We start from the raw sequence: 60948 nt of genomic DNA on the forward strand, positions 1-60948 counted from the left end.
GGGGCTCAGACCGAAGGCAGGGGGCCAGGGTTCAGCCCAGCCCAGCTCTGACTCCACACGTGACCTGGAGCAGAGCCCTCTGCCCCCTTGGAGCCTCCGCTTCCCCACCTGCAGAACGGGGCCTTGGCATCAACGAGCTGTCGGAGGAGTGCAATGTGACATTCCTTGAATCTCACATTTCAGACCTGTGGAATTCCAAGAAGTCAATACCGCATAATTCCAGGCTTCTAAAATTCTATAACATAATTTCTGTGTTGCCACCAGGGATGGGTCCAGCAGACATCTCTCCCCTCAAAATTGTTCTGTCTGCCCATCCCAGCTGCCAGCTCTCCTTCCCTCCCTTTTCCCCATCCACTCTGGGCACGGCCAGCCTCGAACACGTCCCATGTGAGCACTTGGCAGGCGGGGGCTGTGATTCATGCCCCTCCAGCAGGCTTCGTGGCTAGAGCCCGCCCGCCAGAGTATGCAAGACATTCTTGGCTCGGCCGTTTGCTGGGGATTAGCAGGGCAGGGGCAGCTGGGGGAGGCAGACTGTGTTCTCTGTCCTCGGCGAGGCGGGGTAGGGGGGGCATCCAGGCACAAGCGTGTCTGAAGTGGCCGCCAAGCTGGCCGGGGAGGGAACACGGCCCCATCAGCCGAGGCCACGTCTGGGACCCAGACGGCGGGGCTGGGGTGGGGACGTTCAAGGAAGGCTGCCTGCCACCTGCTCCGTGTCCAGGAGTCGGGGGCAGGCGAGGCTGCTCACCCCACCCCCCAGCCCCTGTATCCGTCCGTGAGCCCCTTCCAACCCCCAGAGCCCGCCCTCCCTGCAGCGGCCTGGCCCACACCCCCTGCTGCCCGGACCCCACGGTTGGCTGAGCCCAAAGCTCGCTCCTGGATGATCAAGGAGCAGACGCTCAGCTGCCTCCTGTCTTTCTCCCCGCGTCAACTGCAGGTCTCCCTCCCCACTGCCTCCTTCTAGGACCATGCCTCCGTCCTCAGACCATCATTTCAGACCAAGACTATGTCTCCTGAAAAGTAAGCCTCCCGAGTCAGGGCTATGTACACACACACACACACACACACACACACACACACACGTTGAGACGATGTCCTAGGACAGGGCCTTGCCCCCATCAGACCATCATCCTAGACCAGGGTTGTACCTCCCCCAACAGACTAGCATTCCCAAGTCTCATCCCTCCCTCAGTGGTGACAGTAGAGGGTGGGGTCGGGGACCACGAGCTGCCCAGAGACGAGAGATGAAGGAGGTTGCTAGGTCCCCGACCACCCTCGGGCTCACCTGGTCCCCTGAGGAATCTCTGTGCCAAGGACAGGTATAAACAGTTCCCGACTCGGGGCAGGAGGCCTGGGCTGGACCGGTTAGGGAGGGGAGGCGTCCTGGGGAGGTGACTCTGGAGAAGGGTCTGTGGGCAGGGAAGGCTGAGCGGGGGCAGCTAGCAGCTGTTTTGCATCCAATGAGGGGAAGCCCCCCACCCCTTGCAGGCTGGGGTGAAAGCGCCTCCTCGTCCTTCTCCAGGGCTCAGCGGGGCTGTCCCCGAGCAGTCTTCATCCCTGACCTGGGGCTCTGAGACGCCCTGGAGGCAGAGGAGAGGGCTCAAGCTTTGGGTCAGACCCACCTGAATCTAACTCCTGGACCCACTCTTACACGATTTGACCTTTCTGAGGTCAGCTTCGCTCATCTGGAAAACAGAGAGAGTAACCCCTACCCTGGGAGTCCTTGAGGTCAACAGGCAACATTTGTGAAACTCCTGGCAAACACACAGCTGGCCCGAAATCCACCGTGGTTTTTTCCCTCGGTTGGCCACAGGTAACTCCAGGTGACAACGGGGCCAAGACACAGCAAACAATGGATGCGAGTCCGGCCTGTCCCTCATCCCACGTCCAGCTGCAGGTTCTCCAGGAAATGGCTGAGACAAAGCAGAGTGGCAGGGTGGGGAGAGAGCTGGCTGGCCTTGGGAGGGACAGCCTCGGTGGCCGAGGGAGAGGACGGGCACCCTCCAGCAGGAATTGCAATCCCTGGCACCTCGGGGCTTTCTCATGAGTCCGTTCTCTCCCCAGACTCTGGCCAAGCGCCTGGTCAAGGCCTCCCTACACAGGGCAACGCCAGCGTTGATCCAGACTTGGTCGTCCCTCCTGGAGCCCTGGGACCCAAGAAGAAGTCAAAGCCCACAGTGCAACGGGGCAGAACTGGGCAGTGGAGTGTCTGAAAGTCATGCCTGGGAACGAGGGACCCAATACCAGCCTAGGACGGATGAGGGCAGGGCAGGCCATTCCCAGCCTCTGGGGAGAGGCTGGGCCTGTTGGGGATGGGAGACCCAAAGTTTGGGCGCAAGGCCCCAAGTAGCATATCATGTTGGCCAGAGCCTCTGGGCCTAGGGGACACAGCACGGGGCTCAGGAGTCGTGTGCACAGACGGGCAAGGAGCTACCTAACAATCGGAGGGTGGCTAGAATTACCCAAAACTGCAGTGAAAAAGGAAAGATCACAGGGGACACAGAAAGGGAGGTGTTACTCTTCCTCTGCCTCATCTTCTGTCCCCCGAGACTGGGAGACAAAGGACTGGGTCTAAATCCTGACTGTTCCATAGACCAGCTGTAAGGCGTTGGACAAGATAATGTGTCAGAGCCTCAGTTTTCTCATCTATAAAATGGGAGTGATGATAAAACTAAGGGCCGTTGGCTGAGTCAAGAAAGGACCCGGCACTGGGAAATGGTAGCTGTGGTCCCCGGCACTGTAACATTCATCATTTCCAGGCCCCTCTGAGAAGAACCCAGAGGCCCCAGCTCAGGGTGGCCGGTCCAAACCAGAGGCCATAAGTTCCAGGTCTGGAGCCCCTGCTAGACAGGGGCAGGGGTCCTCAGCCCTCAGCACCACCCGAGTGGGGACAAAGAAGGGACAGAGGCCCAGCTAGAGCCGGCACGATTCCAGCCCTGGTCTATTCCTGATCTAAGCGCTGAGACCTCTCCCCACCAGGACACCCGGCCAAGCCCTTCCAAGACGGGATCAGACACGAGGACAGCTCAGCCAGGCCAGGGACAGAGCTCGCTCCCTGTTTAGTCCTTAAAAGTCCACCGGACTGAGCTCCTCTCCCGCAGCGGAGGGGGCCGGCATGGGCAGGGGCTGCATTCCCCGCATGCCATGGAGGGGGAGGCAGCCGGAGGTCTCCCCAGAAAGCGCCTAGCTCCAGGCCAGATCCTGGGAAGAGGCCACAGCACCAGGACCTGGAGCAGCCCAGCTGCTTGCTGCCCGGCAGCTTGGGGCTCCACTGAACATGCCTGGCAAAGCCAGCCCCAGCGTGGGCGAAGGGGGGGAAATGGGGGGAGAGGGTGCCGTTAGGATAGGACTTAATCAGAGGGAAGGGGACAGGGAGGGGAAGGGGGTCAGACAGAGGAGAAGGGACTTAGTGATGGGGGAAGAGGTTCACGTGGGGCGTGCTCAGCAAGAGACCCAGACCCTCCCTCCCTCCCTCCCTCCCTCCACATCACCCTAGTCTTGCCTGGCTCTGCCACGCAGCTGTTACTGGGCCACCCACTCTAGGCCGTACCTCTGTCCTCCTGCCTGCCTGGCCCTGACCACCCTGCCATGTCCCTCTCCATCTGCGGCCTCAATGAAGTCCAGGACAGAACAGCCCAAGGTCTGGGCCCTGTCCGGACATCTCTGCAAAGGCCTGGGCAGTCCAGGCAGGGAAGAATTCAGGCTCCAGGCCCTGCTCAAGCTCTGAGGCCATAGTGCAGAGGCACAGGGACCCCTCCCTGGCATTGCTCTGTGGTTGGAGGGGACATGGGCTGAGAACCAGGTCACCACACACACGGAGACCCGAGCTACTGTGGGTCAGCTCCAGGTGTGAGCTAGCCCACGGAGCAGTGGTCGGCTCTCTCTGGCAGCCCAAGGAAGCCTGCCTGGAGGAGGAGGCATGACCCTCAAGCTGGGCTTGAAGGAGGAGGAAGCCAGGTAAAGAGGACTGGCCGTGGGGAGTGGAGGGCCGTGCAGGGGCAGGTATGTGGCAGGCGTGGCAGGGAGAAGGGCAAGTTGGGGCCGCAGAAGTGGACAGGCGCTGCCACGCACAGCCTGGCAAGTGTTGCCATGTGGGTAGGATTTCATCTTAGAAGTTGGGGGGCCATACAGAGGTGTGTAGTCAGGGACTTCCTGGGAGAGGGTCCTCTGAGGAGCAGAAGAAGGAAGAGGGGTCCCCTGGGAGCTATTCACCGTAGGGTTACCCCTCTGCCTCCTTAGGCCGAGGGAACTGGACTCTGCGCCCCTTCCCACAGTTCATCCACGGAGGATGTCCTATAAAAGGGAGGATGGGTGGTTCATGCAGACATCCTCAGGCTCTGTCCAAGATCAAGGCTCCCAGGGCCCAAGTCCTATAAACCCAGAGGGGCTGTGGGTCATGGGGGGTGAGGGTGTCATAGCTGAACCCGCTCCTCCCCTCCCCTTCTCACCACACACACACACACACACACACACACACACACACACACACACACACACACACACACACACACACACATGCCAGGAAGGCAAGTTGCCCTGGAAATACTCTTTAGCTACAAACACTTCTTCAGGAGCTACCCTGGGGAGGGAAGGGGGAAGGAGCAGGCCAGCTGGGAAGAGGCCAGGGGTTGAGGGGCATGGAGAGACCCCCTCCTGGTCACCAAGTAGCCCTGGTCCCTGGGGCAGGTGGGGCCAGGGCTGAAGCTGCCTTTCCCGCAGCCCAGAGGGAAAGCTAGAGGTAGCAGGAAGAGTGACAGCAGAGGTAGGAGAGCCCTGGACCAGGGTCCCAAGGCCTGCATTCTACACCCAGCTCTGCTGCTGGCTCTGGACCTCGGTTTCCCTGATCTGTAAAATGGAAGGGTTGTCCTGATGGCTCCTTCGACCCTGGTTTTCCAGCTCCCATATTCTCTGCTGCTGTCAGGGCCTTCCCCAGGGGGAGAGGGGTCCAGAGGCCCTTCCTGTCCAGCCCCTTGCAGAAGCCCCCCTCTGCCACCCGCTGCCCTACTGGGTGTGGCGTGGGGAAGAGCAGCTTGTTGGGTACATGGGGGTGCCAGCAGGGGGCCAGCACTGGAGAAACAGCCTGGAAGGACAGGGTAGGGAGGAATTTGGAAATTTTTAGAACCTTGACAGCTGGAGCTCCGTTAGTCAGTGGGGCAGATGGAAGTGATTAGGCGCTGGCGGGAGGTGTAGTGGGGCGGAGACGGGAACCGAGCGTGAGGGCTCAGAGCTCAGACCCCAGCGGGCAGCTTCCTCCCAGCTACACAGTCACCACGGGCCTGGGGCTGCTGTGAGTGTCTGGAGGCAAGGCTGTGTAGCAGGTTCATGTGCTGGGGACCAGGAGGCCAGAGGCAGGACCCCCAGGGAAGAGAGAGGACCACAGGACAGGGGAGAGGCATGGGACACAGGGTTGGGGGGCCTTCTGCTATTAGCTCCATAATACTTGCTGTCCAGAGAAGGGAAGTTTCTTGGTACCTGCCCCTTATAGCCTCTCCCCGCTCCCAGAAGGTCCTAGGACCTCCCCCAGTGGCAACGTAAACCACCCCCCCAAATCCAATCATATACTCCCCCCTCGGAAGGCTACTCTTGTGTCCCTCAAATCATATCTCATCTCTGGGCAAGGGGAAAGCAGAGAATAAAGACATTTTCCAAAGAATTCCAGAATTCCATTTTAAACCATTGATCGAGCCCCTCCTGGGCCAGACCTGTGCTGGGTTCTGGGGATTCTGAGAAAACTCACAGAGTCCCTGCCCTTAAGAAATGTTCGGGGTTTCCCTGGTGGCGCAGTGGTTGAGAGTCCGCCTGCCGATGCAGGGGACACGGGTTCGTGCCCCGGTCCGGGAAGATCCCACATGCCGCGGAGCGGCTGGGCCCGTGAGCCATGGCCGCTGAGCCTGCGCGTCCGGAGCCTGTGCTCCGCAACGGGAGAGGCTGCAGCAGTGAGAGGCCTGCGTACCGCAAAATAAATAAATAAATAAATAAATGTCCGGTCAAGCAGGGGAGACCCATGGACATGGAGAAGCAGCAGAGCGCCTGAGAACAGTCCAGCAGAGCTTGCGTGGCAGCACGCAGGACAGGGAGGCTGTGAGGTGGGGGCTGCAGAGAGCCAGGCCTGGTCCTGGAGAGATGGTGAGGATGAGGGAAGCCAGAAGGAGCCAGGGGCCGGGGGGGCTCCATCCCACTGGTTCAGGCCCTGAGATTAATGAGCAAAGAGGCCCCTGGTCGCCAGGGAGCAGCAGGGTGGGGGCCAAAGTGGAGCAGGCAGAGGGGTGAGGACAAGGACAGGAAGTGGAGGTGACCAGAGCCCAGCTGCCGGGGGGACAGGGACATGACTGGCCGGGGAGTCCTGATCGGGAGGTGCTGGGAAGGTGGGGAACACCCAGGCAGAGGCCCTCTCAGGACACAGGGCTCAGAGCCCTGCGTGGCAGCTAGAGCCACGTTGGGACTGTCCCTTCCCCCTCTCCAGGCCTCAGTGGTCTCACGAATCCAAAGGGGGCAGAGAATGCTGGCTCCTGCAGGCCGCTGCCTCCTGGAGACCCACCAGCCACTCCTCAACTCATCACAGCACTCAAACCTGAGCACGAGGGCTTCCCTGGTGGCGCAGTGGTTAGGAATCTGCCTGCCAGTGCAGGGGACACGGGTTCGAGCCCTGGTCCGGGAAGATCCCACATACCATGGAGCAACTAAGCCCGTGCGCCACAGCTACTGAGCCTGCGCTCTAGAGCCCGCGAGCCACAACTACTGAGCCTGCGTGCCACAACTACTAAAGCCTGCGCACCTAGAGCCCGTGCTCCGCAACAAGAGAAGCCACCACAGTGAGAAGCCCGCGCACCACAACGAAGAGTAGCCCCCGTTCGTTGCAACTAGAGGAAGTCGGCACTCAGCAACAAAGACCCAACACAGCCAAAAATAAATAAATAAATAATTTTGTTTATTTAAAAAAAAGAAAGAAAGAACTGAGCATGACCGTGGCTCAGTGAACTCAGCCTTTTCCAAAGCGTCTCGTGGCGTCATTGTTCAGCAAATATTGGCCGATGGCCGCTCTCTTCCAGGCCCATGCCAGGCTCTGTGGTATGGAAGAAAACCAAGCGTGGTCCTGGCTGAGGGAGAGGGACAGACGGAGTGTCCCGGTTGCCATGGCTGCCATCTGGGAGGAGGGATTCCCTCCACCTGGGAGGTGGGGATGCCGTGAGGCAAGTCTGGCATAAGGGGCAGGAGTTTGCCAGGCAGGCCTGGGTGAAGAGCTGTCAAGGGCATGGAGCTGGGGAGGGGGGACGGTCGGGGGGTCCACAGGGGGCCCCACAGAGGGCATGAGGCAGGCCTGAGGAGAGGGCAGATGTGGGCAAGGTCAGAACGTCAGCACCCAGGCTTTGTCCCTGGAGGTCATGGGGGGTTATCAAAGGTTTGAAGGAGGGACGATCAATGCCGTAGAAAGATCATTCTGATAGTCTATGAGCAGGCCAGGATAAAGGCCAAATTTGGTGGCCATGAATAAGAGGGACACAAGGGGAACTTAGTAGGTGATATCTATAGGATTTGGTAACAGCATGTAGGGAATCAAGGTCGGGGAGGAAGATGTGTCTAGGAAGTCAGGAGGTTGGACCTGCCTCAGGTAGAGATGGGGACAGCAGAGGAACAGCTGATCTGGTTGCATCGCTGAGCCTCCCTTGAATCTGACAGCTTTGCAGCATCTGGGACAACTCCGTAGAGAAGACCCACAAGGGCTATCAGCACAGAGCTGGCAATGAAGGATGAAGGGTCTTAAACAGAAGGCCAAAGAGCTCAAAATTCTCCCATGGACCAGATGGGGAGCCACCAGAGGTTTTAAGCAGGGAAGTGACAGCATCAGATTTAGAAGAATCATTTGGGCAGTGGGGAGGAGGCTGGTGTGGGCAAAGAGAGATCAGAGGCAGGGAGACCTAGGATGAGGGTGAAATGTCCCCCTAGAGGCCAGGGCCCCAGCAGTGGGTCCTAGAGCAGGCACTGGGAAGCCACTGACCTAGGCTTAAGGGTCACATGTTGATCTCACTTTTTACATAAGTTCTTTTTTTAAAAAAATTTTTTTTATTTATTTGGCTGTGCCGGGTCTTAGTTGCAGCATGTGGGATCTTCATGGCCACGTGCACGATCTTCGTTGTGGCATGAGGGATCTTTAGTTGCGCCATGCGAACTCTTAGTTGTGGCATGTGGGATCTAGTTCCCTGATCAGAGATCAAACCCGGGCCCCCTGCGTTGGGAACGGAGAGTCTTAGCCGCTGGACCACCAGGGACGTCCCCATAAGTTCTTGACAAGCTGGGTGGTAAATGATGCTTAGGCTGGTGCTTTATGTCAAATCCTAGTTTAAATGACTCGATTCAAAAATGAAATTAGAAAAACAATTTCATTTACAATAGCACGAAAGAGAATAAAATGCTTAAATATATTTAACAAAAGAAGCACAAGCCTTGTACACCCAAAACTACACAACATCATGGAAAGAAATTAAATATCTAAATAAATGAGCAGATATCCCATGTCTATGGATTGGAAGACTTAATATTGTTAAGATGACAATGTTTCCAAAAATAGATTCAGTGCAATCCCTATCAAAATCCCAATGGTGTTTTCTGCAGAAATGGAAAAACTCGTCTTAAATTCAAATGTAAACGCAATGAATCTCAAATAGTCAAAACAATCTTGAAAAAGAAGAACAAAGTCAGAGGACTCGCAATTCCTGATTTCAAAACTGACTACAAAGCTATAGTAATCGAGACCTTGCCGTACTGCCATAAAGATAGACATAGAGACCAGTAGAATAGAATTGAGAAATAAACCATTATGTTTACAGTTAATTGACTTTTTCAAATTTTTATTTATTTACTTATTTGGCTGTGCCGGGTCTTAGTTGCAGCACACGGGATCTTCGTTGCCTCGTGCAAGATCATTGTTGCGGCAAGCGGGATCTTTAGTTGTGGCGTGCGTGTGGGATCTAGTTGCCTGCCCAGGGATGAAACCCGACCCCCTGCACTGGGAGTGTGGAGTCTTAGCCACTGGACCACCAGGGAAGTCCCTACAGTTAATTGATTTTTGACATGGGTGCCAAGACCATTCAATGAGGAAAGAATAGTCTTTTCAACAAATGGTGCTGGGACAACTGGATAGCCACAGCAAAAGAATAAAGCTGGACCCCCTACCTCACACCATAAACAAAAATTAACTTCAAATAGATTGAAGACCTGAATGTAAAAGCTAAAACTATCAAACTCTTAGAAGAAAACATAGAGATAAATCTTCATGACCTTGAATTTGGCAATGGTTTCTTGGATATGAAACGAAAAGCACGAGGAAAAAAATAGATAAATTGGACTTCATCATAACTAATAACTTTTGTGCTTCAAATAATACTATCAAGAAAGTGAAAAGACAACTCATAGAATGGGAGAAAATATTTGCAAACCATTTTTCAAATGACAAGAGAATATGTTGAATAAAAGGCTCCTCCCTGGCGGGGGTGTGGAGGGGGAAAACCCTTCTCCAAAGGTAAGAAGCGCAGGCAACCTGCCCAGCCCTTCAGGGAGTGAGTGTGCCCAGTGGGGATCTGCCCACATAGACAATTAGAGAAATGAGAATTAGGGGAGGGTGGGAAGAAGCAGGGACCCTTGCCCTCAGGGCAGCCACAGTTCTCTGGGGACTTGCTCACAAATTCCCCGAATTCCCCCATATTAAATTTAGAACAGTCCTCGAAACCCGAGGAGGCCGGGGGACGGCCGGGCGCCAGTGCGGGCAGCTTTCAGAAAAGGGACAGCGTGAGGGAGAGGCTGTCTGGCGTGGCCTCCTCCCCCAGCCAGGCCTTGTCCATGGGAAGGTCACGAGAGGCACTAACCGAGGCCAAGCCCTGTGCAGGGCGGGGGCCCAGGCAACAGGCCAGAAGGTCCCGGGCCCGAGGCCTCGGTTCCCACTGACATCAGTGCAAGGTGTCAGGGGGCCTGAATCATTGGCGCCGGGGCCAGCACCGCCCCCCCGCCCCCCGGGGAGGTAGAGCATAGCAGAGGTATGAGGCAGCCCGGCTAGGCAAGCGGCCCCTGGCTGGGCTGGACACGGTGACTGTTTTATAGAATTAGTGAGTGAGACCCGCCGCAGGAGGAGGTGGAGATGTCATCGTCCTGGATTCCAACAGGCTGCCTCTCCACCCCCGCCCCTTCTGATTCACAAAATTCATTCCAATAGCGAAGAGAGAGAGGAGCCTTTCGGCGGGGCCAGGGGCGTCATAAACGCAGCAATATTAATAGCTCCAGCCAGGCTGCCGGGGGGCTGGGGGGCCTGCCAGAGGCGCTGACTTACTTAGTCTCCTCATTAATGATGTGGAAAGAAGAGCGTTTACCCGAGCCTGGGGCGGGTGTTGACCTACATCAGAGCAGGGATTGCCCAAGCTGAGGACAGACCACAGGGTCCCTCCAGGGATCTGCACCCCCAGAGAGGATTCCCTCTTCTACTGCCAGGACGCCCAGGCCCCACGCCCCAGCCAGGTGTGAGCTACGTACACCAGGAGTGTCCCGTAGCTAGGGGAGGATGAATCAATCTCCTTCCTGACCTGGGGGCTCAGGAATGACTCGTGTGTGTGTGTGTGTGTGTGTGTGTGTGTGTGTGTGTGTGTGTGCGTGTGCGTGCACACGCACACGCGCGCACACACACATTTGCACATTTCTGACAACAGGATTAGCCACACCATACCTCTCTCAAGCCAGGTGGGCCCAAGTCGGGGTACGGAGCGTCCAGCCACCCAGAGGCAAGTGCTGTCCAGGAGAGGATGGACTCTTTCCTGAACTAAACCCCTGACCTCCCTAGCCCTTCCCCCCAACCACGTCCTGCAATGAATCAAGTCTAGGGATACTAAAAACTAGGAACTCAAAAAAAGACTCTATGCACGTGCAAACACACGCACGCACACACACACACACACACACACACACACACATACACGTGTCTTTTCACTCTGTGCACACACTGTCCCTCTAAGGAGACCAGAAATCCGAGCAGTTAGCCCACTCTGCCCCTCCCAAGTCCCTTAGGTCCTGAGAACATCGTTTCAAACAGACCCCCAGTATCAGGGGGTCACGGGCAAAGGACTTTGTGAATAAGAACAGATGGAAAGGGTTTGTAGGGAGCCTGTTCAAGGCGTGCCCGGGGCCCACGGCAGACGGCCTGGGAGAACTGCCCCCCCACACCTTCCAGGAAGCCCCCCAGCTCCCAGCTGCATGGCTGCTGGCTGCCAGTGCTGGGACAGACACAGACGGAGTGGAACTGGCAGCAGCTGGGGCTGGGAGCCTGCCGCGTCCCAAGCTGCAATGAGGGAGAAACCTGTCCAGCAATGAGATCAAGGAGATGGCACCAGTGTCCCCCCAGAGAGCCTGGCTCCGCGTCCCAGGACATTCCAAACTCTGCGAACAAAACATGGGGTGGGAGGCCAGCCAGGCTGGGGCAGTGCCAGGTGGCTCCCCCATTCCCTCCCATAGGGGGGCGGGGGGGAGGGTTGCGCTGCCCAGCAGTGGGACCAGCTGGGAACAGAGCATGCACTGCCGGGAATGCTGCCCGTACAAGTCGCCTGGGGACGCAGCGCCCAGTCACCTGCCACGTTCCCTCGGCAGGGTGCCACGTGGGGATCATCCGCCCAGGCTCTCTGAGCCGGGCCCTGGGAGGAGCGCTGTGGGCCGCGGAGCCGGCACATCCACCTGCACGGTGCTGTTCAACTCAGCAAACACCTTCAAAGCCACGGTCGCGCTTAATTACCCTTGAAGGAAGCCAAGCCTGGCAGGTTTCCCCGTTTCTTCGGAAATGAAGGCCCGGAGTGGAATTTGCTCGAGACCACACAGTTATTGAGAGGTCGATGCAGACTCTCACCCAGGACTGCTGCCTCCCGCTCCGAGTTCTTCCCATTATACTTTGTCCTGACGGCGGGAAGCCACCAAGACCCTGGGCTCTGCGCGCCTGACCAACCCCTAGTTCCAAAGCAGAGCCTCAGAATTCAGCAAGTTCAAGGCCTTCGTTCTATAAAAAAGGTAAATTGGGGTTTAAAAAAAAAAGACGAGGGCTTGCCCATGGTCAGAGGGCAACAGAGGTGAAGGTGAGACTCTGATGAGGATGCTCACGGGTACCACGCCAGGCAGCTGTTGCCAAGGTATCTGGTCAGCAGCCTGTGTCCATGCCTTGGAAGGTTGGGGAGTTGGGGGAAAGCCTCCTGGAAGAGGTGTTTTCCCCAACAGTCCAGTCTTCTGTGACGCCCATTCAGGGGAGCCCAGGTAGAGACAACAATAGATCGACAAAAGGAAAATTGCAAAGATGAATCAGAGGGTGAGCTGTAATGCCCGTGTGACCTTGGGATGGTCACTTCCCCTCTCTAGGCCTCAGTGGTCTTACGAATACAAGGGGGCAAAGGATACTGGCTCCTGCCGGATCATACAGTGACTCAGCAGCACAGACACTCATGGCACAGTGCTCTGAGGACAAGCCCAGGGCTCCCAGACACCGACCACACTTAGGGGCCCTCAAGTTCTAGTGGGGCACCTGGGCAGGCAGGGGTGCAGGTTACCCCTGCCTTAGCTGAGACGTGAGGCCTGAGGAGGGACCAGGTAAAGCCTCAGAGATAGGAATAGTCCTGGCAGGAGCCAGAGAAGTGATGAATGGACAGGGAATAGAAAGTATGGGTGTGGGTAGCTGACGTCAGCAGGTTGGACCATATTCCATAAATGACAGGAAAGCAAGGGGATTAAGTAAGGCAAGGTCATGGTCAGGTTGACCATGGTGTGGGGGACCCTGGCCCACAGGAATCATCGTACAGCCTGGCAGTGGCCATGAGGCTGCAGCAGAAATCGAGACGGCTTGGAGCAAGAATCAGAGACTGAGGATTTTTCCTCTCCACACACATCCTGGACTGTGGGCCCCTTGATGTCAAGGGAGGGGCTCTAGTGCCCAGGGCAGGCATCAGGAAGCAGGACTGGCCTGATGACCGTGTGCTCACCCTGAAAGAGCCTGGCCATCACAGCCCGCTGCCTGGAGGGGCCACCCCTGGGCTGGACCAGGTCATGCTGACCGAGGGCACAATGGCCATCTGGCTCCCTGGGCTCCTCCCAGCAGCCCCTGCTCGTGGCACAGAATGGTTCCCAGAAATCCGTGGTTCAAACGTCCACACGGAAGCAGGGCAAAGCATGAGCAAAGGCAGATTCGAGGAGGAATTTATCCATCCTGAGCCAGCAAAGGCTTGCTGAGCACCTTCTGCGTCCAGGCTCAGGGCTGGTGTGGCGGGGGTCTCAGCGGGGAGGGGCACCCAGAGGTCCATGAACCAGGTAGCCCCCAGGGGGACTGGGCAATGGGCCTCAGCATGGGAAGGGCCGAGAAGGTCAGGGCCTTAGCCGTGGAGAGGAGCTGGGAGGAAGAAGGGGCAGGAGGGTCGGGGACAGGAGCTGCTAGGGACAGCGGAGAGCGTGGGATGCTGGGGTCTGCCAGGGAGCTGGAACAGGGGAGAGGGGTCGGGGGGACCTCAGAGAGGGGAAGGGGCTCACCAGTCCAGCCCAGCTCTGGTCTAGGACCAGAACCCTGGAGCCCATCTTCCCCCAAGCTACGCATCTTGCCAGGTTTCGGTGGAGACACAGAGCAGGGTTATGGGCCATTTTCACCTTTTAAAAACCACAGACATCCACGCTGGGCACCGGAGTCAAATTTCTGGGAGAGACAGAGGCCCTGTGGACGCTTCGCCTGACGTCAGTTTGGGCTTCTCTTTGTGTCTGCGGCTTTGACAGGAGGAGGCCAGATTAGGGGGCCGAGCTAAGAGAACAAGAGAAGGATCAGAGGCCAAGGGCCGCCTCGGGCTTCTGACCTGCCCTCCTGCGTGCAGGGGGCTTGCTGGGGTGTTCTAGGGCCCTGCTGATGAGCAGGGCACGTGTCACTTTCTGGGCAGGTGTCAGGGCCTCTGGAGTCCGGTGCCAGGATTGGGACCTCTTACTGACCTAACATTTAAGCCACGTTTGTCATGTGGGAGGCTCCACGCCACAGAAGGAGGCCCTTTGCTTACGGAGGTGGCACCGTCAGCCACTAAGGGACAATAGATGCCTCCTTGGCTACAGACCTTCCCCCAGCGGGCTCCCAGGAAGGTCTGTCCTGCCTGCCCCTCCTCCCTCCCCTGCCCAGGGCAGCCCCTCCCTCCAGGCCAGAGCTCTAGAAGTGGCCCCCACCCGCCGTTCCCCCTCCAATCCTCTTGCAGACCCATGTTTCTGCGGGCCAGCCCAGCTCGCCAGCACTGAGCTTCTGAGACAGGGAAACAGGCCCAGAGAGGGCTGAGGGACTCTGTGGTACCTGCTGTGTCCCTGGGCCCAGCCTAGGTATCAGGACACATTTTACTGAAGAAAGAGCTGAAGTGGACACCCTCTCCGGCCGCCAAGCCCAGCCCCAGGCCTCGTTCTGCCTCTGGCCCTGTTATGAGGCTTCAGGAGTCAGGGAGCAGCTTGAGGGGCTGGGGGGGCGGGGGGTGGTCACTGGGGGCAGGAAGACAGTGGGGAGAGCACAGCGATCACCTTAACACATACGTGCCTCAGTCAGCTCCACACAGGGTCCAGTCCACACACTGAGGACCTAGTCTGTGTTGGGGTCCAAGCCTTGACCCCAAACCCAGAGTGCCCAACACCCCCCCTAGGCGAAGCCCCAGCATGACCCCAGACTGAGCCTGACACCAAATTGAACCCCAACTCCACTCTCAGACTGAACTCTAACCTGAAATGTAGGCTGACACCTGAGCCCAGCCCAGGCTGAACTCTGACGTTAATCCCAATCCCAAATGAAACCTTGATCCTGACCCCAACCCCAAATTGAACCTTGAACCTGACCCCAAGGCAGAGACCTGGCCCAGCATAAACGGCTCAGGAAAGACTCCAGGGGGACCAGGACATGAGCCCCTAACCTCTCTGCTGCCAGCCTGGACAGCAGGTCCCTCTGAATGTCGGGGCCGTGCAGGTATGGGGAAGAGAGAGGCAGTACAGGACTCCCAGGAATGGTGGCCTGACCCAGGGGGAGGTCCTGTTCCAGAAGGGACCATTCCTCTATGGCGTTGAGCCTTCCTCCAAGGCGGACAGATCATGCCCGGCGCCAACTGGACCAGGGCCACCCTCTACAGAGGGCGCTGTGCGTGGGGCCCGCAATGTCTGCTGCTCACCTAACAGCAGGAAACACAAGGTTGCGGAGGAAGCGGTCCAAGTTCCCAGGGCTGGCTGGGTACTAGGGAACCCCTTTCTCCTCCCGCGTGCCCTCTGGTCTCTGAATGAGGGTCCAGGGCCCCAGGGGGGCCGGCCTGAGCCCCTGTCCGCATCGCCGCAGCCCCTGGCCTCTCTTCTAGCCTCACTGTGAGAACGTGTGCTTGCAGCCGCTGGGAAGAGATCAGCACGAAGGAATGTGCTGTCCAGGGTCCAGCGGACAGCATGGGCCTGCCAGAGAGAGAGTGAGCGAGGAGAGGTCGGGGAGATGGGAGCCGGGAAGGAAAACAGAGATGTGCCTGGCAGCAGGCCAGGCAGCACTGGCCTAGCCATTGTTCCCAGACCTACGGGTCAGGTGCATTGGGCCTGAGGCCAAATCCCAGCCTCCGTTCTGCGTGGCCCCAGACTTCCTAGGCCTGCCTGCCTCCCTCCTGCCCCAGACCTTGACCTCCAGGGCTGGTCCAGCCAAGGAAACAGACAGACTTGTCCTCTGCGTCCCCAACCAGCCTTCTGGGTCTCTGTCTGTCTTTCGGTTCGTCTCCCCTCTCCCTGCTCAGGTCCAGGTCCTTCCACAGCCTCACTCCATCCAGACCTGTCTTGTGGAAGCTTCTGGTTTCAATGGCCTGGTAAGATAGTCCATAGGTGGGCTTTTATTATTTGATAATAGCTTTGACCTCTCCCCCCTTTGCGATCCCCAGACGCTAGCATCAACATCACCTGGAAGCTTGTTAGAAATGCAAATGATCGGCCCCACCACAGACCTACTAAATCAATGGTCTGTGTTTTAATAAGCTCTGCAGGGCCCTATGCTCCCCATTCAAGTTTGAGCACCACTGACTTAGAGTGTGATCTTGCTTGAGTCTACAAACGCCGATAGAAATAATAAGTAACTGAATGAATGAACAAGCGAGTGAATGAGTTTCAAGAGGCCTGGTCTTATCCCCAGGCTTGAGTTGAATGGTTCCTTCTTGCCTGGCTGGCGTCCAAGAAAGCTGCAGACCGGAAGAGTTCTGGGCTTTGCAGCTGGACTCCCTCTGAGGTGGCGTGGACTCTCACACAACATCACCTGCAAAAAGCCCATCCAGCAGGCCTGGGGCCCAGGCAGATGCAAAGAGGAGCCAGAGTTGATGGGAGGAAGGGGGTCCAGCAGGTCAGTGGGATTTAGTGTCAGGAATCTGGGACCTGGGAACCAAGCAGGAGGGCAAAGTGGGGGACATCCGGTAGCAGGCAAGAAGGTCCCCAGCACACAGCTGGGGTTCAGGACTCTTATGCTGGGGAAGAATTGGTGAGAGAGGCCCTGGAAGCAAAGTTGAGCCTCCGTTATTAGAACCAGGACAGAAGATTGGGCATTGAACTTGGCTCCTTCAGAAATGTCCTAGCTGAGGTCAGGCCCGGCCCCAGAGTTTAGGGCAGAACTGAGCCTGTCAGTGGGGTCCGGGGGCTCCAGCTGTCAGGAGGGGACAGGGAGCTACATGGTAAGAACCCAGCATGTCCTGAGTCCTGGTAACTCACCCCCAAATCTGGTCTTGGAATCAGATCTCTCCCGAAGCTGGGATCGCCCTTTCCAGAACTTCACACCAACTTGATGAGTGAAATCCAACTTCCCAACTGCCTGGGTCTTGCCCAGTCTTGGTCACAGATGACGGAATCATGACTCATGCTTTCAAAATAAATTAGAGAGACGAACAAGGTCTGTCCTTACCTCCTTGTTCTGTCCACCTGCCAGCTCTTCTCCATTCAGTGCCAAGGAAAAGAAGGCAAATCCTGTGGCCAGATCTCCACACTTGCTTGACACCAGGGAACCTCCATTGGCCAACTTCCTCCGATGTCGAAAGGATAATTTCCCACTCGACATGATAAAAGACGCATCTTTACCCACAGCCACCATCTCTGCTGGGTGACTTGACATTTCAAGTCCAAGAACTCCTGAGGTGTCCTCAAAACCTGCATGGCCCAAAGTATGTCCCACTTTTCCCAGGAAAGATTTCAGGAGGAAAAATGGCACCAGTATCAAATAAGTATGGGAAACACTGCACACCGGGGCTCCTTCTTAGTAGAGCAAAGTAGACACTTAAAGGCTCTGAGAAGTCCCGCAAGAGAGAAGCCTGTCTGACTTTGTCAGATCCAGTGTTTCCCCAGCTTATTGGGTCCAGAATCTTTTTTTCTCTCCCAAAACAACATTCCATGAAGCGTCACTTGGGAAACACACTCAAAATGCAAAGTGGCATTGCCCACTGCCATCTTGACACAGAGGAGCGTCTTTCCGGAATTCCAGGGAGGAAAAGCAGAAGTCAGGGGAGCATCTTGTTAAAAGGCCCCAAGACAGAGAGAGCAGGGACCTTGGAGATCCACAGGGGCGGGTGGTCTGGGCATCGGGACCTCACAGCTGCGGAGGGCTCTGGGCTCTCCCGTCCCAGCTACTTGCTGAGCCACAGCTTCCCCATCTGTAACTCAGGCATTTTTTGAGACCTAAATAACATACTGCTTGGACGTCCCTCTCTCAACCTCCTGGAGGCCCCGTCTTCACAGCTACCTACCCTGGAAAAGGTGTCAAAGAGCAGAAGCCTCAGAGGAGGGGCAAGTTTAGCCGAGAGGGGAGGTCGGCTCTCTGCTGCATCAGAAGAGAAAACCATGGCTGGTCTGGAAAACCCAGGCTGCAAGGAAATGACAGCATCTCCAGGCATCCCCTGGGGCAGGTACAGCCTCATCCTTTGGCTGGACTTGAATCAAAGATCAATCCACCTGCCTCCCCAGCCCTGCCCAGCTGAGCCCCCTATTCTGTCTGCTCCTCGTTCCTCTGTATCCCCCTGGGCCTGACATGACCTCCCAAGCCCCACATGTGTGCTTTGAGGCTCCTGTCTTCTTAGGGATGGAGGGGAGAAAAATCCTGTTGCCGCTCCCTCCCTCCTGCCTAGACTTTTGGCTGCCTTCTGAAGCCAGACAATGCAGGGAAATGTTTGCACCCAAACAACTCCGCTGCTTCGGGAACTGCCTGGCCCTGCCCAGGAAAGCAAAATCCTGCAGCTCCACCCTGCTGCCCCCCCCACCGCCCCCCACTCCGGGGACCAGAAACCAAAGCTAACGGGGCGGCCCAGCAGAGAGGTCACGAGAGCAAAGGGGGTCACAGGCATCCCCGATGTGGTGAGAGGAGGGTTCAGGGGTCATCTGTCTCTAGGGACTGGAGCTTTCCTTCCTGCCCAGATCAGAAAGGGAGCTTTGTCCCTGACTGCAGAACATACAAAAGCCAGATTGTCAATATTTATCTGGGGAGCCGCCGCTCTGGATAAATCTGGCGTGTAGATAATGCAAATAGCACTCTGAGGTCACTTGAGAAATGTATTAATTCATTCAACAAGCATTTGCCGCACTTGGGTTCTAGGCCGGATCCCGTGCCAGGCATTGAGGATCCAGGGTGGGTCACCCCCCACCCTGCCTCCCACGGTCTAGGGGGAGAGAGAGGCACCCAACATGGGATAAGATGGCAGTCGGGGGCCTGCTCTGTCCCAGTTGAAGCCCTCCTGAGAAAAGCCATTCTGGTGTCGGCTAAAATAAGGGCTTGAGGGATCGGTGCCCACGCAGGTGGGGCGGGCTGGGGGAGCCCAGCACCGAACGCGCCCTCGGCCGTGGCCACCCGGCTCGGTAAGCCACAGGGGGGTAAGTGCAGTTTGTAAAAGCAGAGGTCTCCGTCCCCGCATCTGATAAAGACTAAACGCCCTGGCAGAAGCACTTCCCATCCAGTCTGCTTCTCCCCTCACCAACCCCAGCACAGCCCTGAGGTGCAGAATACCAGGTACAAACCAACAAACGTGAAAAGCAACAAAGACATAAAGCAGATGGAAATTGCCTGTGTCGTTGGCGCGGACACATCCGCGTGTCACGCTGCCACGTGGTGACCTCCAGGCGTTCCTGCGCACACGCTTCGGGGCTCATCAGGTTCCTGTTTCCAGCGCTGGCTGGGGGTGTGGGGAGGATGTCAGTGACCCCAGGCTCCCAACCTGACCTCAGCGGGGCTTGCACGGCAGCCTGCCTTTGAGGAAGCCTGGGCTGGATGGAAGGAGGTGGGAAGATGCAGGGGCCAGCTGCCCGCTGGGGGCGGCTCAGGTCAAGACAGCCAGCCTGCCTGTCACGGCCCCTTACGCCCACCTCCCCCTTGTGCCAGAGACTGTGTGTTTTTGTCTTTCTTGGGAAGGGGGAGGGGTGCGGCTCAGAGCCTTGAGTGATGAGTTAAGTGACAATGAATTTGCACCACATGGAGCCCGGGCTTAAGGGGTAAGTGCTTTGGTGAAACACAGCTGGGATTTCATCAGCCCCCATCCCCCAGACAGTACAAAGATAGTCTGGGCCAGGCCGGCTCTGACCCACAGGCCTGGCCCGATTTCACTGCCCCCCGTCCTGGAGAGAGGCTTGGAGTGGCCTCTTTCCCTGAATCTGGGTTTCATAATCTTTCCTTGTTATTTTGGTCGTCTGTTTGTTGACTGGCCTGGTTTGTCTGGGAGGATTCACTCCCTGACAAGCTCCCTGCTGCTTGGCCCTGAAGAGGGGCTGAGGGGGAGGAAGGGAGACCTCCACCCCCCACCCCCACCCTCTCACTGTTGGTGACAAGGCCCACCAGGCTGGAGACTGGAAAGACTGCCATGGTCACAGCTCGGGGACTGGTCAGGGAGCCCTGTGGCCTTAGAAGTGTGTGTGTGTGTGTGTGTGTGCGTGTGTGTGTGTGTGTGTGTGTGTGTGTGTGTGTGTGTGTGTGTGTGTGTCAGGGGGCCTGCACACAAGGGCGAGAGGTGAGCTTCACCCCAGCAAGAGCTGGAAGGCCACGTCAACATCTCAAGTCCAACCCCATTCCTCAGAGGGGAAAACTGAGGCCAGAAGCAGGAAGTAAGTGATCCAAGGCACCAGAACCTGTTAACGGCACAACCAGAGTTCACCCCAAGCACCTAGCACCAAGGAGGCCTCCAACAGTGTTGGTGGATTGAGAGCATGGTCAAAGCCCTTCATCCCAATTCTCAACTCAGAGGGAGGAAACAGAGGGGAAGCTGGGCCCCTGGGCAGATGGAGAAGGAGGGCAGGCCCCCACCACCCTGAGCGCCTGTTCACCATACTCTCCTTTCCCCCCACCCCATATGAATGGTGACAGCTGCCCCTGAGGGCCCCTCCCAGGGCTAGGAAGGAGCAGGGCCCAGAGGACTGCTCCTAGAGGGAGAGAGATGCACCTGAGGTGAGGCCAGGGGCTGCTGGCATGGGAGCAAGACAGGGACGCCCACAGGTGAGGGGCTGGAGACAGAGCCCTCAGCCACGGTGTCCCTCAGGCCAACCAACCTGCCAGTCCAGAGTCACAGATGGAAACCTGGGCTCAGCCCGGACGCCTAGACCAGGGCTGGACCCTGCCATCCTGGGGGTCAAGGTGATGGCCCTGAGTGAGCGAGGCTGCAGGGTCACAGCATTCAAAGGCCACTCTGAGGACCAGTCTCCTATCCTGAGCACTCAGGTCACTGACCAGAGCACCGAGGCTAAGAGAGACCTGGTCCTGGGCACCAGGATGGATACAGAGCAGGTGGTCCAGGCACTGGGACCTCGGCAAGCAGCCGCAGAAGGGCCCTGGGTTCAGAGTGACCTGTGCTCCCCCCCAGGTTAATACCATAATAGATGTCAAAGGACAGCACCCCAGGGTTTGGGGAAGGGACGAGGGGCCAGGAGGGGCCACTGGAAGCCCACCTGGTGAGCCTGTGGGGAGAGCTGGGCCAGCTGGGAGGTCAGGCGAGGGCCTTCTGTGCAGCCCAAGTCAGGGGCCCTGAGCCCACCTGCCCTTCTCCCAACATTCTCAGCCTGCCCGGGGGCAGAGGAGATGCTGTCAAGGTTGAACCAGCAGCTTCCTCCTCTTGCCAGACTCAGCAGTGTAGAGGCAAGTGAATCTGCGTCTTTCCAGGGTCTCCTCCACTTGCTCAGGCTAGGGGTCCCCCAGAGAAAGCCGAGACCCCTAAGACCACAGGATGGGACCCACGTAGGTCCTTGTTGCCTTGGTCTCCCCATTCAGGGTTGGGCCAGGGCACCTCAAACGCACACAGGAAGCATGGTCTGGGCACCCTGAGCCCTGCCACTGCCCCCTGCCCCATGGACTCAGGGACCCAGCCTGTCCAGAACCCCCTGGCAGCCTGGCTTCCCTCCCCGCTCACTTCCAGAGGGTTTCCGCTCCCTTTCTCTCCCACTGTTTTCCTCCTCGGCCCCCGGCCAGCCCAGCTAGGGTACAGGGGGCATCGGTCTGGGGCTCTGGGAAACCTGGCCTGGGTAGGTTTCTTCCCAGCCCTCGTGGCAGGGGCGGGAATTAGGGGCTCAGTGAGGGGTGGGGGTGTCAGACAGCCCTAGATGTGAATCACTTAGCTGTGTGGAGAAGTGATTTCCCTTCTGTGAGCCTCAGTCTCTTCATCTGTAAAATGGGGGTGATAATAACCCCTTCCTGACACAGTTGTGGGGATGAAGTGAGATATTCCATTATGGCCAAGTCCTCACGGTGGTGACTGGAACAAAGGAAGTACCCAGTGAGGATGGCTGCTTTGTTCGTGCCTAAGACGGGCAGGCGCTCTGGGTGAGAGACATTATTAGAAGGTACCAGTGGGGACTTCCCTGGAGGTCCAGTGATTAGGACTCTGAGCTTTCACTGTCTGGCCCGGGTTCAATCCCTGGTCGGGGAACCAAGACCCGGCAACCTGCTCAGCGCGGCCAAAAGAAAACAAGAAGAAGAAGAAGGTACCAGTGGGACAAGGAAGGTCCGTCTGAGTTGTCCGCAGATGAGACCCACGGCCCCAGAATGCCCTCTCTTCCTGCTGTCTGCCTAGTTCCTCTGGCAGGTCAGATGGCAGCAGAGGTGGACAGAGGGAAGCCCCCTACACATGTTCACATCCATGGAGAACGCCAGCCCCAGCCCTGGAAGCTCTGAGTGACCTTCCAGAAACTGCCCCCACCTCAGGAGCAGGTGTCCCCCCGGGACACTGGCCACAGAGCAGGTAGGCTCAGGGCTGGCCCTAGCAGCCCTAGCAGCCCCAGGTTCTTGCCTACCAGGAGAGCCCGGGGAACCAGCTCCAACACTGGCAAAGCCTGCCTCTGACTTTGGAAGGCTTGACAAGGCAGGGGACCACCCTTGGATGCCCGACACCTCATCTGAAGGCCTGGGGGACAGGACAGGATGACCCCTGTAACTGAGCTGGTCTGCTTCCCCTCCTGGCTGGGCATGGCAGCATCCCTTCTCAGGGCCTCAGAGCCCTCAGCGCCCCACGCCCCAACCCCATCCATCTCTACCTCTGCTCTCTGTCTTCCCCACCCACCCCACTTGCAGAGTGGCAGGGAGGAGCAGTGGTTAAGGACACAGACTTTGGAGGCAGATCACCCGGTTTGAACCCCAGCTCTGCCACCCAACGGCTGAGTGGACCTTAAGCCTCGGGCTCCCGTCTGTAAAATGGATTAATGACGACAACGGTACCCCATTCCAGGGAGGCTGGAAGGAGTTAATACAAGTAAAGGCCTCAGAACTGTATCTGGCCCCTGGTGAATACTCAGTAAATGTTTGCCCTCGTTATTTTTTATTTGTGTCTCCGTCTTGCATGTTTGTTGACTCAGATTTTCCATGAGTCCGGAGGTGCACGAGGAGGGATGAAGCTCTGTGGTCTAAACTGCGTGTTGCTCCCTGGGCCTCCAGGCTGGAGGCGACGGCAAATGAAGGATTCCTTTCAACTGGGGCCAGTGATGCTCCAATAAAACTTGACCACAGGATGCAGAACCGGTGGCTCTGTGCTCACATCCCAGGCCCCGGAGGCTGGGCAAGCACCAGAGCAGAGGCCATTCTGGGCGGGGAGGCAGCGAAGCCCTCAGCCCCGGGCCACAGGCTGGCAACGCTTCTCTGCATTCCCAGTGCCTCTCTCCTCTGCTTCCCCCCACCCCACCCTCCATGCCAAATATCTGGCCTCCACCCCATGGTAGTTTGTGCCTCCTGTCGTAGAAGGCAAGGAGTCTCAGAATTCTAGATGCTTGGAATTATAGGGTTGGAGTATAGTGATAGAAAGCTATCTAACGCAGCTTTGGGCTCTTTGTGAGAACAGCCTCTGCCATCTTCCTGACGGTAAGCAGCCCTGCCAGCTTGGATCCCCCTGTGACAGGGAGCTCACTACCACAATCACTTGAGAATCCCACATTCTTTCACTCCTTAGGGTCCCATGGCCCCAGTGGGGTCAGAAGGGTCATGTCCCCCATTGAGGAAGAGCCAGTCCAGGCCACCACTGGGCAGTGCCCATGGCGTGAGAGTTTCCTCCAACCCAGACCTGCCTTCTCCCCCTGGGAGACCCCATGCTGTGTCTCTGCCCCAGGAGCCCCTTGTCCCGAGGTGGTCTGTCCCACATACCAGCCCCAGTTCCCTCAGGCCACCTGCTTTTCCAGGCTCTCTTCTCTGAGTCTGGGGCCTCTGGAAACTTCTAACCCCATCCTGCCAAGCACATGTATTGGCAGAGAAGGGGGTAGAAAGGAAGTGACAGGTGGGCACATGTGAGGTGTGCTCCGTGACAGGGACCCAGTGAAGTCCCACTGTCAGCCCATGGGTGGTTCACCCTGCAGCACCCTAGGCACCCCAGGAGGGGGTGGGCAGGCAGGCAATCCTGGAGGCCCTACAGGCTCTTTCAAACAATGCCACGTGGCTGCCGGTTGAGTTGGTGCAGAGCGGCAGCTGTCACCACTCCCATCAGGGGACATGTGTCTACATTATGTCCAAACTCAGCTATTCCCAAGGCAGCCCCCAGGAGAAGCCCTGTGAGCTATGACATCAGGAGGGAAGAGGGAGCCCTCTACACACCGGAACCCCACCTCAGGGCAGGGCACTCCAGGCAGCACCAACTCCACTCCCTCTGGGCGTGGGGTGAGGCGGGATGGCCACAGGGCTCCGGCCTCCAGATGTGCAGCCAGCATTCCGCTGTGGAGACACAGCAGAGCAGCAGCCAGGGGCCAGATGCGCTGCGTTAACCTGGGAGCAGGCTCTTCGGGGCCCAAACGCTCCATGTTTAGCCGCTAGCCGGCTTTGGGCTCCAGATGTGGGCCTGGGGTGGGGACGGGACGCCGCTCCAGATGTGTGCGGTCACAGCAGGAGGGCCCTGGGGCTTTGAGGCCTGGGCCAAAGGGCCTCCCTCCTCACACCCTCTCCAGCACCCCGAACCCTAGCCCACAGGCCTCGGGGCCGAGAGGGATTCAGGATTCACTAAAACGTTGACCCGGGAGCCACAGCGCCCAGAGGCCCCTGCCTCATTTCATGAGCAGGGACAGGGCCCAGGGACCTGCCCAGGGTCATGCAAGTCAGGGACAGGCAGGACCCCAATGGGAACAAAGGGTCTGAAGTCCCTCAGACTACAGGCAGCTTGTTGGGGGGTGCAGCTTCCAGGGCTGGATGTCTGCCTCTCCCCACCCCTAGCCAGACACTCCCAGCCACAGACTTAGGTGACCTAGGGCTTTGCTGGGGCAGCAGTGGGAGGGGGCGCTGCCCTGCCCATTGAGGCAGCGTCCCTGGGGTGCGGGGACACAGTGCAGCCCCAGGAGAATCTCAGAGGATGAAACCTTGCTCTGGAGGCCCCGTCCCTCAGCCTCCTCCTCCAAACAGTGGTGCTCCCCTGGGGACTGGAGGGACAGGAGCCCAGCTAGGCAAGAGACCCCAGACCACTGCGCCCCTCTGCCCCTGACCCCAGGCTCTCAGCCACCAAGCTGGAAAGAGGTGCTTCTGGGGACTTCCCTAGCGGTCCAGTGGATAAGCCTCCCTGCTTCCCCTGCAGGAGGCACGAGTTCGATCCCTGGTCCGGGAACTAAGGATCCTGCATGCCACGTGGCAGCGCCCAAAAAAAAAAAAGGGGTGCTTCTGCTCACTGAGCACCACTGTATGCAAGCCGCGTGCAAACTCCTTACCTGCCACCCAGGTTCCCCACAGCTCCTGTGCGGGTGCGGTGTCCCCATCTCGGAGATGGGAGCTCCCGGAGGAGCCCGGGCTAGGCCAGGCAGGGCTGGAGGACCAGGGACCAGCCCGTGGCCCGGGCTTGGGGGTCTGCAGGCTGGGGGATCAACACAGTGTCTGAGGAAAGCCGTCCTAAGGGAGCCCCGAGGGGGTACCGTCCCTGGCCTGGCCCTCCTCTCCCCACATAGCACATCTGTCCTTATGATGGGACAGCCTAGAGGAGTCCAGAGGCCCCTGCGGCAGCCCCTCCTCAGTGTCCGGAGCCGCCCTCCCCCACGCCTTCCAGCAGACCCCAGCCGTGCGGCCGAGAGGGCAAGGCTGGAGGCCGAGGGCAGGTCCTCAGAAAGCCCCTCACCCTCTTCAAGCTTCAGTCCCCACGTCTGCACAGTGGCCCCAGCTCTGGACTCTTGAACCAGGAGGGCATGGCGGCCACAGTGGGCAGAGGTTGGAGGTCAGGCCCACCTGACCCCAGCAGCTGCTGGGAATCCCAGCCTAGAGGAGGCCTCCGGGCCCAACCGAGGAGAGGGGTGGGCAGGCCCAGCTGCCCCGAGGCGAGATGCTCTAATAGGTTATGTCAGGCGAGAGCTCTGGAGAGGGGGCCGCGCCTCGCAGCTCTGGCAGCCCCACCTGGGGCCCGCGCCCAAGAGCTGGGGCCTGGAGAGCGATGTTGGCTTGACTCTGCGTGCAGCATGAGAGCCCAGGAGGGGGCTGCCGGGCCCTGAGTGGAGAAGCCTCATTTAGCCATGGTTGCCCAGAAGGCAAGACGCGGATGAGCCCCACCCCCTGTCGGACCCCTGCTGGGTGGTAAACACAGACACACCCTCCGTGGGCTGCAGGGTCTGTCCAAGCTTGGTGGGGAACAGAGCCCTGGGATGACCCCCAAGCCTCAGGCGGGTCCTCTCACATCCCCTCACTTCCTCCTCTGCCCAGAGCCCCACGCCGGGACTCCAGGATCCCATCCCCTGACTTCTCATCCCATACTCTCGCTGTTCTGCCCAGGGTCTGCCCAGTACTCCCCCATCCTCCGAGATGCACCTTGACACCACTGGCCCTCCCGGGGTTCAGATGGGGTCAGGAGCTGGAGGACAGGGACAGACCTGAAATGAGCCCCGCTCTGAGGGCTGTGGGCTCAGGGGGTGACTAGGATCCCAAGGAAGTAGATGGGTGCTCAGTGCATGGGGCGGGGGGGGGGGGGGGTCAATGAAAGGCCAGGGACCTAGGCCTGGGGCTGAGCAGGAGGGTCCCTCACAAGCACGGCTGGGCGTCCAGGGCCTGTGTGTCTTGGCTCAGTGGGACCCCTGGGCCGCCAGGTATGTAACAATTCCAGCCATTTCCTGCCCTATTAATGAGAAAGGGGCTGATATAAATACACGCTCAGCATAAATAAATACAGGCCAGGCCTGGGACTGCATAGCAGACAGATTGCGTGGAGCTGCTGGCCAGCCCTGCAGCCAGTCCCCCCACCCTGCCTGCACCTCCCGCCCACCGTCCCCCACTTGTTTTCCTCCATCAGGCCAGGGCCCCTCCACACTCTCAGGCCTGAGACAGATGGACTGATCACCCGCCCTCTCAACCTCAGAACAAGGTCCCCGTGGCCCCTGGGAAGGCCGCATGCCCAGGAGAGGGAGCTGCGTTTCCCAGCGTCTCCCACACCAGGCCTGGTACAGTTCGTGCAGAGGCCCAGCACAGCCCAGTGAGGCCCAAGGCTACAGTTGTACCTGTTCCCAGGTGGGGAAACTGAGGCTCGCGTGATTAAGGACTTGCCCAAGGTCACACAGACGAAGTGGTGGGTCCAGGATTCAAACCTGAGGCTGCCTGACCCCAAGAGGCCTCTGATCTTCCCACTGCCTGTGAGGAAAAGCCAAGGGCAGATTCACACCTTCGCCCCGTCTTCCCAAGCCCTGGCCCCCTGATGCCAGGGCCCCTGGAAGGCCCGGGAGGACTTATGTTCAGGGCCTGGAGCTGTAAGCTTCATACAGCCAGATCTCAGCTCACGTTAAGAGCCCAACGGAGCGGCGCAGGCCGGCCCCTCCTGTCCAGCTGGCGACCAACTAACTCCCAGCTGGGGCGTCCAGGATATTGGGGTCCCCTGAACGCTGGCTGTCTCATCAGGGATCACCAGGTCACCGCCATTGCACAGACATGGAAACTGAGGCCCGGAGGGGAGGCCTAACGATACGTATAGTGTGACTGGATTCCTATCAGTACAATCTATAGGCTCATTGAGTGCATGCATGCAGGTTTGCATCTATATTGTGACTGGAGAGATAGTCCACACACAGCTGACCCTGTTTCTCAGAAGTTTAGAACCAGAGAAAAGGAACGAGTTTTACCTTAACACCTCTGTACTTCAGGTAATTAAAACAACAACAACAACATTTTTTTAGTAGAAGGAAAAAATACCCCCCCTCCCCTTCACCCCCCATGACCCTCCACCCCCGTCCACTGCCAAGGGCTGCACGAGTCTCATCACTGGTTCCCAGCTCCATCCCGGATCTTGTCCTCTCTCCCAGGTGGCACAGGTACTTGCCACCTCCCTCCATTCTTGGCCTTTGAGGCCCCTCTCCACCTGCTCGCTGCCTCCCACCTCCCCCGCCCCCCACCCCACCCCCAGGCCACAGCGCTGTCAAGGACCATCTTGGTCCCTGGCAGCTCAAAGGCCATTCAGCTCCACAGGCCTGCTCTGGGGCCTCCTTCCCATCCCCCCCGTCCCCACCTTCAGCAGTGGGCCAATGTCACACACTTCTGCCCTCAGCTTTCCCTGCGTGCTGTGTGTGGGTTCTGGAATCCCAGTTGTGCTGACCCCTTCACCAGGACCTTGCAGGGCCTTCCCCAGCAGGTGCTCTGCCTGGTCGGCCAGCTGGGAGCCCTTCAGAGTCTCCCCACGGGGGCAGGCCAGGCCTGCCCCTTCGGACTCAGAAGAAGGGCCTGGAAGTTCACCCCACACCCACCCTGGGCCATCTGCAGGTTTACATGAGAGGCAGGGCAGGAATCCAGCCCTAACTTCCCTGGGAACCAGAATGGAGAAGGAGAAACCAGGGCAGAGCTCTCTAGAATGTCTTCCCACACTCACACCGCCGTCAGGCTTGGGAATGAGTAAGCGGTGATCGCTAACTCCCAAGAAACCGTCCCTCCCCTCCTCTCACAGAATCACTCACCTAAGAGCGCCGTCAGGGGGATCTGACCCACTGAAGCCTGAGCTTGCATTGGCTAGTCAGCACCCCTTCAGTGGCACCTGAGCAGCTAGGGCTGAGTGCTGAGATACCGGGTGTTTCCCCCTCCCTGGAGGAGCTGGATCTGCGGATGGATTTGTGGGTGAGTGGGTGGATGGGTGCGTAGGTGTGTGTGTGGGTGGACGGATGGACAGATGGTTGGATGGGTGGGTGGGAAAATGAGTGGCCAAGTATGTGAGTGGATGCATGGGCTAGTTTCAGACTGGCCCAGGAGTAACTACTCCTCAAAGGAATTTTCTAAATCTCTGAAATGTGAGGACCTGGCACCCCCCAGAGGCCAGAGTCTCTAACTACCCATCATCCCTAAAGCCTTGAGCACCAAGTCTTTGAGAAGCAGGGACATGGACCTCAATGAAGTTAGGGGTTCTAGGAAATGAAGAAACCTTGGGTCCAGTGCTGGCCCTTCCCCTGACTTACTCTGGGACCTTGGGAAGGTTCAACCTTCTGAGGCTCCGTTTTCTCATCTGGATACCTGTGCTGGTCAGTGGTTTAAACAAAATTATGTGTGGTAAGTGTCTGCAAGGGTTACCTGGCACATACCAGGTGCTCACCGGAGGTAACTTCCTTCCCAGAGGCAGCCCTAGGACACGCATGCACCCACACACATGCCCGAGCGCACACGCACACACATACACACACCCCCGGCCCAGTACGGAAGAGGGACAGAGAGTGAGACCCTAGGCCGGATCAGACGGGAGAGGCAGATGGGCACACGTTTATTCTACAGGAGCTCCAGGCTCTGGCAGAACCGGCCCAGCCTCGGGGGCCAGGGGCTCCGGGAGCGGGGACTCACACAAGAGCCCCAAGGCCTTCTGGGGCTCAGCCTTCTGGGCCTGGGCCAGCTGGGCTGTGTGCTCAAAGGCAGCCTGCAGCAGGTGGGAGGCGAGGCAGGTGGTCCAGGTGACAAAGTAGGCCAGGTGCCAGGAGGTGAGTGCCGCCATGCTCTCCACACCGCAGTGCAGACGCTTCAGCAGTGCCGGTGTCCCCAGCACTACGCGGTTCTCCAGCAGAGCCTGGGAGGGGCAGGTGGATGGGCAGGTGACGGCCAGGAGCTCACACGCTGTACTACCTGCTGCCAGCCTCCGCCCCCGCCCAGCCCAGGCCCAGTGCCCCAGGCCTGCCCTCCCCAGCCTGTCCCACACCCACCCCACCCACCTTCCTGGGCAGCCGGCCCAGGCTGCAGCAGTGGGCTTTCTGGCACAGTCTCCAGGTCGGCAGTAGCAGCAGCCCGGCAGCCAGCATCAGGCCGTGCAGATATGACAAGAGCAGGTCTGTCCAGGTGGCCGCAGAGAGGCCCAGCTGCTCCCAGGCACCCAGCCGCTTCAGGGCCAGGCCCGAGGCCCGGGCACAGCCCAGCACGCCTGCCCACACCAGCCTGGGCGCCCGACGCACCAGCCACACAGGGACTTCTATCAGTGTCAGCCCAGCCTGTAGAACCCGGCCCACGGGGCAGGCTGAGATCTTGGCGGGTGGGTGGGACCCCTGGGCCTCCTGGGTCAGCCCTGACAGCCAGTGGTTAAAGAGGGTGGTCTTGAGGGGCAGGAAATTGCAGAGGTGGGCCCGGTTCTGGGCCAGCTGCAGGAGGAGGAGACAATCACCACCCGTTGCCACTCACCTGCGGCAGGAGCCCTCCCTGACCCAAGTTTTATTGTGGGGGTGGGGATGCCAGGCTGCCCTGGGCCGTGCCCTCCCCCCTCAATCCCCACCCCCCCCAAGAACGATCTTTATTTGTCACTTGGAAGGACTCCATTCTCAGGAGGGAGCTTTAGAGGTGTTTCATAGTATATTTGATTTTCTTTCCTTTGGGTTGTTTTTGTTTGTTTTGTGTTTTGCATTTTGTTTTTGTAGCACTAGGCGGCTTGCGGGATCTTAGTTCCCTGACCAGGGATCGAACCCAGGCTGATGGCAGTGAAAGCGCTGAGTCCTAACAACTGGACCACCGAGGAATTCCCTTTCCTTTGGGTTTAAATGGTTATTTACAAACCTCCAGACTGAAGGAGGTTGATCTATTATCATCATCATCATTATATAAGGAATGACGATTGCCCTCAGCCCTCTAATCCTGCAGGATTTGAACCCAGGGCATTTCCTTCTCCCAAGCACCTGGGATTCCTTCTTATCAGTTGCCTCTTGGTGTCATGAGGGCAGCTGGGGACAAAGGCTGTGCCATTAGGGGTAGACAGTTGTGAGGCACAGGGACAGTGACAGAATGAATGACTGACCTACTGTGAGGGCTAAGGAGGGGGAACACAAGAAGATGTCCAGATCCCTGTCCTGGGTGACAAGGTAGATGTGATGTCTCCCATCCACTGGGAGAAAGAGTGGGCCTGGATGGGGAAAGAGGCTGGAAATGAGACTCACTGGAGTCCTGGAGCTGAACAGCCCCTCATCAGAGCCCTAAAGCCTCCAACCCCAAAGCATCGCCAACCCACCAATCCGGACCCCACATGCTCTGGTCCAGAGGACCACCTGGGGCCCTAGGGTACAGTGGTGTGGAAGGCAGTCACCCGGGGTTGGCTGTGTGCCCCACTGTGGGCGGGATCAGCAGAGCCAAGGGGGTGGAGCAATGCTGAGAAAGGAAGGAGGTCCAGGGGTCCAGCTAGGAGGGGAATCAAGATGGAAACAGGAGCTGCACCTCCACCCCTCAGCTCGTGAGGTAGAAACCAGGAAGGAGAGAAACCTGTCATATCCCACATGATCCTATAAGATAGGCTACAGGAGAGGAAACAGAGGCTCAAAGAGGTGGAGCAATTTGCCCCAAGTCACACAGCTAAAGAGTAGAGCAGCTGAGGTTCCAATCCAGCCATGTCTGTCTCTCTCCTGCCCTGTGTAATCTCCCCTTTCTCTGCCACAGGAGACCCTTTTCTGATAACTCAGCCCACTGAGGAGTTGTGATTTGGAGACGTGACCCCAATGGTCAGCATTTGCATGTTTGAAAAAGACAGATGGGACGGGCGAAACTTAACCCACAGGAGTGACCCTCTATAGAGAAAATTCTAGCACTGTGGCTTGTGGGTGGGGCTTCTGAGAACTGTCGGATTACTCCGGGAGGGAGGCAGCCACCTTGTTTCACCTGCGGAGTCCAGCAGCTCTGAGGTAGCCCTCACCCCCTCCCCCCCAAACCCCACTCACCAGTGCGGAGAGTCCCCAAAGGCTGGATCTGACCGGAGGGACGGACTCCATGTCTGTCCCTCCTACCCCCCCTCCAGGTGGGAGAGGCAGGGTGACCTCACAGATACTGCAGGGTGGGGGCCAAGTTACCATGGGGACCCAGCTGCCGCAAAAGGCTCTCCTTTACCTGCCTTCCATCCCATTGCTGAACGGAAACTGGGGTATTTGTCTTCCACATCCTGTCAACTTCCTAATTGGAGACTGCTCCCAGGGACATCAACTCCACGAACCTCCCGTCCACCCAGCATGGGCGGCCAAGGCAGCGTATGGGCGCTGTGCCTTCCCACGTCCTTCCAAATCCCGAAGGAGCAAACGCCTGGGATACAGAAATCTTCACCCCCAGGGCCTCAGGTGACAAAATGTTTGGAGGCAGATGGAAGCCTCAGCCACCCAAATCTGAAATCTCCTACCTAACCCCCCCCCATCCATCCTTCTTGCATGTTGCTAAAGGTTGGTCCCCAGTCACAGAAGCAGAGAAGTGCGGCTGTGACCTTTATTCTACGATGTTAGTGATGTGTCAGTGGGTTCTGAGATTCAGTTAGAGGAGGGCAGGAGAGAGAAAATGTGCCCAGAGGATCCTGGAGAGAGGCATTCTCAGAGGGAAAAGGGGCACTTGTCTGAGTGAAACCCCTCAGGGCCACAGGCTGCCTGGAGCATCTCAGAGAGGTTTCTGGAGCCATGGATCAGGGTCAAAGGCTTAGAAATCTGGGAGAATCCAGAACCTTGATCACAGCGTTTCCTGCATTGTTTTCCTGTCTGGGTCCCAGCAGATGCCCCAAGATGCTGCAAGATGAGGCTCTCACACATTTTAGAAATTTTTTAAAGACGCCCTCTGGTGGCAGGATCCTGTGAGTGCAGGGCACCGTGAGCAGAGGGCCCCTCTGCCCTGGCACACAGTGCGATTTCAGTCTCGCTACCCTCCTCGGCCAGGACCCTTGTGCAGTATACGACCCGCCCAGCTGTACATGGCAACCTGCCATAATGAGTCCCTGGAAGGTCAAAGACAACCTTTGCCCAGGGCAAGTCCTGTTCACCCATTTGTTTCCTCCCCACGGGGCAACAGCAGGGGCCCAGAGGGTAAAGCGTGCAAAGTCCCTCCACTCTGTCCTCTGCCCTTGCCCCTCCCCTACCCACCCTCTATGTCTCCAACGCTATGTCCCTGAGGGGTCGCTGAGGCTTCAGAAAGGCCACCTTGAGCTAAGTTTTGAAGGATGGGTAGGAGTTTTCCAGAGAAGAAAGTATGAAGGATGGTCCGGGCAGAGGGGACAGGATGATTCCAACAATTCAGTATTACTAGAGCATAAAGTAGGAGGTGGGAGGAGCACGAGGTAGATGGTGAGGTCGGCAAGGACCACATGGGTCATAGAATATTCTATCAAATGATAGGAGCCATAGAAAAGCCAAGGCAGCAAGGCACTGGACATCAATGGGGGCTTTACAACAGTCCCTCCAGCTGCATGAGGAGGCTAGACTAGGGCAGAGAAGGGCTCTTGGGGGGAAAGGGGGAGATCTTATAGGAACCCACAACAACAAGCTCTCCAGGCAAGAGATGATGGCAGCTAGGACGGGGGCTGAAGTGGCCAGATGCCAGAAACATGTGGAAGGTGGAACTGACAGAGTTAGAAGCTGTCAAGAATGGTGAAAGGTCCAAGATGGTACCCTACTTGCAAGCTACCAGTCGGCCTGCTGGGGTTTCTTGGATGCTGGTAGAAGGCACAAGACTCATGGGTCAGAGAGGATGGACAATGTATTACAGCACTAGCAGTAACCTGGAGTATAACTATTTTGCTTTGGCTCTTTGAGTCCCAAATCCCACAGGGTGACATGAAAAGGGGCAGATGGTACCTGTACACTGAGTGGGTGAATCACAGAAGAGAAACCCTGAGCTTAGGGAACCCCAATCTTTTCTGATGGGCAATAAGCAAGCCTGCCCTTTGCTCCTGAGAGAGACATTATTTTTATCATGCTGGACCATGCCTGTGCTTTGAGAAGAAGTTACATATTCCAAGCCATGCTGGAAAAGATCGCTCAGAACAAAAAGCAACCGATTCCTCTGCAGAAACACAGGAGATCTGTGGGGAATTGTTTCCCAGCAGAAGTTTGAGGAAAGAGAGGTAAAGCGAGGCAGGGGTCAGGGGGTCCTCCTCAGAAGGCTTGGGCAAAGGATAGATGGAGGTACTGCCCACTAAGGTGGGGGTTGGAGGAGGAGCGGGTTTTGGGAAGAGCCTGATTGCTGGGAGTCAGATGATGGGGGCTGAAACTAGCCTTTGCAATTTGTTTTCCATCCTGTCTCTCCTCCCCTCTTTGGCTTGCTCCCAACCATGACCCCTGTTAAAAAGAAACAACAGGCCCCAAATGGAGTCACTTGTGCTAAGCCCCTCCAGGCCTTAATAGTTAACCTAATTGCAATTTCAGCCCCCAGGAGTGGAATTTTAAGCCAATCCATCTGGAATTTCCTGGTCAGCACTAATGAGGTAATCTGCCTAAGACCCCCTGCCTTCCTCTAGGGGAAGGTGACCTGGCTCGAAATAATCCACCTTCTTAATTTCCTTTTCCCGCCCTCCTTCTGCCTATGAAAGCCTTCCGTTTTGTATACCTCCTCAGAGCACTTTTCTACTTGCTAGATGGGATGCTGACTGTTCATGAATTATTGAATAAAGCCAATTAGATCTTCAAATGTACTCAGTTGGATTTTGGCTTTTAACAGATTTGGTGGCAGTGGTGGGATCCAAAGTGAACTTCTGATGGCTTTTGGGGACAATGAGAAAGACAAGTGTGGTACCCGGACACCCCTTTTTGAGTTCACTGTCTTTCTCAGCATTTCTGAAGCCAGGGGAAGTTCCTCATGACTGTGAGCTCTGCTCTCTTTGCGTCAAGCTCCTGGTCTAATTGGCTTTCCAGTTAGTTCCCCATTTGTTTGGAATCTTTCCCCAAATTCCACATTGGGAGCTGCCACGGCTACAGTAGTTCCCCCATTTGTCTGGAATCAGGCTGCCGTCTTCATTTGCTGAGGTCTGCTGGTTCAATGCTTTCCCCCAGTCCAAAGTTCCCCAGGAACTGTTGGTAGTTACCAGCTGGAGTTGGACTGGGTCCAACTTGAGCTGGACTGGGTCCAGTAAAGACTGTTGCTAACAGGAATCTCAGAAGCCAAAAAGTTGCAAAACTTGGTGGGTGCTCTGCAAACACTGGAGACATCCAAATCAAATTGGCTAGGAAGAGAAGTAGCTAACATCAAAGTAGACTGTTTCCACTCAGGACACTGGATCAAGATTTTATACTTTAACTAAAAATGAAACTCTCCCTTCTCCCTCTCCTTTACCCTGGCGTTGGCCTGGAAAGATAACGTCATCACCCATATCTCCCAGGCCATTGCTAGGGGGTGTAAGCTCTGGAATTTAGAACAATTTTTTATTTCAGGCTAGAAGATTCTCACCCCATATGCACTAAAAACCTGAATGACCCCTGGCTTAGGAGTAAATCCAATGGGAGTATGATCAGAAACCTCTCCTTAACTCTTGAAACATTGCCGATTCCGTTGCTAAGACACTAGCTACCCAGCAAAGATCCTTAGACTCTCTGGCCAAAGTTGTTCTTTATAACAGGATTGTCTTTTAGCTGAGCTGTTCTGTGGCCAACACCACCTGCTGTACCTAGAATGAACACTTCTGGGGAAGCTGAAACTCAATTACATAAGATCACTGAGCAAACGACTTGGCTTAAAAAGGTGACTCCTTCAATGGAGTCTTTCTTTGATTAATTTGATTTTGATTGGTTTGGGTCTTGGAGACCCATGGCTCCCAAGTGCACTCTTAACATTGGGAATTATCCCGCTTATAGTTATAATAATATCCCTGGTGCATTTCATTCTCTCTAAAGCTTTAAATGCATATTTACAGCTGCTAATCACCAAGCAAATCTCCCTAAGACTGGACCTCAAAAAAGGAACAAAGAGAATGATTGACTAAAAAATTGTGAGTCTGGAGTTGTGCAACCTGTGACTACTACACAGATTCAGCAACAAAGCAGCATCACCAAAAACTGAGAACTACAGAGCAGTAGGTGAGTGGTACTGATGCTTAAAATTTTGATCACATCTCTCAGTTAGGTTGAGAGTTTGATCAAAGTGAGGGGGAGTTGTTAGAAAGAAACTACAGGCCCAAAATGGAGTCACTTGTGCTAAGCCCCACCGAGACTTAATGCCTAACCTAATTGCAATTTCAGCCTCTCTCAGGAGCGGTGTTTTAAACCAATTAGTCTGGAATTACCTGGTCAACACCAGTGAGGTAATCTGCCTAAGACCCTCTGCCTTCCCCTAAGGGAAGATGACCCTGCCTAAATTAATCCACTGTCTTTACTTTCTTGCCCCACCCTCCTTCTGCCTGTAAAAGCCTTCCATTTTGTACAGCTCCTCACAGCACCTATCTACTTGCTAGGTGGGATGCTACCCTACTCATGAATTTTTGAATAAGGCCAATTAGATCTTCAATTTTCTTAGTTGACTTTTGGTTTTTTAACACTTGGCATCACCATACCCAGAATTCCACTGTCACTAAGGCTGAGGTGATCATCCTTTACATCATCTTGACCAAACTCCCTGGACCATGTGGTCCAGGCAGGAGCTGGAGACCTCATTCTGCCCCACTGCCCCCAGGGCTGCACCTCAAGGTACCTCTCAAGCTCCTTTAGGATGCCAGGCCCGGGCCTCAGTCTCAGCTCCAATCAACTGTCCCCCACCCTCACCAGGGCCCTCATCTTGGTCCCCAAGCTAGATTATAGCAAGGCTTCTCTGAGGCTCTCAGACCACAGGAGGGAGGAACACAGAGGGCTGGAAATCTAGTAACAGAGGTCAGAGATCGCCCCTGGAGTGTAAAACCAACACAGGACCTCCTCCTAACCTAGCTCAGGGAAGGGCAGTCCCAGCCATGCCATCCCACGGGCCAGAAACCCCAGAGTCAGAGTCACCCCATCACCTTCCCTCCTAATCTTCATATCAAGCCACCTCTGAAGGCCGGGACCATGAATCTTGTTCACTACTGTGCCCTATGCCTAGAACAGCGCCGGGTGCATAGCAGGAACTCCATAAATATTTGTTGAATTAATAAATGAATGAATGAGTAATGGCCTTGGAGATCCCCACCTGCCAGGTTGGAATGAAAGCAGCAGGAGCTGCTGCAGAAGGAGCCCCCCCCGCTTGGATCCTTCAGAAGGGATCCCTCCACTCCTTTCTCTTTCCTACTCATCACTTAGGTTCAAGGCTATCCATGTACTATTGTGCTATGTGGTGTCGGGCAATACCTCCACTCCCTAATGGGATGGACCTGGTGGGATAACCGAATTATCAGTGGCCGCTGCCTTGCCTAACGCCAGGGGGCGCCATTCCCCAGTCCCTGCCCGTCTCCGCGGAGATTTTCCTCCCCGGCCCAGGACCGAGGCCGAGAGAGGCAGGAAGCCCGCCTTCGACTTCTCGCAGTCCCGGGGGCTCTCAGGTGCGCTCCCTGCAGGTGCAGGACGGCGGCGCGACCGCACGGGGGCAGCAAACACCAGGGGCGCGGGGGCCCGCCGAACCCGAGCGTGCTGCGCAAATTGATGCAAAGTTTTCCGTCGCTGATTTTGTCCCTTCTCAGCCTGCGACAACAACCTTGCGTCATTCCGAGGAGCTCTCCCGGTGCAGGTCCCGTCCTGCCTGGGTTGCTGGAGGCGAAACCACCGAGAAATGTTCAGGACATCCTCCTTTCTTTCTCGTTCCAATATTAAAACTTCACTTTATTTCAAATCTTCATTTTTTTTCCCCAGAAGTACGCAAAAATGATAAAATATGCCTTCAAACTTATTGGAATTTGTCTTTTTTTTTTTCTTTCTAAAGATGGCTTGATTGAAACCACTTAAATGCAAAAAAAAAAAAAATCATTACAAACGGATGAAAGCTCGAGCACTTATCCTGATTTAAGGAAAAAGGTTTCGGAGTCAGACAGACTTGGAATTGAACTGACCTCTGCCGCTTAATCACAAGTCTATGCTCTCGCCCCAAATTTCTTTATCTGTAAAACTGGGATATAGTTTATATATAGAATCTGCCAGGTGAGGTCATGGGGAGGAGTCGATGAAATAGTGGCTGTAAAGTGCTTTGTGCAGTACCTGACCGCACACCAATGCTTGGGGGTTGGTGGGTGAGTGAAGTCAGCGTCAGCAGATGAGAAGGAACGCAAGAATTTTTAAAAAACAAAATAAGCTACAAATTGGACAAAAGTGCTTTCAAATATGTGCAAATTTCTAAAAAGAAATCACCCCCAGGGGCACGCATTTTGTTAATTCATAAACCAATCTGTGGAAATATTCATTGCAACCAAACCACTTTCAAGCAATTCACCTGGAGCCCAAGACTAGATCGTGAAATTCCAAAAAAATTCCCGACCATAGAAAAAAGGGTCATTGTTGCCTTAAAAGTAATTCAAAAAAAATTTTTTACACAAAAATGAATGAAAATGCTTTAAAAAGTGTTCTTTAAAAGGATACAAAGTTGCCAAACCATCCCATTGTTCAAAAACATTCACCCCCCACCAAAAAAAAAAGTTTGGATAAATGGGAAAAAACACGTCACCACCTGCAACAGATTGCAAAGTCACAGCTGCATGCTACAAAAATCAACGTGTGAAAAACAACCATGGCAAATAATTTTCACCAATTCATTTACTGATCAGTTTGTTCAAAACCAATGTGTTTCATGCGTTTGTTTTCTGCCAGCTCACTTATACCTCCCTCTGGGATCTTCCACACACCCACACCCACACCCATCCTCAACTACTCCTCTTCCTGCTTGTTCCTTGTGTCCTAAAGAAAATGTTCCTCCACCCATCAAAGGACATTTAGGGTGTTTCCATATCTTGGCTTCTGTGAATAATGCTGCAGTGAACATGGGAGTGCCAATAGCTCTTCAAGATACTGATTTCAATTCCTTTGAATATATACCCAGAAGTGGGCTTGCTGGATCCTAAGGTAGTTCTATTTGTAATTTTTTGAGGAACTTCCACTCTGTTTTCCATAATGGCTGTACTAATTTACATTCCCACACGTGAGATGTAACAACATGGATGGAGCTGGAGGACATTAGGCTCAGTGGAATAAGCAAAACACAGAAAGAGAAATACCGCATGACCTCAATTATATGTGGAATCTAAAAAAAAGTTGAACTCTTAGAAACAGAAAGTAGTATGGTGGTGGTCAGAGGCTCAGGAAGTTGGGTGATAGTGATCAAAGGGTACAAAGTTTCAGTTATACAGGATGAATAAGGTATAAAGATCTAATGTACAGCATGGTGATGACAGCTGACAGTGCTGCACTGTATACTTGAAATATGCTAAGAGGATAGGTTTTATTAAATCTTCTCAACACACACACACAAACACACACACGGTAACTATGTAGAGGTGACAGAAATGTTGTTTAACTGGTTTTTGGCGATCATTTCACAATGTATATGTGTATCAAAACATCAGGTTGTACACATTAAATGTATACAACGTGGGGAGTTCCCTGGTGGCCTAGTGGTTAGGATTTAGCGCTTTCACTGCCGTGGCTGGGGTTCAATCCCTGGTCGGGGAACTGAGATACCCCAAGCCGCAAGGTACAGCCCAAAAAATGTATACAATTTTTATTAAAAGAAAAAAAATGTTCCTCAATGCCCCTTCACTTGACCATTTAAACGATATTGTTGAAAGAAGTCATGCAGTCACCAGCCACTGGCCATACAGCTTCAGCCCCTGCCTCCCCACTTCCATGGCCACTGCCCTGGCCCAAGTCACTGGTAAACTCCTTGTTGCTGAATCTGGTGTAGAGACAGCAGGAGCAAAGCCAAAAGGTAGCGACAGCCTGGAAGAAATGTATGCACCCCATGAAACAGTCCAAGGACCAGTAGCCAGAATACATGGAATATCTAAGGAACACCTACAAATCAGTAAGACAAAATCAAATGACGCAGTAGAACACATAGATAAAGGCACTTCACAGAAGAGAAAAACCAGAGAGCCAATGAACGTAGGAAAAGATGTTCAACTTCGTTAGTAAGCGAGGGAAATGCAAATTAAAACCACAATTAGATACTATCTCATACTCATTTCAAAAAACAAAAGAAGTCTGACGCTTCACCGTGTGTGCGTGGATGAGTTCATGGTCGACCAGAGCATCAGACACTGCCCATGCCCTGACCCAGCACATCTTACCGTGGGTGGCTCTCAGACTTGGTTTTCAGACTTTGAGAGCCACCCACAGTAAGGAGTGTGCTGCACAAAGCTGCCCACTACTCAGACATGTGAAACTGAAACACGAAGTTAACAAAACAGTAATTACCCTTGTTACGTGCAACGTGTGCATTTATTCTCTATCTATTCTATTTCACAACTGATTGAATTGTTTTCACTACCCCCTAATGGGTTGCAAACCCCAGTCTGAAAAGCACTCCTTCCAGAAGCATCCACCTGTGAATGAAAAAACATGTGCAAGACTGCGTGTGGTAGCATTTTTCCATCAATTGGGAAATAAATAAACTGGGTGTATCTGTCTCAGGAATGACTAAGCAGTGATTAAAATGAATGCAATCTGTGTGTATCAATGTGGACAGATCTCAAAAACACGGTGTTACGTGAAAAGGGAAAGTTACAGAGTCATAGCTGTGGAATGATAGCATTTGTATAATTTTTTCAAGCCCACTAAGCCATATTATATGTTGTTCTGAACACATATACAGTGAAAATCTTTCTTAAAATACAAGACCTAGAAGGTCCCTGCCCGTTTGTGATGGTAGCTGGTTCCCTGGAGCAGCAGATGGAGGAGGGAGAAAGTCAGAGAGAATGTCAGCTTCATCTGTCATGTTTTTTCCTTTTTTCTACTTTCAAAGATTAAGAAGCCATAATGGCAAAATTCTAACATTTGTTCATTCTAAATGGTGGATACCTCAAGGTTGAGAACAAGTCAGTCAAGCAAAGATCTGAAAGAAGTGATCCAGGCCATTAGAAAACAGCAGTGCAAAGGCCCTGAGGTCACCGTGGCATGTTCCAGGATCAGCAGAGGCCAGGAGACCAGAGCGAGGAGGAGAGAGGTTAAGGATGAGGTTGGTAAGGAAGTGGATTTTAAGTTTTAAGCAGGAGGGTAAACCCACCAAACTTATACTGTAAAGACATCATTCTGGCTGGGCATGTTTTATTAACAACTAAAATTGAGTGATAAACAAACACTAAGGTTATTGTACTAATCTCTTTTTTTGGGTGTGTTTGAAATTTCCCATAAGAAGTTTAAAAAAACAATAATATTATCCCTGGCTGCTGTGAGGGAAACGGACTGGGTGTGGGGACAATGGGGGGATGCAGGGAGGCCAGTTTGGGGGCCACCACAGGGGTCTGGGCGAGAGGGGAAGGTGAGCGGAACCAGAGTGTCAGGGGTGGAGTGGAGCAGCCATGGGATTTGCCCGTGGACAGAACGAGGGATGGGAGAAAATTAGCTCGGGCTGAGCCTCCGGATGCCTAGTGGTTCAGAGGACCGTGGAGACGGGAAGGGGTTTGGGAGTGGCCTCCGAGGGGAGATGTCAGGCGAACAAGTCCAGAGTTCAAGGAAGAATCAGGGCTGGTCACCCATTTGGGAATCACTGGCATATAAATAGCATTTAAAACCACGGGACTGGATGAGATCACCTGGGAAGTGGGCGTTGATGGAGAAGAAAGAGGACCCAGGACTGAGCCCGGGGGCCCGCCTTTGGGTACAGGTGGAGGAGAGGAAAGGAGAAGGAGGCGGCAAAGGAGATCAAAATGAGCAGCTCCTGGGGCAGGAGGAAGCTCAGCAGAAGGGGAGTTGCTCTCTCCTCATCCCTCAAAACGCCACAGCCTTAACCCCAGGGCAGCCCCTGACACTGCTCAGGGCTCCAGCTCTTGCCTAAATGATTGCAACAGGCTCTGCCCTTGCAGTCCACCGGATCCACTCTCACCATCTTTGTAAAATGCAGATCTGATGCTGTAACTCCCCGTAGCTCATTCAGGGTAAGAAACCAAGTCCACAGCCTGGTGACCACACTCCCTGTGGCCCGGGTCCTGCCCAAGGCAGCAGCTACATCTGCAGACGCTCCCACCCCTCTGCACACGTCTGCATACACCCAAGGAGCAGGTGCTGCAGCTTGTACCAACAGCCATTCGCCTCTCCCTCCTTCCTGGAGACCATGCTCACCTCCCACACCTGAGCCTGGAAGTACCAGACCTCGCTTTCCCAGCCTCTGGGACTTCCGGGAAAATATCCTCCATCCCCGAAGGAAAAGAGAGAGACCAGGAGACAAGGCCAACCCTAGTGTGCCTTGGGGCTTTGTCTGTGAGGACACATGATTGCCTGAGCTGCTGTCACCATCTTCTGACCAGAAGGGGCCAACAGAGCAAACGTACAGCATGGCAAACCAGAGAATAGAGTTTGGGTCCGTAGTGAAATCGGTAGGCTCAGACTTGGTTCTGGTGACCGCCGGACTTCCTGTAAGAGGAAACAGCAACCCCTACTGTTAACACCGCCTCGGGTGGCTTTGGGTTTCTGACAATTGCATTCAGAAACATCCCAACTGACCCCCATATACTCACACATGCGCACACCCCACCCTCGCACGCCTGATGCCCTGAAAGTCGTGCCTCCCACCAGAACTCATGCCTGTTGGCGTTGCCAGGTCTTGCCCCGTCATGCCCTCGCCGTTGTCCACTCCTTCTGGCCACAGGATGACTCTGCCCTCTCCTCCACCACCGGCAACCCTTGGCCTTTGTACATCTGAGATCCGACAATAGCTTTGAAACATGAATAGCTGCTATGACTGGGGCAGGAGATAGACGGGCCCCAGGCTGAGCAGCTAGAGTCTGTCCAAAATAGCAAGAGAGGAGAGCTGGGTTCCGCCCAGATAAAAGACAGAGACCACATACTTCTCATTCTCAAGGTCAAGGAGACCTTCCCGACTACACATGCACAGAAAGGCTCCTCAGAGGTCGAAAGGGAGGGGGCGTCACCTCATAATAAGTGATGTCAACCTACCCATAAGCCTCTCCGCTGGAATCCATCTTGGCTAAGAGATGTGTGTGCACACAGGAGAGGACCCTGAGATATACCAAATATGGACTCAGAACCAGGCAAAGCAAGATGATTGGCCAAAGGAAACCCAGAAGAAATGCCCCGTAAGAGTGATTCAAACTGCCATGAGTGTGTGACTCGCTCTCTGAGCCCACCTGTGTGTCTATCCACATGTACCCTATTTCCTCCTAATAAACACTTTACTTGTTTCACTACTTTCCATCTCTATGTGGAAATTGATCTCTACGCAGCTGATGGGCCAGGGCCTTGTCACTGGCCCCTGGTCCCTGGTGGTCTAGTGGCTTGGATTCAGCTTTCTTACTGCCGTGGCCAGACCTCAATCTCCGGCCAGGAACCGAAACCCTGCTTCAAGCCGCTGCAGGCCGAGGCCACCCGAGATCATTGTGACCCCTTCCTCATCCCAAAACTATTTTCTGTTACCTGACCCTTTCCCCCATTTTGACAGCTGCGGGACCCAGTGTTATCCACTGCCCGGGGGGAAGATGGTTTCTGGCAACACTTACAGAAACTTGAGAAGACTGACTTAGAGGAGACAGAAATGTGATAGGTCAGAGAAAGGCCTCTCACCCCGAGGCTGGGACAGCTTCCTGGGCTCCGGAGGGGAAGGAATGTAGTGGGTTGTGGAGAGAGAAGTCTGTGGGGCCTGGGGTCCACGTCTGGGGGGTGCAAAGCGGTGTCCAGAGGCCACCAGCACCCCTACCAGTGTCTTACATGGCAAGTCTCATCCTCCATCAGGAGCCTTAGCTACAGGTGCCCACGCACCTTGCATGCCCTGGTCGGTGAGCAGGACACCACTGAGGGCCTACGAGGACAGATCGGATAGGCAGGTCCCCCCGGGACCCTCCCCCCAACCAGGGCCTCTCCTGGGACAACCCAAGCCACCCTCAGATGGTCCAACAGGACTGCCTTTACTGGGGTATCCACCTTACTTGAAGGGTCACTCCCCACAGTGACATTCCTCAACATCATAGCACCCATCCACCCCCACCCCAGACAAAGCAGTGGCTCTGGATGTGGAGGGTGTGGGTGACCAGAGCCTGGACAGGAGAAGACACCCCAGCCTCACCTCGTCCACTAGAACAGGGTGGAGTGGTGGCTACTTCTGATTCATCTCTATGACTGCCTCCAGTGCCCTGCACAGGACCTGGCAAACAGAAGGTGCACAATAAATATTTATTGACCTAAATGGAACATGAGGCTGCAGAGATGGGGCCCAGACATCAGCTGGTTGAACTAGCCCCCATCTCCAGCCCCCCTTCCCACTCACCTTCCAGCGATGATTCAGGGGTGGCCGTGTGACCCAGTCTGGCCAATAAGATGATGCAGAAGTCATGGGGAGGGGCTTCCAATAAAGCTTTTGTTTATTGTCACAAACAGAGAAAGCTCAGATGGCCTAGGTTTTTGCACTTTCTCCTTTGTCCTACTGGGAGGTGTAGCAGCTGTGACAAGATGACAGACATGAGGACAAAGGTCTCCATGCAAAAGGTGACAGAAGAGGAAAGAGGATAAGAGCCTGGGTCCCTGATGGCATAACCGAGCCCCAGACCATGCTGCCCAGTCTCAGCTTCCTCTCTGAGACCTGCAAACCCCTCTCTGTTTAAGCCACAGCTATACAGGTGTTCTGTTATTTGCAGCTGAACACAGTGGGTTCACAGCATGTTCTTGGTACAGCTTTAGACTAAGATAGACTGGGGTTTGGATCTTGGCTGGTGTCAGGGTGTTATCAAACCAAACTTGGGTTTGCTCACCCATGTGAAGCAAAACCAATTTACTGACAAGGGGTTGTTGTCAAGGAAAGTACAGCGTGTATTGCAGAGCCCAGCAAGGAGAGTGGGTGGCTTGTGCTCAAAAGACCTGAACTTCCCGACGGTCCTCAGGGAAGGGTTTTTAAAGGCAACACTTGGGGTGAGGGCTGCAGAGTGCATGATTTTCTTCTGGTTGGTTGGTAGTGAGATAACAGGATGGTGTTCCAGGGACATCATCAACCTTCTGGTTCTGACCAACTGGTTTGGGATCTACTGATTATACTCAGCATGTAGTCACCATCCTCCACCTTGGTGAGGGCCTTACTTCCTGCAGAACAACACCAAATTATGTGTCAGACGGTTATGTCAATATATCCCTTGAAGAGGAACTAGGACTCTGTTTTATCACTGAATTATTGTCATTTTTTTCTCACTTAACTGCTTTATCTTTGTTTCAGCATTCCCTCACTTCCCTAATAAGCAATGCTTGTGTCTGCTCTTTGGAACTCAGAGAAGGCCTAAGAGACAAAAGCCATTTTCTATAAACAGGAAATGGGCAACACGGAGAGGCTTTTGTACTCAGGAGGGTTTCATTCCCCCCTTTTCTTTGATACTCCTCAGTCCTGAGGGGGACAGGTACAGGACAAGAAAGAGAATAACGTTTTGGATAGAGGTTAATCATAAGCTTGGTGGGAGAGCTCGGTTTCAGGGGGATTCGGTTTCAGGGGAGGAAGAAATTTTCCTCTACCCTTCTAGGTTCTCCTGGCTGACCTAAGGATTAAATTGACATGAGACAGATTAACAGGAGAAAACCAAACAAAATGTAATAACATGTATGCATGGAAGAGACCCAGGAAGACTGATTAACTTGCCAAAATGGCAGAAACACTCACCTTAAATATCATCTTCAGCTAAAGACAAAGGAGGATGTTAGGGTGGGGGTTGGAATTTCAGAAAGGAGGAAGGCAGTTGACACAGATAAAAAAGTAAATGTTTGGTAAACAAATGTTCATGAACCAGGCAGAGACAATGGGATACAGAGTGGACTCTGATCTCTAGACCCCTCCTAGAATTTCCTCCCACCACACCTAGCCCACATTCTTTGCAGATACCTCTGGTGATAGCTCTATTCCAGGAACAGCCCCTCTATCTAAATGATTTAGGCAGTAAGGGGGAAGGTCAAAGTTTCTTTCTGAGTCAATGAAACTGAGCACCTCGGATTGGGACTTGAACCCACGTGCCCGGACTCAAACCCAGCCTAAACTCAGATTGGAACTTGAACCCGTGGGCTGGGACTCTAACCCAGCCAGAACCCACTGTCTTTTAACTGAGATCACACACCTGGTTTCAGGACTTAATAAAGCTCAGGTTCTTGATGTCTCATTGCAGAAAGAATTCAGTGAGAGACAAAGTGATAGGTAAGAAGTGGATTTATTTAGAGAGAAACACACTCCATAGACAGAGTGTGGACCATCTCAGAAGGCAAGAGTCCCGAAATATGGGGTGCTTATGGGTTTTTTTTGTTTTCTTTGTTTGTTTTTTTTTTGGTGGTATGCGGGCCTCTCACTGTTGTGGCCTCTCCTGTTGCGGAACGCAGGCTCCGGATGCGCAGGCTCAGCGACCATGGCTCATGGGCCCAGCCACTCCGTGGCATGTGGGATCTTCCCGGACCGGGGCACGAACCCGTGTCCCCTGCATAGGCAGGCGGACTCTCAACCACTGCGCCACCAGGGAAGCCTTGGGGTGCTTAGTTTTTATGGGCTGGGTAATTTCACAGGCTAATGAGTGGGAAGATTATTCCAACTATTTTGGAGAAGGGGAGGAGATTTCCAGGCATTGGGCCCCACTCACTTTTGGCCTTTTATGGTTGGTCTCAGAACTGTCATGGTGCCTGTGGATGTGTCATTTAGCATATGCTAATGAATTACAATGAGTATATAGTGAGACTCAAGTTCTACTGGTGGTCGAATCTTCTGCCATCTTGAACCTAGTTGGTTCTAACCAGTTTGTGTCATATCCTCAACGGCTATGTCATTCTTTTAAAGGTTGTGCCCTGCCCGCTTCCCTCCTGTTTCATTAAGGGAAAGACAAATACCATATGCTATCACTTATATGTGGAATCTAAAATATGACACAAATGAACTTATCTACGAAACAGAAACAGACTCACAGACATAGAGAACAGACTTGTGGTTGCCAGGGGGACAGGGGGAGGGGAGGAATGGGTTGGGAGTTTGGGATTTGCAGATGTAAACTATTATATATAGAATGGATAAACAACAAGATCCTTGCAGCCCACTCCATAGAGCATCTTATAGGAGGTGTTTACAGGTCTGTAAATGGAGCACTTCACCACCACCCACAATCTATAGCACAGGGAACTATATTCAGTATCCTGTGATAAACCATAATGGAAAAGAATCTGGAAAAGAATATGTGTGTGTGTGTGTGTGTGTGTGTGTGTGTGTGTGTGTATACACATATAACTGAATCACTTTGATGTACAGCAGAAATTAACGCAACATTGTAAATCAACTATACTTCAACAAAACAGATTTTTTAAAAAGAGTTTCTTTCTGAGTCTTTTTGGCTGTCATCATTTCCAGCTCAACATAATCTACATGCCAAAGAGACATTTTGGGGTGGCAAGTTTTGCTCCCCTACACAGATAACAGCTGAAATCTGGGTCTCCCCCACTCCCTCTACTCCCCCCAAACTGCTCTTGCCAAGGTCATTAAGGGAAATGACAATAGCTATTGCAATAGACAAATCCTAAGATCTCAGTAGCCTAACACTGTGAGTTTATTTTTGTCCATGTTACCGTGCAGTGCAGGTTGGTGGGGAGGGCATGGCTCCCCACAATCATTTAGGGCTCCAGATGCCTCCGTCTACAGACCCGCTCTCCTCTGGGTGCTTAGAGCCCACTCCACAGAGGGTCATATGGGAGGCGTTTATGGTCCAGGTCTGTAAATGGAGCACTTCACCACCACCCGCAGTTTATTGGCCTGAATTTGGCCACTCGGCCACACCTACAGGTAAGGGAAGCTGGGATGTGGAGTCTAACTCAGGGAGAAGAGGCAAACTTGGTAACTAGTGTGCGCTATCAGGGTCTACCTCAGCCACCAAAGGTCTCCATGTCCCTACATCCAGTGCTCAGTTCCTCAGCCTCATTTTACACCACCTACCAGCACATCGGGGCCATCCCCCATCTTTTTGTTTTGCAGATTTTTTTTTTTTTGACAACACCACGTGGCATGTGGGATCTTAGTTCCTTGACCAGGGGTCGAACCTGTGCTCCCTGCATTGGGAATGCCGACCACCGGACCACCAGGAAAGTCCTTTTTCTTTTTTTTTTTCCCCCATCTTTTTGAAACACTCTGTTCTTGGCATCCTTACTTTCTCGGGGTTTTCTTCAACACTGCTAGACGCTTCTCTTGTTACCTGAAAACTGGATTCACCTCTTGGTGGGTGTTGAGACAAAAGACACAACCAAGCCAAAGATAGGAAGAAGGAAGGATTCATTACCTGCAGCAAGTAAGGAGGACACCTGGGATCTTTCCCAAAGCAGCATCTCCCTGAATGGCAAAATTGGGGGAGTTTTAAGCTAACGGTATACGCATATTCATGAAGGGGCCTGAGCAGAGGAGAATTCAGCATAGAATTGGAGCAAAGGCCCACAGAGTCCAGGCTTTAGTTGGTCATTTAGTTGGTCATTTAGAGGGTCATTGTTGTCCTCCACTTGGGTGGGGGCCTTAGTTCCCACAGAACTCAAAGATATATTATTATGTACATGCTTTGAGGATGAACTAGGACTCTGCTTTATCACTGCACTATTGTCTGACTGCCTTTTCTCTGTTCCTGCATTCCTTTGTTCCTTTAAGATCACTGGTTACTGAGACCTGTTCAAGGGCAAGCACTGTGGCCAGGCTTAGACCACAAAATGGCTTCTCTTCTGTCCAGAAAACCATTCCTGGTTCTCTTTCTCTGGGGACCCCCTAACCGATCTGCTTACACTCTGAAACACTGAAGTGTTGGAGGTCCTCAAGCTGGATCCTGAGGGCTCTCCCCTCCCCTTTCTCTTCTCTGAGCAATCTCACCTGTGCCAGATGCTTCACTCACCACAGGTTGTACTCATGACCTTGAATCTGTCTCCAGCCTGGCTTCTCTCCTGAGCTCAAGACTCTGGCATCAAGTAGACATCTTCAAGTACGCATCTCAAAGTCAACATTCCGAAACTGTTAGTATCCTCTTCACCCCAAACCTACTCCTCTTCCTGGGTTCCCCCACTACGAATGGCACCATCAACCCTGGACATCAACCTCCTGCCTGGCTAACTGCAACAGTCTCCCAAACTGCCTGACCACACTTCAATCCCCTACAAGGGTTCTCTAGGCTAGTGCCTCTGAAAATTCATCTGCATAGAAATCACCCGGAGAGTTTGTTAAAAAGCAGATCCCTGGGCCCTACGACCACCCCATTCGATAGGCCTGGGATAAGACTCAAGAATTTGCATTTCTAACAAATTTGCTTTTCTAACAATTGCATTTCCCCTAAGGTCCTCCCCTGGAGCAACCCAAGCTAATGATGCTGATGCAGGTGCTGCAAGTCTGTGGACCATACTTTGAGTAGCAAGGCTCCCTGCTCTGTCCAACTCGGAGGCCACTAGCCACAGATGGCTGTTTAAATTATTTAAATAAATTTTAAAATTCATTCCTCAGTGCTGAGACAGGCAGGAAGGGGGCAGGGCACAACCATTAAATCCCCACCCCTCCTCCAAGATAGTCAGAATATCCCCCCCACTCATCAGCGTATGAAATTATCCAGCCCATAAAAACTAACCTCCCGAGCTTCCCTGGTGGCGCAGTGGTTGAGAGTCCGCCTGCCGATGCAGGGGACACGGGTTCGTGCCCCGGTCCGGGAGGATCCCACATGCTGCGGAGCGGCTGCGCCCGTGAGCCATGGCCGCTGAGCCTGCACGTCCGGAGCCTGTGCTCTGCAACGGGAGAGGCCACAACAGTGAGAGGCCCGCGTACCGCAAAAAAAAAAAAAAAAAAAAAACAAAGAAAACTAACCTCCCCATATTTCAGGGCAACCTGTCACTTTCTGAGATGGCCCACACTCTGTCTATGGAGTATGTATCACTCTCAGTAAGTCCACTTCTTACCGATCACTTTGCCTCTTGCTGAATTCCTTCCGCAACAACACATAAAGAACCTGAGCTTCATTAAGTCCTGAGACCAGGTATGTGATTTCACCAGGGAGATTGTGAGTTCAAGTCCCCTCCTAAGCCAGAGATTGTGGGTTCAAGTCCCATCTGAAGTGCGACTGGCTTCAAGTCCCAACCTATAGTGTTTGTTTTCAGCAGCACTAGGCACATTTCAAGCGCTCAACAGCCACTTGAACAGCGTGTATTTATAAAACATTTCCATCACCAAAGAAAGTTCTACTGGACAGCCTTGCATGGATCTTGGTGACTGTTTTAAAAATGAAGGCTAATCCTAGGTCCCTCTTTGGTCCGCAAGAATTCTGAGGCTCCTACTGCCTAAAAGCTGATGCTTTGGAGAAGCATCAAGGACGTCGGGAGTCGGGAGGGCACAGAGAACATTACTCAACCCAGATACCTTCCAAACTTCTCAGCAAGATTCTGGGATCTTCCCGGACTGAAGGCGGGCCAAGAACTTTGAGCTCATTGGCTGGTGGTGGAGGGGTGGGCGAGTTGCCAGCGCTTTCCTCTGATTGGACATTTTCTCTTAGCAGAAAACCAATCATCGAGGGAGGTGGGGGCGTGGCCAGGCTCGCCTACAGGCCCTTCCGCGAGTTCCAGCGCCCACCCACCCCGCTGGCGTGTCAGATTGGTGGTGAGTTCTGAACCCCTACCACCTAAGGGGCCCTTCCACCCTGGAATCCCGCTCGCGTTGGCCGACAAGGAGGTGGGGCAGGTCCTCCCTCCCGCCGAGGGGAACACCCCTTCCAGCAGCCTTGAGTCCCCAGGTGTCCAGCCTCGCCCTCCCTGCGCTCAGTGTCCCCACCCCCACCCCCAGTGAAATGGGATTGCATTGTGCCGGTGGCCGGGAGAGGCCCCCTCCTGACAGCCTCCTCTGCTGGGCATGATGGGTGGGAGGGAGGTGAGACTGAGGTGGGCCTCAGGACACGGAAGCCGTGTCCCACAGGAGGATGGCTCTGGAAGAGGGCCGGAGCCTGCCCGAGGTGCGGGCGCGAGTGGGGGCTTCGCATGGCATCACCGACCTGGCCCACAAGCTTCACTTCTATGACCAATGGGCTCCGGATTATGACCAGGTAAACCGGCCGGGTCCTCACCTCTGCTTCCATCTGCTTGCCCGGCCTCAGTTTGCGTGTCTGTAAAGCCGGAATAGTGAGCCTTGCATCATCGCAGGGCAACGAATGTGAGAGGGAAGTAAGACCTGGGTGCAGCCCTGCAGTCCTGTCTCTTCTGGGACTGGCTCCTCTTCAGCGCATCCACAGTGGCCCTGCCCTCTCACCAGCCCCATCTTCCAGACTGGCAGACCCTAGAGATCAGGGGCCCAGACATCCCCACCCTGGGACTGCAGTCCAGGCAGAGGTGCCACTGAGGGGTCAGTATGAACTAAGCAGAGAGCCATGCCAAGGCCCACAGAAAAGACCCCAGCCGTGGGCTGAGGGCTACTCTCCAGTCCCCGCCCCTTGACAGAGGAAAGCACCTCATACCTGGTTCTCCCCTCACTGTAGTCCCAGCAGGCCCTGGGCCCCCGATGCACACAGCTAGGCCGGGCTGACTCCTAGACCACCCAAAAGGAGGTCCCCCAAACACTGGGGCACGGGGTGGCTCTTGGTGCAGCACTCTGTCCCCAGGATGTGGCCGCCCTGCAGTACCGCGCTCCCCAGCTCGCAGTGGACTGCCTCACCCAAGCCCTTCCAGGTCCACCCCACGCTGCCCTGATCCTGGACGTGGCCTGTGGTACTGGCCTCGTGGCTGCAGAGGTGAGACCACCCTAGATCCCCTGCCCTCCCTTCAGCCCCCACTTGCTCAAAATTCCTACTACCCCAGGCCCCAGATCCCCGCCTCCCTGCTCAGACTCACTGGTTCCAAACACTTGGGCTACATCCACTGCGGGGACCACTGTCCTCCCCGAGGTGCAGGGACCTAAGTGGGAGGCGGCAGGTATGAATTGTGACTGGGTCCCCCCACCCCAGCTGCAGGCTCGGGGCTTCCTCCAGCTGCATGGGGTGGATGGGAGCCCAGGGATGCTGGAACAGGCCCGGGCCCGTGGCCTCTACCAGCGCCTCAGCCTCTGCACCCTGGGTCAGGAGCCTCTACCCAGCTCTGAAGGTACTCCCCTACCCCCTTCAGCACCCGAAGGTACACCCTCTGACCAAGCCCACCTGACGTAGCCCCTTTCTTTTGCCAAGACTCCATCCCCCTTGCCTAGCCCTCCACAAGCCCCCTCCCACGCTGAGTCCTATTCTCTTTTCGAGCCCCCCAATCCCTCACTGAGACGCTTTCTCCGAAACTTCCGTCCCATGATCTGACCTCAGTCCAGGACTGGGCCACATCTGCCATATCCCCCACGGGATCTGGGTCCCACAGACACCAGTGGCAGGCCTGGTCCCTCCCCAGGCCCTGTCATGCGCACCCTCCCCCAGGGTGGTCTGAGGCCACACTGAAGACAAACCACCACACCATGTCCGCACCTCCACACAGGGACCTTCGACGCGGTGCTGGTGGTGGGCGCCCTCAGTGACGGCCAGGTGCCCTGCAGTGCCCTACCTGAGCTCCTGCGGGTTACCAAGCCAGGTGAGAAGCAGCCCATCCAGCCACACGCAGGCACCTTCCCTTCTCCACACCCACAGACGCAAGCCTCAGAAAGCCTCAGGCCAAGCGAGAGTAGGGTTATGCCCAGGGTCACACAGCCTGGCATCCCAGCCACAGCTGCCGTCCCAGGCTCGGCTGCAGCCGTCACCATCAACAGACCCAGGCAAACAGGCAGGGCGGGCAGGTTGCCAGCTTGCCTCTTATCCACTGGGAAACCGGAAGCAACTCCACTCTCCTCTCCAGCCTCTATTTCCTCATCAGTAAGCAGAGTGGCACAGTCCCTTCCCCGTAGGATTACAGTGAGAATTGGGTCAAGTAGTGTCTGTAAGGCCTGTGTTTCAGTCCTGGCACATAGTAGGGGCTCCGTTGAGTTCCCTCATCTTCCAGCTTCCCCACTAACCTAGGGGGAGTCTCTTTCTCTTTCGTGACCTCAGTTTCCTCATCTGTGAAATGGGGCTGCTCAGGTGAGATGATAGATGTGAGTGCTTTTCTATAAACTCCACAAGTGGGGCTGATGTGCAGGTGAGGGTTGTGTTTACTGTGCTGCTACTGTGTGCCTTGCCCCGTGCTTGCTTCTGCCCTGGGGAGAAGGTACACACCCAACCCACATGCCCCAGAAAGGGGCCAGGGGAAAAAGACCAAGCCCGAGGTGGGCCCACAGGGCTGTGGGTGCTCAATGCCCTGAGAATTCAGACAAGAGAGGCATTTGGGACAGCTGGGATGGGGAGTGAGGGGCAGTCCACGCAGGAACACAGCCTAAGTGAAGTCCCAGGTAGAAAGGAGAGTGGTGGCGTGTGAGGACCACGAGGCTCAGACCTGGCTGCAGGACAGGATCTGGAAGCCCCGAAGGTGCCCCATCACAGCAAGATTGCATCTGGTCCCTGCCCCTTCACCCCTGCTGGGCTCAGCAGGGGCTCTGGCTAAGTCAAGACAGGTCTAGGCAGGCCTCATCCTCAGGGAACCGCAGAGGCTGACAGATGCAGGGACATTGGTGGCATCAGAGAGAGAGGTAGTGATCAGGCTCGGGAGGGCAGGAAACTCCCATCACCTGAACAAGTAAGGACCAGACCTCCTCGCCCAGCCTGTGCTTCCCAGTCCCCTCAGCCGGCCAGACTGCCCGCCCACATGTCACAGCCTCCTTGCTTCAGAGCCTTTCCTCTCACGAAGCCCCTCTCTGCCGGTAGCACCCTGCTTCTCCTTACCTCCTCCTCCAGGAAGCCTTCCAGACTCCTGTCTCTCCTGAGTATATCTGAGCCCGCATACGCTAGGTGCCTGGAGAAGACCTGGAGTGACAAGGTCGTTCATTCATTCAGCCAGTGCTTACTGACTGTGCTGGCCTTCCTGTGAGACAGGGTAACCATGCCTGCAAGCTGGGAAACTGAGGCTCCAAGAGGTGAAGGGAGTTGCCCAAGGTCCAAAGCCCATGAGCATTCAGACACAGCCATATCCTCCAGGAGAGGGGCTGGGTGAACAGTGAGAAGGGAGCCCCCTCTGTCAAGGGAATTCAGCCAAAAATTCCCAGCATAAAGGACACTCAAGCCTTGAAAGGTGTGTAGGAGGCTGGTAAGCTGAGGAAGCAGAGGGTATTCCTGGGGGAGGGATCAGTGAGCACCAGGGGCTTGGAGGTGGGAAAGGCTGGCCCGGGGGCAAAGCTGGGAGAACTTCCTCCCTTGAGGATGTGAGCAGGAAGGGGACAACCTTCCTGTCCCTGGCTCCTGCCCCTCCCTCACTCGCCTGCTTCTTCCCCACCCCTCCCCAGGTGGGCTGCTGTGTCTGACCACCAGGACCAACCCATCCAACCTGCGTTACAAAGAGGCGCTGGAGGCCACCCTGGCCAGGCTGGAGCAGGCCAGGGCTTGGGAACGCCTGGTGGCCTGGCCTGTGGACCAGTGGGAACTGGCCACCTCCGAGCTCGAGGTGGGGCCTGGCACCTCTGACAGCAACGGCTTCATCTCCGGCATCGTCTACCTGTACCGAAAGCAGGAGGCAGCCCAGGCTGAGGGAGTGAGGCCCAGTGCCTAGCCCCCAGCTGGCCTCCGAGCCTCCATGAGGCCTTGGCCAGGCCCATGGCTGGGCCTCCTCTGCTTTGCCTGTAAAACGAGGCCGCTGCACCAGCCCTGCCCCTCAGGAGAGCTATGCCTATTAAATGAGTCCCAGAAGCGGCAGCAGAGCTCTGGCTCGGCGGTTTTCTCACCCCTGCAAAGAGTGACATCTGTCCCTATGGAGGACAGAAGAGAAGAAACAGGACAGAGAGGGGCCCCATCCCTGGCTGTCCCTGTGCCAGGCACGATAGGGCCACAGATGTGACTCTGACCCCTCCTGGGGTGGAGGGCCCTCTCCCTCTAACTCACAGACCAGGAACCCGTGCTCACGCATCTGGGCCTTGGCCAAACACTTTCACGTGTCCAGGATTCGGTTTCCTCATCTCTAAAGGGATCGGAACTCGGAGCCGAGGGGCTCAGGGCGTAGCTTGGAGGCTGCCCCAGAGCTGGGCAGGTGAAAGGGCCTCGGTGACTGTCCGCACCAGCACCAGGTGGGGATGTGAACAGGGCTGATGATAATGCCTCCAGACAGGAGCCAGGGAAGGCTTCATGGAGGAGGAGGCGCAGAGCTGAGCCTTTGGGACTAGAATTCAGAAGGGTGGAGAAAGGAAGAGGGACGTTCCAGGCTGAGGGCAGAGACAGCCTGAGCAAAGGCTGGGAGAAGGGACCTGGGGGGTGAGCAGACCAGCCTGGAGGCCCAGACGGAGCTGGAACAAAAGGAGGGGAGGGCAGGTGGCCCATCCCCCAGGGCTGGCTGTTCTCGTCTTTCCTCCCTCCTACAGTCCCCAGCACTTTCCTAAGGTCCTGGGCTTTACACTCTGACAAATGGAGGGCTTGAGCAAGGTGACTCCAAAGCTCGGGGCCAGTTTCGACGTCTCACAATTCCCCAGAACCAGTTTTGTAAGTCTTCTGGTCCTGGCCACCACACGGTCGTCCTGCCCCTCACCACCCCCCTGCCCAGGCTTCCAACCCTGCCCTCCCCTCCACCTCCGCAGCTGAAATCAGAAACGATACAGTCTTCCTGTGCACAGGTCCCATTTATTGTAGAAAATAATAGCAATTACCGTGACAAATAGTTTAAATTACAAAACAGAAACCACGTAGCAGCAGGGGGAAGCCCCAGGACTTCCTGGGGTTAGGACCAGAGAAAGAGCATTCCCCCTGCCTCTCCCAGGCTCTCCAATGACCTTGGCAGGGGTGAGGATCCAGAGGTGGCCAGTCTCAAGGGGCCCGGGGTCCTTCTTCGGAGCCTGCAGGACAGGGGCTGGAAGGGGTGTGGGCAGCCTGGGCCACATGTAGCCCCCTCCCCCACCACTACCCAAACCAGTTTGTAGCACCTCTGCCCCTCCCCTCTAAACCTGTCCGTCCACTCTCTGCTCGGCAACTATGCTCCAAGGGCAGGTGGGTGAGCAAGGCGGCCGTTCTCGTGGCCACAGGTTTCCATGGGCAAGGCGCAGCCCAAGCGCTCGCTGACCCACCCAGAGGATGCTGGCAGACAGAGTGGGGAGGATCAAAGAAGGGGGCCGTGATCAACACGGGCATAGTCCCATGGTCCGCTGAACACCCACTCAGAGGCAGAGCCCAAGCAAAGTCAGGGCTGAGCTGTCCGGGCCAGCAGGAGCCAGCCCCCCGTATCCACAGCCATTCCGAGGAGGGTGGTACAGGAGTCTCTTTCCATCCATCCTTGCTAGTGTTGGAGGTGACCTTGAGAAAATGTCCGACAGGGCCAGGAGGGGCTGAGGGCTGCTGGCCAACGGCCTGGCTCAGTCTCTGCTTGGCAGGCCATCCTGGGGTCACAGTAAGCTCAGTCCAGGGAGAAACAAAGCTGAAAGGAAAAGAGTCAACGGTAGCGCCTTACACGTAGTTGCTGGCTGGAGCGGAGCGGGCGGCAGAGTACTTGGCAGAGTAGGGCTTGTCGGTACGGGGTGGGCAGTTGCAGCAAAGCAAGGCCCCACCGAGCATCAGCAGGCCAGAGGCGGCCCAGCCAATGTAGAGCGAGGCACCCATCTCCCGCTTCTGGCCCGAGGCCACCAGTGGGTTATAGAAGTCGCGGATGATATTGTGGGCCGTCCAGGACACGGGCACCATCACCAGCAAGCCGGCCAGCAGGAACACCACGCCGGCCACAATCATGGTCTTGGCCTTGGCGCTCTCATCCTCCACGCAGTTGGTGCACTTGCCGCCCACCACCGAGAGCAGCACACCGAGCACGGCCAAGATGATGCAGATGACGATGAGGGCGCGGGCCGCCTGCAGGTCCTGCGGCAGCGCCAGCAGCGAGTCGTACACCTTGCACTGCATTTGGCCCGTGCTCTGCACCACGCAGTTCATCCACAGGCCCTCCCAGATGGTCTGGGACGTGACGATGTTGCTGCCGATGAAGGCCGTCACGCGCCACATGGGCAGCGCGCAGCTCAGTATGGCGCCCAGCCAGCCCAGCACGGCCAAAGCGATACCCATCACCTGCAGCCCCATGGAAGCCATAGCTTAGCGTCTGCTGGGGTCTAGGACCTGGAAGGCTGTGGGGATCCGGCCCTGGAGGCTGTAGGAGTCCAAGTGCCGAGGATGAACACTCAGCGTTCGCAGGGAGGTCTTTCACGGCAAGTCCAGAGGCAAAGCCAGTTGGAGCAGCTCCGGGTGCCTTTCCTGAGGGTCAGAGGCACAAACCCAGCGAGAGTCAGAGTGTAACACAACCAGTTCCTTCCTGCCGACAGCTGCCGCAAGCTCTCAGGCTAAAGACTGGAGCGGTTATAGGGCTCCGCGGGAGGGGCGGGGGCCGAGGGAGGGGTTTCAGTCCCTGGAGCCGCCCCCTGACCAGTTTCTCTAGATTCCTGAGCCTGCCAACAAAAGAACTTTCAGGCCCCAGCCCTCGGCCCCTGAGTCACCACGCTGGAGAGCCAGTCTCAGAGGAAACTGCCCTTTCCCCCTGCCCCCAGGCCCGTGCTGAGGTCATCCGGGAGATAGACACTGAGTCACAGCCTGCAAACACCTGGACATACCTGGGGGGCCGGAGCGGGGAGCCGGGCCCAGCCAGGTTTGGGGCCTGAAGACCAGGGTCCCCACACCCCAGGGCTCCCTCATTCCAGGCTTGGGTGGTTGGATGGAAGGTGGCTACCTTCAGGGAGAGGGTCTGAGGATAGAGTCCTGGGAACATCAAAGAGCAGCCCCACCATGATTACTGATGTCAGAGTCCTCATCAGCTACATCAACTGGCCTGACAATTACTGTTAAGCGTCTCGCCATCCATGCATCTGCATTACCCGCGTCTGGACATTGGCCTGATGTGGTCCAGTTTTAAGGACCAAGGAGCTGGGGGGCCCGGACTCCTGGGTCCATCACGTGCCCTCCCCATCTCTCACCACCATCACCTGGCTTCCCAGCCCTGCCGGAGGAGGGGTCTCGGAGGTGATGCCCTTTTGGCCAAAGAGAGAAGGAAGCCTGCCCCCAACCTCAGAAGTTTCAGCCAGTTTCTGCTGGGGCAAAGCCGGCTTGGCCAGAATTAGGTCGGGGAGGTCACCAAGAGAAAGCCATGGGCCAGACCCTGGGGACATCAGTCCAGCAAACAGGTGTTTACTTAGTGAAGATACACAGAACTGTCCTCTGATAAAGCCAGAATGGGAGCAAAGTCCCATGAGACTCGGAAGGGGAGGAAAAACTCAGCTGGGGTGTCGGGGGTGGTGCCTGGGAGGGGGCCTGACAGGGAAAGGGAGTTGCCTGGCATAACTCCAGGCAACTGGGTTGTGCTGCAGAGGCACTGATGACAGAAATCGCCATGGACGGGGCCCTCTGGAGTTGGGCAAGACAGCAGGACTAGGTGAAGGAGAGCTTCAGGGAGAGGGAACGGCGAGCGCCAAGGTGCCCAAGGTGGGGAGATGCAGCTAGTTCTGGGAACCAGAACAGATTCAGAGGAATCCAGTCTGACCAGAGACGGGGTAGTGGGGGAGGGGCCAGAGGAAAAGAGCCAGAAATTTCTGCCTCAGGCATCTCGGAGCCCTGGGCTATGCACAGAGGCTGTGAGACCAGCAAGGGCATCGGATGCCAGGTTGAGAAAGGGGTCTCTGGAAACAGGATGGAGGTGAAAGCCGGGCAGAGGGCAAGGATTAGGAAGGGCCTGATTCAGGGCAGGGGCTTTGGGAACCTAAAGGAAGGAGTCACTGTGGTGGGGAGAGAGAATGGCCAGGCTCATCCTGGCTGGATCAAGGGAACCCCACCCCCTTTCTTCCCCACGTGCTGGGGAGCTCATCCCTGAGCCCCCAGCATTGTCCAGCCCCGTGCCTGGTGCCCTGGGGCAGCTGGGTGTCTAATCTGACCCTGGCAGTGGTCCCTGAGCTTCCCGAGAAAGAGAGCTATCCTGTGTGGGTGATTTGGGTAGAAGCTTTCTGTGAGCTATTTAAAACGTGCTGACAGCCTGTGGAACCATAGGGCTGGCAGGAATAAGCTAGCGCGATGGGGAAACTGAGGTCCTTGTACTGTGGTTGACTGTAAACACTTCGGTCTCCCCTACAAGGCTGGGGGCTCCTGAAGGATAGATACTCAGCCTCAGAGCTCAGCGCAGGGGTTGACACCTACTAGGTGCTCAACAAGGCAGGAGGCATTATCCCGGTTCCCAGCTGCCCTCCCCCACTCCCCCTCAGCCCCAGACACACACACCAACACAAACAGGAATAGTTCCTGCCAGGACCACGCCTCCCTGGCGTTCTCCTTACCAGGCTTCGAGGAACAGCACGCAAACAGGCCTGTGGACTGAGCAACGGAGATACTGCCCTTCCAGAGGGACGATAAGTGCTTCCCTGCAGTGACCTCATCACAGCCTGCCTATCATTAAGCAGGGCAAGGACTCTTACTGCCTTTGCACAGATGGGTGAACTGAGGCCCAGGGAGGGCCGTGTGGGGCTTGCCCAGAACGGGGTGGGCTGGTCATTCCAGCCCTTCAGTAAGGTTTCTGCCTACAGAGACCCTCACTCACCCCCTACACGCCCCTCCCTCAACTTCCTGCTCTTGTTCTGGGACACAGCCGACTGGCACTTGGAGAAGCAGCAGTGGGGGAGGGGGAGCACACAGGCCCTAGAGCTTTCCACCTGTGGCCCAACAGAAGTGACTAAGAAGCTGTCCTTCCCTGCCCAGCTCAGCCAAGCACTTCAGAGGCAGGGGAGGGGCTGAAAGCTAGGGAGAGGACAGGTGCAAGAGGGCCCAAGGCAAAGGGCAGGCCCAGGGCAGGGGAGCTCAGGTGGAGCTCGAGGTGCTCAGGTGTGAAGGAGAAACAGGAGCCAGTCCTGGGGGAGCTGTGAGCCCTCTGCACATGAGTGGAGCTGGAGAAATATTTGCTGAGGATTCATTTACACCAGGAGACACTGGCTGGGTCCCACGCACCTGCTGCAGGAAAAACACCGGCAAAGCCGGAACAATTTTCCTACACCCACTCTGGCTCCCTGGGCCTGGTCCTCCCAACAGCTTAGACAGTCTTTCACTGTGACACTTTACTAGTGTGTCTGCCATTCATGACTTTTGCTTTGGGGGCTGAGAGGGCAGGGTTAGCACTTATTTCTTTTTCTTTCTCCCAACATACACTAATTTGACGCCAATAGAATTGTATCTTACACGCTGGTTTTTATCAAGGACAGCGCTCTCCCCAGCCAGATCAGGTCACCCATCTCCGCCCATAACCCTCTCACCAGCCCCGTGACCTCGGGGGAAGCCAGCTCCATCTCTGGGCCTCAACTTCTCTCTGTAAATTGAAGACATTAGCACATTTCCCGATCTAAGACAGATGTGAAATAAGACGAGGATGTGAAAGTGCTTTGCGAACTGAAAAGCTTGGGACCGTGAGGAGGAAAGAGCCAAGTTCATGTCACAAAGCATCAGGCCCTCAGCTCTGGTTCTACCCTCGCACCGAAGGGGAGCTGGGGCTTCTCAGACCCTGGTCCCCAGGGCCCCAGGGGCTCAGCCAACTCTTTGATCACAACGCACACATACACACACACACAGCCTTGTGCCCAGCTCCCTGCATGTCCCTGGGAAAGTGGCAGATAAAGTCTCGCATCCAACCTTGAGGCGCCCTGCTGCCACCTGAGCCTTCTTTGTCCTTCTCTGGTCTGTGCGGGTCCACCAGACCCCTGCCGAGGCGGCCAGAGGGATCTCTGAGGGCTGAGCGGACCCGAGTCCCGGGACCCTTCACTCATCTCCGCTGGGACCAGGAACTCTAAGGCCAGGTGTCAACTTAAAATTATTCTTCCCCACCAAACATACGTTTTGATCTGTATAAAACCAAATGGCTAGGGCTTCCCTGGTCATGCAGTGGTTGAGAGTCCGCCTGCCGATGCAGGCGACACGGGTTCGTGCCCCGGTCCGGGAAGATCCCACATGCCACGGAGCGGCTAGGCCCGTGAGCTATGGCCGCTGAGCCTGTGCGTCCGGAGCCTGTGCTCCGCAACGGGAGAAGCCACAGCGGTGAGAGGCCCGCGTACCGAGAAAAAAAAAAACCAAATGGCTTTTCTGAAAAAAAAAAAGAAAAAGGAAGAAGCCTCACTCTCAGCTCAGAAATCAGTCTAGCTGGAAGTTGGCTCAAAACGATTTATTTCTGCAGGAGTTCACTAACTTCTCTGCCCACAGACACAAGTTAAGATCCTGTTCTTTTTTAACCAGAGACAATGTCATTAAGTTAAAAATTTGT

General features: G+C 55.4%; 3 protein-coding genes and 1 long non-coding RNA gene across 5 annotated transcripts; 1 reads left to right on the forward strand and 3 right to left on the reverse strand.

The window, feature by feature from the left end:
- Window positions 1-29129: 29129 nt before the first annotated feature.
- Window positions 29130-31677, reverse strand: TMEM270 (transmembrane protein 270). Its single transcript, XM_060033137.1, has 3 exons — window positions 31546-31677; window positions 29569-29988; window positions 29130-29426 (listed from the first exon to the last, which is right to left on the reverse strand). Exons 1-3 carry the CDS (start codon window positions 31675-31677, stop codon window positions 29130-29132), a joined length of 849 nt encoding a protein of 282 aa, XP_059889120.1.
- A 5722-nt stretch (window positions 31678-37399) lies between these two features.
- Window positions 37400-50857, reverse strand: LOC132438232 (uncharacterized). 2 transcript variants are annotated; one of them, XR_009522160.1, is made up of 3 exons: window positions 50745-50857; window positions 49266-49419; window positions 37400-37465 (listed from the first exon to the last, which is right to left on the reverse strand). It is a non-coding gene; the product is annotated as an uncharacterized lncRNA (long non-coding RNA). The 2 variants fall into 2 exon arrangements; XR_009522161.1 differs by lacking the exon at window positions 37400-37465 and adding an exon at window positions 44029-44754.
- On the forward strand, window positions 50235-54406 carry METTL27 (methyltransferase like 27). Its single transcript, XM_060032239.2, is given in 7 exon segments — window positions 50235-50284; window positions 50597-50723; window positions 51276-51404; window positions 51618-51753; window positions 52126-52218; window positions 53996-54116; window positions 54118-54406. Coding segments are annotated over 6 exon segments (729 nt in total). The 5' UTR covers window positions 50235-50284; window positions 50597-50600; the 3' UTR covers window positions 54245-54406.
- An 890-nt stretch (window positions 54407-55296) lies between these two features.
- CLDN4 (claudin 4) lies at window positions 55297-57027 on the reverse strand. The gene has a single exon (XM_060032240.1). It carries the CDS (start codon window positions 56760-56762, stop codon window positions 56133-56135), a length of 630 nt encoding a protein of 209 aa, XP_059888223.1. The 5' UTR covers window positions 56763-57027; the 3' UTR covers window positions 55297-56132.
- Between the last annotated feature and the right edge of the window lie 3921 nt (window positions 57028-60948).

This window comes from Delphinus delphis, chromosome 15 (assembly GCF_949987515.2).
Source record: "Delphinus delphis chromosome 15, mDelDel1.2, whole genome shotgun sequence".
Lineage (NCBI taxonomy): Eukaryota > Metazoa > Chordata > Mammalia > Artiodactyla > Delphinidae > Delphinus > Delphinus delphis.

Coding starts and splice junctions, on each gene's coding strand:
- TMEM270 (XM_060033137.1), bottom strand. CDS start 31,677: ATGGTAACTTGGCCCCCACCCTGCAGTATCTGTGAGGTCACCCTGCCT. Junction 29,989..31,545: donor TTTGGGGACTCTCCGCACTG/GTGAGTGGGGTT, acceptor CTCCTCCTGCAG/CTGGCCCAGAACCGGGCCCA. Junction 29,427..29,568: donor TGGGCCGGCTGCCCAGGAAG/GTGGGTGGGGTG, acceptor TGCCCCTCCCAG/GCTCTGCTGGAGAACCGCGT.
- CLDN4 (XM_060032240.1), bottom strand. CDS start 56,762: ATGGCTTCCATGGGGCTGCAGGTGATGGGTATCGCTTTGGCCGTGCTG.